At 40.8% G+C, this 62,977-nt stretch overlaps 2 protein-coding genes and 1 long non-coding RNA gene across 5 annotated transcripts; 1 reads left to right on the plus strand and 2 right to left on the minus strand.

The window, feature by feature from the left end:
- Positions 1 to 11,689: 11,689 nt before the first annotated feature.
- Positions 11,690 to 33,893, minus strand: FBXO9 (F-box protein 9). 2 transcript variants are annotated; one of them, XM_082218350.1, is made up of 13 exons: positions 33,536 to 33,892; positions 31,287 to 31,364; positions 29,981 to 30,139; positions 28,671 to 28,728; positions 19,913 to 20,012; positions 19,146 to 19,276; positions 18,201 to 18,315; positions 16,283 to 16,401; positions 15,737 to 15,827; positions 14,905 to 15,000; positions 14,535 to 14,628; positions 13,160 to 13,314; positions 11,690 to 12,267 (listed from the first exon to the last, which is right to left on the minus strand). In XM_082218350.1, exons 1-13 carry the CDS (start codon positions 33,536 to 33,538, stop codon positions 12,159 to 12,161), a joined length of 1,308 nt encoding a protein of 435 aa, XP_082074476.1. In that variant the 5' UTR covers positions 33,539 to 33,892; the 3' UTR covers positions 11,690 to 12,158. The 2 variants fall into 2 exon arrangements, with proteins under 2 accessions (XP_082074476.1, XP_082074477.1); XM_082218351.1 differs by lacking the exon at positions 29,981 to 30,139 and having other exon boundaries at positions 33,536 to 33,893.
- On the minus strand, positions 26,435 to 28,664 carry LOC309529944. The gene is made up of 2 exons (XR_014218535.1): positions 27,389 to 28,664; positions 26,435 to 27,335 (listed from the first exon to the last, which is right to left on the minus strand). It is a non-coding gene; the product is annotated as an uncharacterized lncRNA (long non-coding RNA).
- Positions 33,894 to 34,251: 358 nt separating the features above from the next.
- Positions 34,252 to 59,603, plus strand: CILK1 (ciliogenesis associated kinase 1). 2 transcript variants are annotated; one of them, XM_082218308.1, is made up of 14 exons: positions 34,252 to 34,438; positions 40,585 to 40,851; positions 43,297 to 43,351; positions 43,701 to 43,822; positions 44,809 to 44,888; positions 46,785 to 46,917; positions 48,257 to 48,428; positions 49,302 to 49,469; positions 50,666 to 50,968; positions 51,905 to 52,092; positions 54,222 to 54,364; positions 55,129 to 55,257; positions 56,777 to 56,902; positions 58,713 to 59,603. In XM_082218308.1, the coding sequence occupies exons 2-14, from the start codon at positions 40,751 to 40,753 to the stop codon at positions 58,865 to 58,867; spliced, it is 1,875 nt and encodes a 624-aa protein (XP_082074434.1). In that variant the 5' UTR covers positions 34,252 to 34,438; positions 40,585 to 40,750; the 3' UTR covers positions 58,868 to 59,603. The 2 variants fall into 2 exon arrangements, with proteins under 2 accessions (XP_082074434.1, XP_082074433.1); XM_082218307.1 differs by lacking the exon at positions 34,252 to 34,438 and adding an exon at positions 34,787 to 36,105.
- The last annotated feature ends 3,374 nt before the right edge of the window (positions 59,604 to 62,977 follow it).

Here is a 62,977-nt window from a genome sequence, read left to right on the forward strand (position 1 = left end):
GAACTGAAGGGTTCAGCCAGCCTGCTTATATAGAGCTCCAGTACAATGTAACTGTAACAACTTTCTGTAACTATCCAATCACTGAACGTCACTTTCAATCCTTTATTTGCATATGTGGACCTGATTGAAAACTATCTACAGTATCCCCCTGCTGGCCCAGGGTGAGAACTTCAGTACATAACAGAGTCACCAGTAAATGTTGCCAAACAAATGCTTATCAAATAATTTATTATCTTCCTTATCCAGAAATACTGGGCACAATCCTGCCAAAGGTCAGCATTTTTAGGTTCAATTAATTTTAGCGAGAGATTTAAGTACACTCTGATGACTGAATATGCACCATACCTTTAAGGTATGTTTGCAGCACATTCTTTCCCTCAAAGAATTCTGGGTACTATCATGTACTCCTCACAGAGTTATGATTTCCAGCAACCCTTCACAAACTACGATGTCCAGAATTCTTTGAAGGGAGAGGAATGTACATAAAAAGGTAAAAAACTGTCCCATTAGAACCAATGGGATCTATGAGTGCCGTCCAGAGAGACACTGGGGATGAATGTCCTTGGCAGAACTGCACTTCAGTAGCAAATGGATGTCGCTTCTTAACTTGGAATAAGTTAAAATGCCAGTTTTTCTCAACTTCAAGATCCCAATCAGAGAAACATAAAAAATCCGCCCTGAGGAGGAAATTTTTACACCCAAGAAGCATGTTAATCATATGCATTTACATTTATTATCTAGTTGGTGATCTTTCACTCATAAAAGCTCTTTTAATTAGCATCCCTTCAAAACAAAGAGGAAAAACCAGATTGAGATTGTCCCTGTCTTGTTACATACCCAGACATGCATTCATCTTTGTCATCATATTTTCTTTAGCTTTTCAGGTTCAACTAGATTTGTCTTTAGAAGGCAATCCTACACACAAGAGGAAAGTAGTTTGGGGTTGTTTTTTTATTTGATATGTTTTCCATTTGGACTTATCAGAAATCAAGGATAGCAACTCTATTTTCATTATCTATTACTGTTGATGAAATCAGGGTTGGAGGCAGAGAGGTTTTAACCAATTATTCTTCACCATTCTGCATGTTCAGATGTAAGTGGGCATTGCATGGGAGATGCAGCAACAATATCCTAACTTTTAATGCATGTTTAAATATTTAGGCCCTTGCAGGAACATCAGCTGCACCTTAAACTGAGTTTCCTATTTGAATTCTTCCCGTTGTTAACTTTGGAAGAAGGGCTGAAAGCTGAACCTAGTTAGGACTAAACAGGAGATTTCCTCACTTTAGCTGAAGTTGACAGTTCCTGAGGAAGCCAGCATCATGGAGGGGCAGGGACAAATGTTGCAGAGTTTTGTATTTTTTTTGTTTCCCAAAGGCCCTTTGCATCTATGTTCAAGAATATTCTTCAGGTCACTAGTAGTGCTTTAATGATGCAAACTGATCCATCAGAGTTCCTGGCAGAGGTTTAGATCTGGGCAGATGAGATGATATAGTAGGGAATTAAATCCTCTGAGATCCAAATACAGCACAAAAAGAGATGCTTTGCAATATTAAAAAACCTTCAGAGGCTATGTACGTTTCTGGGCACAATTCAAAGTGTTGGTGCTGACCTTTAAAGTCCTAAATGGCCTCGGCTCAGTATACCTGAAGAAGCGTCTCCACCCCCATCGTTCAGCCCGGACACTGAGGTCCGGCTCGGAAGGCCTTCCAGCGGTTCCCTCACTGTGAGAAGTGAAATTACAAGGAAGCAGGTAGAGGACCTTCTCGGTAGTGGCGCCCTCCTTGTGAAACACCCTCCCATCAGATGTCAAGGAAATAAACAACTATCTGACTTTTAGAAGACATCTGAAGGCAGCTCCGTTTAGAGAAGTTTTTAATGTTTGATGTTTTATCGCTTTATTATAATTATTATTATTATTATTCTGTTGGGAGCTGCACAGAGTGGCTGGGGAAATGCACCCAGATGAATAATATAATATAATATAATATAATATAATATAATATAATATAATATAATATAATATAATATAATATAATATAATATAATATAATATAATAATATAAATTAGGCCATTACAGTCAGAACTTACTAATAGTTAAATGTGAAGCTCTGGAGTGTCTTTTTCTGTTCCAGTAAGTGATCAAGGATTCTAGGCTGCCCTGGGCCTAAAATGCTACAAGAAGTCTTTTACAAAAACGCATGTCAAGACGAAGACTGCCAGATCTATGGTGGCTTCAGGAAGAAGCTTCTGTAGATTTAGTAATGCACTAATATGCATATTGGTGCCTGCATTTCTACTATGAAAAGACAGACCTATCAGGATTGAGCTAGCTTTTCTGTTTGGTCTTGCCTCAGCACCACCAGTTTTCTCTAAGATCTTAGTTATCGGATTGTCCATCTGAGGACAAATACAGACCACTTCACCCATCAAAAAACAAACTGTGACCACCAACTTGGAGAGTGGACTTAGATGGCTGGGTGAAGACAGTCACTCAGTATGTGTGTGTTTGTGTGTGTGCATGGTATTATTAATTTAATCTTAGTTATGAAAATGATAGACTGCCTTTCTAGCCAACAGAATTATTAGTGAGCACCAATACTTAAAGGTATATTATTATATCTTCACAGCCACCAAACTGCAATGACTATGATTCTTTGGAGGAAGTAGCAACAGTTAAACTGGTATAGAACCAATGTATCTCTGTAGCTTCAGGGAAACAATAGCCCCTTTCATCTCCTTCCACACGCCTCAAACTTGCAGAAGGTAAAGAAGGCTCCTCCCTGTCCTCTGGGTGGTGTCCAACTGCTCTGTCACAATTTGTGTGTGCAGTGCGGATAGGGAAGAAATTCACCTCAGCTTACATTTAAAGCTGAATGTCAAATCCACAATTTCTGAAGCAATAGGAGAACTGAAACACATCCAACCTTTGAAATTCGCACAAATCTGAATTTTGCGATACAATTCTCCAACCAACCAATGTACAGTGGTACACATTGGTACTCAAACAACTTGTAACCCAAACACTGCAAACCCAGAAGTGTTCCAGTTTGCGAACTTTTTTCGGAAACCGAACGTACTCCATTTTGAGTGTTACGCTTCCAACTTGAGTGCCACACTTCCGTTTTGAGTTTCCGCTGAGGTCTGTCTGTTTTTGCTATTTATTTTGTGTTTTCGTTTTTGCGACACTTTTTGTGTGTGACTGTGTGGAACCCAGTTCAGTTACTGATGGATTGTATGACTGCAGCACATTGTTTATTGCTTTCATTTTATGAATCAATGATCTCGTTAGATAGCAAAATTCATGTTAAATTGGTGTTTCAGGGGTTGTTTTTAAAAGTCTGGAATGGATTAATCCATTTTGCAATACTTTCTATGGGAAAGTGCGCCTTGGTTTTGGAACGCTTTGGTTTGGGAATGGAATTCCGGAACAGATTAAGTTTGAGAACCACCAAGGTACCACCATATACACAAATACATATATTAGGGGGAAGGTATGCCTTATTGGTAAAAGATAACATGCACAAATGCATGGTATTAGGAGAAATGGCTTGCAAATATATATATATGTTCATCAAAACTGCATATTAAAATGTGCTCATTGGGAGAAATTTGCTCTAAAAAGCTGGAGGATTCTCATGAGGATTTAAAAACAAATTGTTGCAGAAATATGGAGAACGGAATTTAAAGTTGGAAAAACGAGAACTGCCATTGGCAGATCCTTCCATTCCTAGTGTGTGGTACAAAATACTTCTGTCAATCTTCTGCTGAGCTCACAGAAGTGAGGAGACAAGGTCAGCTGATGTAATCTCATGCACTTAGTAATGAATGGAGAGAAGGTGTTGAAAGGGAAGATAGCCATGACTAGACTGATGAGGAATAGCTACATGGCAAATCCAGACGCTACTAGACAAAGGACAATTCGATGGCAGGTCAAGTTCCTTCCAGTATCATGCCTTTTAATGAGAAACTGAATGAAAAGCATCAAGTGATATATGCAACAAATCTCCTTGAATATTGAGTACAAAAGAGGAGCAGATCTGGAAACTGACAGAGTACCCATAAATCGTTTGCTGTTATTACACATAGCTAGTGACAATGGTTCTATAGTCCTTATCCACTCTTCCTGATTAAAAAAAGGATTGCGGTTTTATTTCCCACAGAGCCTAGGACTTGCCGATCAGAAGGTCGGTGGTTCGAATCCCCGTGACGGGGTGAATTCCTGTTGCTCGGTCCCTGCTCCTGCCAACCTAGCAGTTTGAAAGCACGTCAAACTGCAAGTAGATAAATAGGTACCGCTCCGGCAGGAAGGTAAACAGAGTTTCCATGCACTGCTCTAGTTCACCAGAAGTGGTTTAGTCATGCTGGCCACATGACCCAGAAGCTGTATGCCGGCTCCCTTGGCCAATAAAGCGAGATGAGCGCTGCGACCCCAGAGTCAGTCACGAATGGACCTAATGGTCAGGGGTCCCTTTACCCCCCTTTATATTTGCTCCATGATAATAATTTGCTTAGAAATTCCCAAAGAATCAGGCATGATCGCTTCTGATGAATGGGAATCTCAGTCTCAACAAAGATTAAAAGAAAATGTGGGACCAGGGCCAAGAAACTAGTATATATATTGGGTCAGTGGATGCTGTTTCAAGAAGTGCTTGTAGATACAATCAGAAAGGAAGAGGAGGCAAGCAGATTCACCTTTAAGTTGATGTGATATACACAAGTGTGGTAATTGGTGGGATGGACATATCTCTCATATGTAGTTCATTGTATACTTTTTCTCCTTTGTGATTAATTAGCACCAATAACTTGGTATCTAGCCTCAAGGCTCTTGAACAACTCAGTGGCTTAATGACTGGCAAAAATAGAGAGGAAGAAGAAGAAGAAGAAATTTGTCGTCTTCTGTGTATTTCTGCTGAGGAAAGCAGCACCTGCTGAATTTTTACCTTTGATGCAGCTGTTAAATGCAGGTGGTTCTGCCAGGGAAAAAACGTGGCAATCTTAGTCTTATTTTCAGGGTTTGCTCTTCACGACACTGAGCGCTAGACAAAACAACACCCTATTTCAGTAGGACCCAAGTAAGAATGCTTCATGGTGAGCTTAGAGCAGAAACCAATGCTGTCAATTAATTTGCCTAACAGCGGTGTCTTCGTATTTTCCAGAAGTAAGGACAAAGGACCAGATTCTCTGTTTAGCTGCCACCACTCATGATTTTAGGTACCTTTCCATAAAGTTCCATTTTAAGCCAAATGACTCAGTGTGACTATTCAGAAGTCAGTTCAATAAGGATCACATCCAGGTATTTGTGGATAGGATTGCACCTTCATTACTTTTTCAACATGTCTCCCCCATAGCAGAAGCACAACAATACAAATCAACTTGGTGTATTTGCAGTATAGCTGCTTCGTAAATGCTTGACTCTGATTCTGACCTGTCAAGACTGTTGCTGTTTCCTTCGCCCCTTGATAGATTTAAAATATCATGCCCGTCCAACAATCAAAACCCTTCAAAACAATAATTTTCTGCTAATTTCACACACACACACACAATCATGATATGCAGAGCTATCCAAAATCCCTAGTTTCCCACTATTCGCTTGTGTCATTTACACCTATGGAAATGGCATTGATCTTCCTTTCTCCTGGGAAAAAAATAGTTACGCTTTCTGCAGCCTAAGAAAAGGCCCGCAGGGAAAATACAGGACAATGACTGGGTGGTGGTGGCGTATGGATGCTGTTTGATGTGACTGAACCAAGGAGGCAATTCCACGTTAAATATCGATGTCGGCCACCAGAGACAAAAAAACTCTTCCATTTTCAGTGAGCCAATAAACAAGATATCCAAATCACCAAGTGCCACCTAGTGGCAAGGAAGAAGTATTTCAATTTATAACTCAGGTTAAAAGAGACTCTCACTACCATGGAAGTGAGAGCTGGACCATAAAGAAGGCTGATCGCCGAAGAATTGATGCTTTTGAATTATGGTGCTGGAGGAGACTCTTGAGAGTCCCATGGACTGCAAGAAGATCAAACCTATCCATTCTGAAGGAAATCAGCCCTGAGTGCTCACTGGAAGGACAGATCCTGAAGCTGAGGCTCCAATACTTTGGCCACCTCATGAGAAGAGAAGACTCCCTGGAAAAGACCCTGATGTTGGGAAAGATGGAGGGCACAAGGAGAAGGGGACGACAGAGGACGAGATGGTTGGATGGTGTTCTCGAAGCTACCAGCATGAGTTTGACCAAACTGTGGGAGGCAGTGGAAGACAGAAGTGCCTGGCGTGCTCTGGTCCATGGGGTCACGAAGAGTCGGACACGACTAAACGACTAAACAACAACAACAACTTTCAATAAGACAAAACAGCTCCTCTATGACACACAAACACACCCTTCACCGTTTCTGTTAGGGTAGGTGCCCATGTTTTGCTTGCTAGTCTTCCAGTCTCTCTGTTCATATGCATGGCCTCTATTCTGAGTTCTTCTGTTTATTACCCTTTCACTCTTTAATCATCCTACACCTCGTTTCTTTCCATCACCTTTATCTGCTGACTCGTACTCAAACTTCTTTGATTGACGAAGCCTCTCTCTGATTTTGCCATGTGCTTGTTAACTATTCTTCCTCCTCATTCTGTCTGTTAATCAAATATCTTTCTCTCTCTCTAAATTTCCATTTCCTCGTGCTATTTCTCCTTTGGGGTGCTCTCTCTATTGTAGCTTCTTATACTCTTTTGCTTTATATTTCCATCAGGCCTCCTCTCTGCCCTCTGCCAGTGTGGTGTAGTGGTTAAGAGCGGTAGTCACGTAATCTGGGTAACCGGGTTCGCGTCTCTGCTCCTCCACATGCAGCTGCTGGGTGACCTTGGGCCAGTCGCACTTCTTTGAAGTCTCTCAGCCCCACTCACCTCACAGAGTGTTTGTTGTGGGGGAGGAAGGGAAAGGAGAATGTTAGCCGCTTTGAGACTCCTGAAGGGGAGTGAAAGGCGGGATATCAAATCCAAACTCTTCTTCTTCTTCTTCTTTCAGAAAACAATTTAAATCTTCCTTATCTATGATCTTGCATTTTCCTTTTAACAACGTTCTATTTTAAGCTTCTTGCTTTATTTCCTTAGTAAGTGCGCTTTGTTATTAAAAAGAGATCCTCTGTTGCAGGAGCAGCCAGCAGAGTGTGGTGCCTTCCTGATGTCTGGAACTACAATTCTTACTAGCCCCAGACAGCATAGGCAATGGTCAGAGATGATGGGAATTGTAGTCTACAGCTTCTGGAAAACATCCTGTTGGCTCCCCCCGCCCGTAACTCTTTTTAAGGTTCCTTTTAACGTCGCCCACGAAGTGTTAAGAAGGGCTTAGCAAAAATCACCTACCTAAATGGGGCACTTTGCCAATTTTTTGTGGATTGGGAGTGAGATGAAAATCTAGTTTTTCCTCATAAAATTCTCTTTTTGCCCCATGTAACGCTGAATAAAACTATTTTCGGTTCATACCGCAGGATGAAGGAAGCACACAGCTAATGGCGAATGGCCCAAGGACAACTGGTAAACTTCATGGCTGAGTGGGGATTCGAACCCTGGTCTCCCAGTCCAACACTCTAACCATTATGCGACACTGGCTACACCATTATCAGTGTAGTATCATTGCTGCCTTGGGGGCAGCACTGGTCATATTTTGTGTTGTTCTATAATCCACTTGTCATGGCAGGGATAAAGTGGCTGATCTTGGAAGGTGTTCCTTTTCACATACAGACCACAACCTTTTATACCTTGAATGTTGGAGGTAGATTCTTCAACAGTAAAAGCACATCTTAAGGTTGGAATCTTCACAAAGCCAAAACTTTGTGAAAAAGCTTTTATTTTTCTCGTCTATGACATAGGGAGGATATACACACAGGGGGGAAACCCTCTATAAATAAGTCAGAAATTAAATTGTTATAACAAAATTAAATAAAAAACCCTATGGGAAAATGTATATATTTTTCTGCTCTCTGGCGCCATCTGGTGTTGCATGTTTATAGCGCATGCAAATAGTTGTTTCTTTACTAATGTAGCTGAGTCCATGGTTGTAACTGAAACTTCTTAGTTCTCTTCATAGACCCTTCGTTCGTTTTCTTACCCTGTAGCTCTTCCGTCATTCAGTAATGATACCTTGTCTGTGACTGGATATACCAAAATCCTTTCTGGCAGACTTTATCTGCCTCAAGTCTAAAACAAGGATCAGGAACCGGCGGCCTTTTAGTCAGGTGGTCAACTGGTCCTATCAAAGTAAGAGGATGTGGAAGGGAAAACCCTGGAGTAATGAGATGGCTACTGTAGGTCCATCCAGGCAATGGAGGTGTGGAGCACGGACTTCCTATTCCCTTGTCACCATGGCCTGCCATCAAAATTAATTGATGAACAGTGCCCTAGAATTTTCGAGTAAGCCTAGTATGTTCCACATTATATGCAGCTTACAAGGACCCCTTTTTAATTATAGCTTGAAGTTGTTCTTCTTTTTTGCAACCTAGCAAATATACATCCATAAAAATAAATCACAATTTTCCAGGGCAATTTCCCATGATAAAAAGCTTAATCAGGGCATAGTTAACAGCCCTGTGGCTGCATTCTCAACGCAACAATAAATTCTACAGCACAGCATTTATTGGTTTATTTCCTCCAGATAAGGTATTGCACAATGTGTTATTTTATCATCAAGGAGAACCAGACTTATCCCAAGGGCAACGTGCTAGAAAACACTATTAAATGATAAATACACATTCTATCCTATTATGATCCATTTTCAAAGACTGGTCTACTTGCTTGCTTTTTCAAGTTATTCAGCTTATGCAATGAAAACAGATGAGTGCCACTACTATTATTATTGAACGTTAAGAAAGCCTACTTTTAAATGCCATGTTTACTTTTAGGGTGGAACCCAATCTATGAACAGACAGGACTTCCTTCTCCATCATTTCTTACAAAATCTGCTCTAGAAAGTGCCCCAACCTGCCAGTTTTGGGGATATGGGGGGGGGAGGGGGGAGTCCCATTGCATGAGCAGGTCTGTTCCACTCATGCACAGACCCCCAATTCAAATCCTCCACTTTAAATGAATACATTTGTACAACTCAAGTGCTTCATATTTCTTCTTTAGAACAGGTATGTTTTATAACACAGCATAGCCTTTCACTTTGATTGCCAGTTTGACCAGGATTGGTGTACCACGTTTCAACTTTCTTGTTCTGGTGAGCAACCTGGCACAGAATTCTGCACCAGCTGGAATTTCCAGTCTTCAGAGGCAGCCCTATGTACAACACATTGCAGTAATCTAACCTAGAGGTTACCAGAGCATAAATGACAGAAGTTAGGCTATCCCTGTCCAGACAGGGGTGAAGCAGGACCACCAACTGGAGCTGATGAAAGGCACTCCATGTCACTGAGGCCACCTGAACCTCAAGTGACAGCAAAGGATGCAGAAGTACCCACAAGCTAGGGAACCACCCATTATCAGTGCCTCAGCTTTATATGGATTGAGCTTGAGTTGGTTGGCTCTCATCCAATCCATGATTGAGGCAAGACAACGGTCTAGAACATCCACTGCCTCACCTGCAGATGTAAAGGAGAAGTAGAACTTTGTGTCATCAACATATTGCTGACAACGTACTCCAAACTTCTAGATAACCTCACTCAGTGGTTTTATGTAAGTGTTAAACAGCACAGGTCATAAAATCGAACCCTGAGGAACCCCACATTGAAGGCTTCACAGGGCTGAAGGGCATCACCTTCTAGAGACATCCATCCAAGGAGGAGCAGAGCTACCTCAAAGTGGTGCCGGAGCCTGAAACTTGCAGTCACTCCAGAAGGGTACCATAGTCAATAATACTGAAAGCCACTGAGAAGTCAAGGAGAATTAACAGGGATACATTTCCCTTTGTCATGAAAATGGTTCTAAATTAACAACCAAGAGAGCAGAACGTGGTTAAAAAAGACAGTGACTTTTTTTCCAATCTGAGCAAATACTTCTGCTTGGTTTGAATGTGTGGATGGGTTAAAAAAACTGACCCTGAGCACTTCTCTTTGAACGGAGATTGAAGATGTGTGAATATAAGTTGTGTCAATTTACTCAAGAGTTCAAAAGTGCACCGGCAATTTATGTTTAAAGTAAACAACCTGTATTTGCAGTCATACAACTCTAGCAATAGAATTCAAAATACTGCTAGAATCCAGAGGTAAGCAGACCTACTGTATCCCGAGGGACTTTGGACTTAAACTTCTAAAAAGTCTTCCACAGAAGCATGGCAAAGCACTTTTGAAAACAGCAGCAGCACTTCATAAGCTATTTGTAACAGCGCCAGCTAAGGGGAGGAAATCTACCACACCTAGATAGTTCTTTAGATCCCAGCCACTAGGTTGGATGCTCAGATAGGTTAGTGGAGCCTCTATGCAATGGAGCTCTTTTGTCCTACAGCCCCTTCCTTGGACCTCCAAAAAGCTTGTCCTCTGGAATGATATGTGATGAGACAAAGGGACGATGCAGCAGGTCACTTCTGAAAGACATCTGTGGACCCAAGCCATTGTCTCCAAGTTTAGGCTGTGACCCCCCCCCCAAAAAAAAGGTTAATAAAGAATGCATTTAATTTTACTCTATAAAATATTTTGAGATTTTGCCTCGTAGCTATGAACCATAGCCCCATGCTTTGTCCTATAAACTGGCAATTTGTTTTATTTTTAAAAGCCTGTCTGGTGTACTGAATAGAAACACTATATAGACTACAGAGACTTGAGTTCAAATCTTGACTCAACAATGAAGATCACTGAGTGGCCTTCAATAAAACAACCTTCTTGTCTAACTTACTTCATAGGGATGCTGTGTGGATAAAATGATAGCAAAAACAAGCATATTGTTCTGAAGTTCCTGGGTCAAACCTACGACAAATAATATAAATCGGCATTTTAAAGGGATGTGCTCGATTGTAAATAAATAAATGTAACACAAACTGGGAGAAGAAAAACATTTAGAAACTTTAGTTTTATGTTTGTAAGTACATATTTATGATAAGCATCATACAGCAGTTGCATTCAACTCCCAAAGTACATACGCAGGAGAAGCAGCACACAGTACCTGAACATCTGTAGGAGTCCCCAAAAGCAAAAAAAATCAGTTTAGTGTGACAAAACACCCAAGGGGTGTGCAGTATAGGTGAAGGGTTAAACAAAGAAAAGACAAACATACTTGAGTACAGCCCTATTCTCATTTGCATAACATAATTCAAGCAAAAAAATTCCTTCCAGTAGCACCTTAAAGACCAACTAAGTTAGTTCTTGGTATGAGCTTTCGTGTGCATGCACACTTCTTCAGATACACTGAAACAGAAGTTGCCAGATCTATTTTGACTATGGCAGACCAACACGGCTACCTACCTGTAACTGGAACCATAATTCAAACAATGCACTTTCAAGTTCAGTGCTCCAAATTGCTTTCTTGAAATCCTTTCCTGGATCAAGAAGAGGAGAGAGGCAGCCAGTTCCCCAATGTGACTTCTCGCTCATCTTCTACCCCTTGCAATGCAACAACTACTAGTTGTTGAAACAACGTGATGCCAAAACAGATAGCAACAACTGAAGCTGAACTTCTGACTTTGCTTCCCTTGCTTAATTTTTTTGTAAGGCTTCAGCTTACAGCAAAGTCAATGTCTCTTCTTGAAAGGCAACCCAAATACATGTATTTCAAAGTAAACATTTATTTTACATTTGTGTAGGCCACACACAGATGTAGGACAATTTCTTCACATTTTGAGCCTTCCCCCAATGCACGCACACCATGTCTTATGTACAGCAGTAGGTTTAGAACGATTCCTGAACTTAAGGTGCATAGGCAGATGAAGCCTTACGCTGGAAAGAGAACAGCTTATAAATTTGCTCATAAAATGACATGGCAAAAATGCCTTTTATGTTATCAAAGTCTTTTCACAACATAAACAAGATTAAAATAATGTGTAAACTTGACTTCAGAACCAATAAAATAACCCTGCCACCCTAAATCAAATTATTTCCAGTATATATCTTTCAAAAAGATCCCCCATTTTTAAAATAAAATTCATATATATATATATATATGTATATATATACACACATTTATAACTTAAGTGTTGTTTGCTGTAATTTTTCATGCAGGAGTAAGAGATGTGACCTTCTTAGAGAGGTCTTTCTGAAAATGCAGTAAAGCTCTTCACTCGAGCAAAGAACAAAGGGGTGTACATCTTGTCGATGTCAAAAGAAGAGACTGCTGTTTCACCAGTAGACCTATAAAAGATATTACAGAAACACATTAGACCGGTGCTGCAATATTGCAGAAAATGGTACTGAAGACAAAATTCAGCTCCCCCAAAATCTTAAGATTTCATTTTATTTTATTAGTTTCTGTAACTTATGGCTGCAGCTTATAGTTGCAAAAATGGATCTGAAAGCCATGTGGGCCAACACCTTGTAAATGCCAGGGGGGGAAATGGAATAATAATTCCAGTAATCTCATGATTATGAGTAATGCCACCTCATAAAGCAAATAATTATTTGAACCATTAAAATTTACAAAAAAGAAAACCAAACCCTGCAACTGTTAAGTATTAAAATTATCTAATCTCGATTTGTAAAAGCCTGGGGAAGCAAACATATCTTCAGCTGACATCTGAATACTGTATATAGTGAGGAGAACAAATTTATCTTCTAGGGAATGGCATCTCCAAAACCAGGTGCCACTACCAAGATGACCCTGTTGTGCATTCCTGAACCATGAATTAATGCAGGACAACACAAGCAAAGCATCTTCCCCATCAATCTTAAGGACTGAGTTGACTGTGCCAAGCCTCATCTATTTACGAATTCTTGTAGTGGAGGAAATCCAATTGTTTTTCTTTCGCTAATGCATCCATCAGTGGAATGGGCGTAAAGGCAATTTTTAGCAATTCCTCCCCCTATCCCACAGACTGCTTCAGGACCATCCCTAGGGGCCACCACCATGGCAAAGCCCCCACCATCACCACTCTTCCCTACTGGTAGAGGCTGATGGAGGGGCACTGCATCCTCACCTCCTCCAGGCACCAAACATGAGGAGGGGGACAGAAGGGCTGACTACTCTCTGTCATTAATCCCAACCAAACAGTATTCTTTCCTCTCCCCTTTTTATCCAAAAACTTACTTGTAAGTAATGTGACAAGAGTGATGAATCCAAACAAGCTTGTTGAATCTCTGGCGGCCACTGGAACACAGCTGTAGCCCTACATGAAAGCTGTGGTCGGTTTCTTGCACAGGGACACGACAGAAATATCTGTACTTGTGGTAGTCAATTGGTTTCTACATGGAAACAGAAACAATATAGTGCTGTCGAGAAAATGTAACAGTAAAGATAGTTGCCAAAGCTGAAAATCAGAGTTAAGGCTGCCGAATAAATGACACTGCCTGTATATTTCCATTTGTGAAAATACGTAGGTTCTATATACGATAACCTATCATTATCATAAAACAATCACAACAGGATGGTCAGAACTGAGAAACTGTGAGTAACAGGCGGCTTTCTGGGTGAAAAATCATCACCTAAGCAGTTTGAGTTTATTTTACAGAAAAATGGATGCTATTTATATTTAAATGGCTTATAAAGATCAAAATATCTAAAAACTAGACTTACAGTAGAAAGCTCCTATTAAAAACATAGCAGTGGAGGCCTGCAAAAAAATTACTGGAGGAAGACAAACAGACGAAACTAGGTCCTTCTCGGCACCTCTCCTGCCCTCAGCTTACCTCCCGTAAAGTCTTACCTCCACCTGAATTTCTATCCCTTGCTTCAACTGATCCCTGTCCACTTTCTCTCTCTCCCTGCCCACTAAAATTCTACTATTTCTTGCCCATAAGCTCACATTCCTCCCCCTAAACCCGCAGCTAACGGTCATTAATTATTTGGTTCAGAGCAGCAGCAACAAGAGAGAGATCACAAATGAGGCATAATCCAAAGGCATGAGCAGAAACCATGTATTTGCCTAACCCCCTTCATTTATCTCCTTCAAAAGAGATTACAAATTGTTAACTCTGTCTACATTTAAATAGCATTTTAAGTAATTGGTAATTAGGTGATACCAGAAGGCAGCTTAGCATAGCAATAACAAAACAAAAAACTATACTTATGGGTTTTAAAAAGGAAATTGAGGGCCTTTGTGGAAGTACTTTGGTGGTGTATGTATCTTCTATTTATTTTGCAAAGTTATTTGTCTATCTGTTCTTTATGCATCTTGATACTTCTTAAGATATTGTAACCAAATTTCACATAATTGTTCTTGAGATTAAGAAGCAGGTTTTTGTCTATGTCTGGATAAAGTTTGACAACATTTTGAATCAAAATGGCAGGCCGATTCTATCAAAAGTGAACTCATTTTTTTGTGTGTCTTGGAATTTCCAAGCAACGCTGGGAACAAGGCTGATAGCTTCTTTTCTATTAAGAAATTGTGTTCAAGAAAGCATTTACTGCTTTCTTGCTATCTTAACCAATGTCTCAGTCCTCTAGCATTTGGTTTCATATGTACCTCTTCCTTCTTCTTTGTCATTACAGCAAATACTTTGGTTTGATTGTCCGTATCCTGGGAAAGGCGATAATGGCCAAGCAGGATTGCATCCGTTCTAAGGTTTAGAAGGAAAAGACTCCATTAAAATATACTTCTCAAAGAGCTGACAATACTTCACAGATACTGCTTTCCTCTCTTTTAGTGACAACTTGGGGCTGCAACTCTCAAGCCACTTAATTTGTATTTTAGTTTGCTCCTGAATGTTAATGGTACAGTATTTTAGTGCTCACACCTTACTTTAAATCCTGACATCCCCCTTACTTAAAAGACGAGGCGCCAATCCTTTCAATGCATGACAAATAAAATTCTGAGATACATAAACTTAACACACCTTGTGTTTTTAGTTCGTAAACGAGGAACAATAGACTGAGGTTCTTCCGGAGTTGTTAGCATCATTACTTGGCCATCTGGGAAGAATCTCATGTACCTACAAAATTAAGCAACATTAACCCGGGAAGGATGATTCTCCTTCTGTAAAATCACATAAACTTGAAAACAAAACAAAGAAATACAACTTAAACCAAGTTCCCATATATGTTTACAATTTTCCTACTTGAAAACAGGTGATTATGCTGCAAGGGGCTTGTACCTGCATACAAATGTCAGTGCAGTACCACCAGAACTTGTGCAGTACCACCAGAACTTGTCTGACTATTTAGTTCTGACCACCAGAATTATTTCAAATAGTTTCTTATGTAACAACAGACTGCTCCCAAATGTCCCATGTTTGGGGATGTGGGAGTCTTGAGACCAGAAAGAGGCTCACCGCACAGTGTTTTGGATCTTGGTGAGAGAATGCAACAGAACAGCATAGGTCCCCATAATTTCACAATCACAGAGATTCAATGGTGCTACTGGAGCTACACCAGCAGCACAAGTAGGAATATCAGTGTGAAGAGTTAGCACTGGGGTGTCATATCCAAGAGCAGTTAATGCTCTGTATGCTCATAGTTTGAGAAACATGGAAGGGTTCACAATGTGAAATACTGAGTCCAAGTGATTTGCAGTGGTTTCCAACTGAAAATAGAACTATGATTTAGAAATTAAAACCTTAATCCTTACGAAATTATACATGAGCATTATTTGTCAAGTTAGGGTCTTATCTGCTGCAGTTATCACTATTAAGAATAACCAAGCTGCACTGCACGAAGAAGTAGTTGTACCTGTAATAGTCCACTTGGTGCCATGCCCTATAGAAGCCATCAAGAGACTGTTCTCCTTGACGTATGTATGTTGTCTTGCTGATGTATACACCTATGGAATAGGGAGTGAAAAAAAGAGATATATCAATAAATTTATGAACAATGACCCACTGAGTTCTTAAATGATTCATGCTTATAAAGTGATAATTTTTAAAACTTTCAATTATATTATTCCATCTAAAAACCTCTTTGAAATCCATTGGATCTCTCACATAGTGATCTTCATCTTTCTCTTATTAATTTACATGCTGCAGTCCTAGCCACTGCAACACAGCTGTAGTCAATGTAGTGGCATGAGGTCAATGCATCAAGCATGGGATATAGTCCCACCAACTCAACCACTTCAGTTTTACCAGTCATTCAACCCCTGGGCGAACTAACACTCAAACACTTCACATATCAGCAACCGACCAGGTAACATATTACATTGAGATATATTTAAATAAGAGAGAAAATGCTGCTGCAATTGTCTTAAGTGCTGCTTTTCTTGGTTAATGATTGCCTTACCATCAAATCGAACTCTAGGTCTTTCCAAAAACATTTCCCTCCATGAGGTATAAGGAACCAATTTGTTACAGGTCCTGCCCCAAACCTTCAAACAAGCCTGACGCCAGATTTCAGGGTCCCTAGTAAAAAAAATAGAAAACACATAAGAAAAAAAGGAAATTGAAAATACAGGGAAGAATGTATTTGGCTGTGATGTGAAGAGACTATTTATGAATGGCATTTATGCTACAGTTTAAATTTATAGACCTGTATTTTCCCCACAGTAACAAAACTATTAGACTAAAGTTTGGAGAAATGAACCCTACACACATTACCCAGGAATAAGCCTCAAAGAACACTGTGGGACTTACTTCTGAGTAAACCTGAATAGGATTGTGCAGTGATGAGGACGTTTTGCCTGCTCGGAGGTAAAAGAGCAGCAGTGTGGGGTTTTTTGAGAGGTGGGGGAAGAGTTGAAATCTGAGAAGCAGTAAGATTCATGAGTACTGGGGACCATGCAGCACAATCCAGAATGGGAGCTAGATCGGAGACAGAATGGGACAGCCCCAGATGCACCTTAGGTCTTTAGACCCGCAAAGCAGGAGAGCCAACCATGCTTGAACACTCCAGAAGAAATAACAAGAATGCCAGCAGCCAAGTTCATGCCGGAGACAGAAATCCGCTAAAGTTGCTAATGGTCACAAGAAGCACCTCTGCCATAAGCAGTGAAGTGGTCCACCTTTTTTTGATCCTCCTCATCCCTACCCCCAAAGGAGGCATTGCAAGGACAGGCAAGATTTCCACTATTTATCTACATCCCCCGTTTGCCCCCCAAATACATAAAACAAATCTGTGAATAATTTAAATAAACCACGGAGCTGACTGGCCGGCCTGCCTGACTGTCTCCCCCCCCCCCTGTAAATCAAAGGTTGTTCTGTTCACGTTCTTGCTAGTTGGTTGGGCTGTCAGAATAGGCAGCTGCTACTGTTGTCATTGGGAGTCATTTGGCTCACTGCTGATGGGGTGGGGGTGAGGAGGTGGGAAGTGCTAGAGCTTTTAAATTGGAATGATCTGAATCCCATGGACAAAAGGAAGGATGGAGAACTTCAGGGTAGAAGGCAGCAGGGTAACACACCACAGAGGAAGCAGGCAACAGAGTGATCCCTGTTACTTCATACGGAGGCAAGCATAGCAGCACAGTTTCTCCTGCTGGCCATGTCCTATAACTTCAGACCTCTCAAATATGTGGCAATCTAGGACCCACCATTACTCTCATTTTGTTTGTTGCAGGAAGCAGAAAGCTGGATGTGACAATGAACTGATCTGCTCTATACTTAGCAAAACTACCTTTATAACATGGCTTTTGTTTTTCATAGTTGCTGTTATTTTACTTTATTTTTAATAATAATAATAATAATAATAAATTTGTATAGCGCCTCTCATCCACAAAACCCAGGGCGGTTCACAACATAAAAGCACAAAATATATAACAAAAACAAGAACAAGAAAACACAAATCAATAACCCCCTCCTCTATTTTTATTCCAAGATAAAAGTCAAAAAGAACTATTCCATGAATCAAGCACAATTACAAGCACAAATTATTACCATTTTTAAAGAAGTAAATTTCATGGTTTCACAGTAAGTTTTTAGTTTGTTTTTGTATTTAACACAAGTATAAACTCTGTTTATGATTAAAATATCTTATTTGTTGTTCTAATAAGGTTAAAATGTTTCTGTAATTTTCCATTTCTAGGTATACTGTCCTGGAATTCATTTTTGTGTGAGGGAGGTGACACTATAAAATAAACACATGCTTTAAAAATACTTGATCCTTTGGCCAGTCAATTTACCAAATATTTTTAACCAAATACCCAACCCCGATTTAATCCAGACTACTAAACTATGACAGGTTTCTTAAATGAAAGTTGTGTTTGTACCTGGCACAAATGTAGAAGCCTCTGCAGACCAATGATAACTGCTCTAAAGACCTCAGGTCCAGATCACTGGAAACCACCCATCGAAAAATATACATCATCAGCTCCATTGGCAACACTTTGGAAAAAACAGATAAATAGTAATTATATATCATTACTCCCAGCCTATTTGAGATAGCTACTTCCAAAATAAGTGGTTCTTTGGATGTGTCTAAGAATTATTCACTGTTTATTTAGAATTGTACTATTTTAATAAAGATATCATAACTATCTTTAGCTACATTAAGCATAGTGTGTTAGTTCCAAACAGCTGTTTCTCCAGAGACTGCTTATATCACTAAGCAAGCTAAAGTAATGATTCTGCATGTCAACAAAATGTTTACATGAAGCATGCAGCCCTCTATCACCTGCAACAAAGAATTTCAGCATATATAAAGTCAACTCTCTTCTTCTGATGACAACTGTGTTGGATACATCACATGCTATCACCAGCATACAAGGAGAAAGAATAAGTAACTATCAAGAATACAACCAAGCAAGAAGTCTTTAGAGTGTTATTTAAAGGGATATGATTCTTAAAACCAGCAAGAAGAAGATGGCAGTGTAAGTTCTTACAGCAACTACTAACAAGCAGCAGATCATGGCCTTTACAAATAGACCTCCATTCACTTGGGTCAGGAAGCCTATGAAATTAAATGCAAAAACAAAAGGTAGGATTAAAAATAACTGTAAACAAAAAATAATAATAATCCCTGCATGTCCCTATTTTTATTACACATTTCCAACACTAAATATGTATTTTTAACATGGAAATTATAGTGTTAAGCCTATAGCATTCCAAATTATAACAACGAAGGGCAGTTCAGACAGAGGTTTACCAGGCTCAAATGAAAACCCATGTCTACCTTTTTACTGTGCACACTATTTCAATATGAAAACTTCCCTTACCTGAGATATGCGTCTGATTCATATCAAGCTCAGGCTGACACAGTTTGATGGATGATTCCTGAAGAGTAAATTGCTGTTGAAAGTAGGATAGAAGGTCAGCCACCTTGCTATCATTCTCATTATCTTCAATGCTAGAAGAAGGAAGCATAAAGAGATTAGATTATCATACAACAGCCCCTTAACCATGTTTATGCTGAACCTATTAATTTCAATTAATTTACTTCCATGCGTGTGTATATCTAGAATTGCAGCCTTGTTCCTGAAGGTAATGTTCTTTCCTATTTACATCATGTTCTAGAAACAACTTTTATTGGTTTCTGTCACCAATATTCATACTTGTCAATTTAAATGAGGGTTTTTCACCAATACTATTCTATATTTTTATAAGTAAATTTCCAGACAGGCTCTTAGTTCTGGAAATTATTATGATACAGCTCAAACCTACTCATATCTACTTCGATATAAGTACAATTGAGCTCAGTGAAACATGCTTCCAAGAAGATAAAGCTAAGGGTTCACTCTTAAGATTGCACATTTATTTGGGATTAAGCTGCATCAAACTCCGTGAAATTTATGTTTGAGTAAACAAACACAGGGTTGTACTGTGCAAACTCTGCAGTTAGGTGTATTTCAACCTACTGATTTCAGAGCACTTAGGCATATCTCACTGCATAGGACTAGGGTTTAAGTGTTTAGAATTGCAGCTATTTGGCATATTCCCTCATGAGCATCTTAAGCTTTCAAAATAATATGTGTATTATACTTACTAGCTTTTCCCAATACTGTCACCATCTGGAGATCGGGTGTAGGTGATCTTAAACTCAATATCTGGGACCAGTTGCATAGCCAGACGATAGAACTTAATAGCTAAATATAAAAGTAATGTATACTTAAATAATGAACTGCACTTACTTTACTGAGCATCTTCATGAAAAGTATGCTTATTAGCACATTTCTCAGGTTATATCTAACAATGCTGGAAAACTGCTCCAAAGGGTTGCCCCCCCACCCAGAGCACTCATAAAATACCAGGAGGCAGTAGGAGAGGTTTGACCAAGATCAATATTTATTTCTGTAAAATAAATGCATGAATCCAAGTTCATTATCATGAATGGTTACCATGAAATAAGAAGTTTGTAAAACACATCTTGGGGGACAGTCTATGCCCACGAACTAAATAAATTCATACAGTCATACCTTGGTTGTCAAACAGAACACATTCCGGAAATCCATACAAATTCTGAAATGTTCGGAAACCAAGGAGTGGCTTCCGATTGGCTGCAGGAGCGTCCTGCAGCCAATCAGAAGCTGTGGCGGATGTTCGGCTTCTGAGGCAAAGTTTGCAAACTAGAACACCTACTTCCAAGTTTGCGGTGTTCGAGTTCCAAGTTGTTCATGAACTAAGCTCTTCGAAAACCAATGTACGACTGTATACACTTCTTACACCAACAAGGACCTTAAAGCTGAACCCCTGAATCATTAAAACTGTCTAAGGACCTATGAAAGTAGTCACAATCAACCAAAGATTAAAATGTCAGCACGCCGCCTTCTATCAGTCAGGAATAGGCAATGTGGCCTTATTTTTTCTGGTCCAGTCAAGATCTGGAATAAGGTGAAATGGGAGACCAGAGAGGAGAAATAATTCCCCTGGCAATTGTATCTTCCTAGGGAAGACTACCTCACACTATTAGTTAATGCACTAGTGCATGTTCAGCTATCATTTTTAACTGACATCAATGGGAAAGACCCAAAGAACCATGTAACTAGTCCTGCAGGTGGAGGAGGGATTTGGACTTGTAAGTCTTATACAACAGTCCCCAAACAGCATGACAAGCCACTTTTCAAACTCAAGAAGTTTGGAGAGAGTTTGTAACACAGCAGTAGCAGCTTTGCAAAAACAACTAAGTCTTTGGAAAACAAGCAAAACATGGTTTATGCAGAGAAATGCATTACAAGCTGGGCAGATAAGTTGGCCTTCCCCCTTAGAAGTTGCAGGTATGCAATATGTCCATGGCCAGTGTATAGAATCTATACATAAGCAGTGCTTGGATGGGGTGAAGATTCTAGGGTACAGAGACAGGCCTGGGTGCCATCAGCATATAGACACTGAAAGCGTCTTTTACCACAAGGCCTATTTTTGCTCATATCAGATAATAGTGTTTCATGAAACCTGTATAAATCCACCAGTTCTTCAACACAAGTTGGTTACTATCTCCTTTGTGACTATCCTCAAAGCAGCACTTGGGAGCCACCAGTGAGAACAAGGACAGAGAACCTATGGCGCTCCAGAAGCTAGTGAACTACAACTCCCATCATTCCAGGCCACTGATCATTCTAGCTGCGGCTGATGGGAGTCGAGTGTTCATCATCTGGAGAACACAGGCTAGTCTTTATAAATTTCATCTAGGCCTCATATATAGCCTGTGACATCTTGGTGGGCTGGCCACATCCTTTTCAATGGTAGTTATTGTTGAATGTCTCTCTAGTGATTATTAACCTGCAGAAGGAACTTGAAAACATTCCAGTTTACAAGACTTTTGCTGTCTGAAGAATACTGTTCCTGGAAACCCTAAGATCACTGAACGGAAGACTGTTTTAACTGCTTTTTGAATGTTTTTCACTGCAACCGATTTTAGGTTTTTTAAAAAATTGTAATCGTTTTTGGAATGTTTTAATCTGTTTTGCAGTGCATTCATTTGTTTTTAAATGGTGTATTTCTTTGCAGCCTTGGGCTCCGTGGAAAGACTAGGGCATAAATTCAATAATAATCTGCACTATACATTTAAAGCAGCATCACACCACTTTAAACAGTCATGGGAAGAGGGACTGATTCCCAAATTACTCTGGAAACTAGCTCTTTGAAGGGAATAAGGGTTTCCTAGCAACTCTTAGTGCCCTTAACTACAGCTCCCAAGATTCTTTGGGGAACATTATGACTGCTTAGAATGATGTAATATGACTTTAAATCTATAGTGCAGATGGGGCCTTACTGACTGTAAAAAGTATAGTGGATGTTTCAACATGTCAGTGAAAATTATGTACTCTTATTCGCACTTAACCTTCTGTTTGAATGAAGGGAATGGATCAAATGCAGTTAGATTATAACTATGCTTTATTGGTTAAAGCATGGTGCTGATAGGGCCAAGATTGAGGGCCAAGATTGAGGGTTGGTCCCTTCAAATGGTCCCCAATACTGAATGAAAATCTAACCCACCTCCTTCAGTCAGCAGAGTTAAAGCTTATTCGATCCGCTATTGTGACAGGCAATTCAGTAGACGCGATCATGGAACGCTTTAAATTACTTTTGGAAAGACTGAAATCCCACTTAACAACAGCGATACACAGCTCCGCCACAAAGAGGGCAAAGGACGGAGCTAGCTGGTTTGACCTGGAGTGCAGGCAAACAAGGAGACAAACGAGAACAGCCTACCAGAGATATAGGAAATTAGGGACTGCCACCCTACTTAATGCTTATATTTATGTGAGACGGTCCTACAAACAATTATTAAGGAGAAAGGAATTGGAAGCTGAACGAGCCGCATGGCAAAGCTTGGTTAAGGCATCGCACGAGAAAGATACTACTTGTTTTTGGCGAACCATATCTGGTCTATTGGACCAGGAGCACACCAATTCCATCTGCACAGTGGAACCAATGGAGTGGTTGCGTCATTTTCAATCTTTGTTTCATGACCAGGAAGTCCAACATTATAAACTACGCATCCAATTGGAGGACCTACCTCATTGGCCACCAGTAACTGCAAAAGAAGTTGAGAACCTAATCGCACAATTAAAGAACAATAAGGCCCCAGGGAACGATTATATCCCTGCTGAACTTCTGAAGTCTAACATTGGCTGGTGGGCCCCCCTGTTGGCATCTCTATTTTCCTGGATTGACTCAACGGGTCTACTTCCAGATGGCTGGACAGAGGCAATAGTTATTCCAATCTACAAAAAAGGACCTAGGCCAGACCCGGCGAGCTATAGACCAATCAGCCTTCTGCCCATACCCAGCAAACTATATGCCAAACATCTTTATATTAAGCTAACCAGCTGGCTGGAAACTGAAGCTATTTTAGCGGAAGAGCAGGCGGGTTTCAGGCAAGGCAGATCCACCATAGACCATTGCTTCACCCTAGCCTACCTAATTGACAAATATGCCAAAAAATCCCGTGGGGTGCTATACGCAGCCTTTATCGATCTAAAGGCTGCCTTCGATTCAATTCCACGTGCAAGACTCTGGGATAAATTGAGCGCATCAAGTATAGACAAAAGACTATTATTTTTGATTAGCTGTTTATATAAAGACACGGTGCTGTATGTAAGAACTTCGTTAAATGGCCATCTTATAGGACCAGTTCCTGTCAGCAAGGGGGTCAAGCAAGGTTGCATCCTGGCCCCAGTTCTATTCAACTTCTACATCAATGATATGGTTAACTGCTTGTCATCTCCGGACTTCCATGCCCCCAAACTGGCTGACAAATCAATATCCGTGCTTTTGTATGCTGATGATGCGATACTTCTATCTCGAACAAGAATAGGCTTAAATAGGCTCATAGGTGAATTTTCAGCATACTGTAGGAGAGAGCAACTGGTAATAAACTATCAGAAAACCAAAATCATGGTTTTTGGAAGGAAATGCAGACAGTATAGCTGGAGGATGGACAACCAGACAATCGAACAGGTTAAAGCCTTTAAATATCTGGGTATCGTCTTCCAGTCGACCGGGTCCTGGGATGTCCATCAAAAATATGCCAAAGAAAAAGCAGCTCAAAGCATTAAGATGCTGTCGCGCTTCTTTTACATGAAGGGGGGCAGATATATCCCAGCAGCCTTTGAAGTCTTTCAGGCAAAACCTCTGGCGCAGTTACTGTATGGGGCACAAATATGGACGGGGAACCACTGCTCAAGTCTTGAAACTGTTCAGTCTAAATTCCTAAGGCAGATATTCGGTGTCCCCTCCTGTGTCCCAAACGCAGCTTTACGACTCGAGGCCTGCCTCCCATCTGTAGAAACTCAGACCTGGCAAAGAACACTCAACTATTGGCTTCGCCTTAATCTAAATCCACCCGGTCTACTGCCTCTAGTAATGCAAGACCCTCATAAAAGCATGTGGTTCAAAACTGTGCATCAAAAACTCCTTACATGCGGTCTGCATTCGCAATCCCTACTATCAATGGGCCTTAGTAAAGCAAAGAGCCTAATAGGCCAGCGCCTAAAAGACATTGAACGGCAAAACAACCTGACTATTCTAAAGAAAATGTGTCCATGGTATACTTACTCTCCCCCTGCCCACTTTGACTTCCTAGCTTCATATTTGTCTAAATTAACCATCCCAAAATACAGACGCGCCTTTACATTGGCCAGATGGGATGTTCTTCCCTCTGCCGTACTCGAAGGTCGTTACCAAAAGACTCCATTTGAAAAACGACTCTGCCCATGCAGAGATGGTAACACGGAAACAGTGTCCCACGTCCTTCTATCCTGCCCCCTTTATAAAGACCTAAGGAATGAGATTATTACTCCACTCATTCTCCCCAACCCCGGCCGTCCACAAGACATTATACTGTTCTTTCTCTTATCTGATACGGACAGTCAGACAACAGAAAAGGTCGCAAGGTACATCGAGAGAGCTGTGAAATTAAGGGCCACCATCTGAGTGACAGACGTGTTCACCTGACGGACCTCCTTTTGCTTGTTTTTATCCCCTCTTTATGTTTATTTTATTTTATTTTTAATTCTTGTATAGCTGTGGCCTGTTGGCTTTGCTAATAAAGTTCTGATTCTGAAGATTGAGGGTTGGTCCCTTTATGGGAAAGCTGCATATTCCTGCATTGCAGGGAGTTACACTAGATTCTATGATATCAAATCCCATTGATTTCAAGGTAATTTATTTCTTGATCAATCAGTTAGGATCCCAGTCTTACAATGGTAGCTCCATTAGCATCTTTCTCATATTATTCTTACTGGGTAATATAGCATCTTAAGGTCTAGCTTCATTTATTGTGAGCAACTTTTATAAAATATACTACTTTTTTAAGCATGTCATTTAGTAAATGCTAGGACTGGTATCATATTCATTTATTTTAAATGGAAACAGCAGCAGTGATTTTTATAAGGGGAAAGTTCACAAATGACCTTTTTCAGTTTAGCCATGTCCAAGTCCATTTTGAATCTACCCCAAACCCCACCCTAAAAACCCGGGCTCAATTTAGGAGGGGGTTCAATACAATGTGAACTGCCCTGAGACCTGTGGGTATAGGGAAGTATGTAAACTTAATAAATAGTAATAACAACCCTTCCACACCCTTTCCAAAATCTAGAGGCGGAAAGAAAAATATAAGCAGTTAAAGCTACACACTCCTCCAATGCTATTGGGAATCATGAGAAAACATACTTCACCAATGCTTCCCAGTTCAATCCTTATTGCATTATCATTTCCCATAATCCCTTATGACAACCAAGGAATGATCAGGCTTCTGCTATTAGGTGCCTTCCTTGCCACGGCCCTTGATAGCCTAAGTTTGGGAAGAAGGATTTGAGGGCCTGCAGGCCACCTATTATTCACCCACTATCAGCAGCAGGTGTAAAATCTGGTTTGTTTTATACTTAGGTCCTTGGAATCCACCTGATGAACTCTAAGACCATTCATTTGAAATGGGCACATTCGGAATCAAGTTAGGGCAGAGTAGTGTACTGTCTACTACATATATATCCCACTTCTTATCCAAGGAACTTGGGTTGCAAGGTTCTCCTCTCCATTTTAGTCTCACAACATCCCTATGAGGTATGTTGGGATGTGAGACTGTGACTGGCCCAAGGTCACCCAGTGAACTTCATAGATGAGTGGAGGTTTTGAACCCAGGTCTCTCAACACTCTAATCACGCTGGCTTATAAAGGCCTACTGGCATGCAATGGCCCCTACATGAAAGTTGTTATAACATGAGAGAGGCTATATGATACATGAAAGGGGATATAGTGTGCAAGTCATCACACATGGAGTGTCCTACAAAAGGGCACTATGGATATCACCAGAGTTGCAGCAATTAAAGAGATTAATTTTGTGAGCGTCTCTTAAAGATTATGCTTCCCTTCCAGTAACCTTCTGTGTTGAGACTGTACTGTAAGGACTGGCACTCTACCATATGTTTATGGTATAGATGCATTTCATCAATCTTTTTTTTATAGAATAGCACATTTGTTCCAGTGCATCTTCTAGTAATAAATGCACTTTCTCTAATCATCATTCTGTCTCATTTTGCAGAAATACCAAGTTATTCACACACACGAATTTTATAAAGTTTTTTATTTAAAAGAAAAGAAGGGTCAACATCACAGAACCAACATGACTCAGGTGAACTAACCTAGCAGCCTGGAGTGTAGAAACCAAAATAGATGAGGTTGAAATAGATGAAGTTGCAAAGTCTTATGCGGCAAATGCAGCACAGCCTAATACAGTCTTAGCACATCACCGAAACTGGATAAAATTCTATTATATGGGGCAAGTTGCTTTATTTTTAAAATGTGGTATATGGCTAAAATTATCCTGTCCTAGCAATATTACATATTAGTGCAGCATCCCAACTGCACAAAGACAATATTCTATTGTATTTTAAAGGGTATACAAACAGTGCAACTCTATGTATATTTACTCTGGACACAGTAGAACTTTAAGAGTTTTACTCACACTTAAGTGGGCATAGGGTTGTAGCCTAATGTTCTTCTTTGACAGGAATATCAATGTTAGGATCATTAGAAGTCATTCTTGAGTACGAACATTTTTATATAAAAGAATAACTTGCTACAGCTATTCACACAAGAAGCATGTTTCAAAGTGAAGCAACTATTTTAAGGTTCTTTTTTAAAAATAGGATTTAATAAGCATGGAAACTGGGACAGGAGCTAGTTTGTGTTTTTCAATATCGAAGCCTCGGAAAACCAGAGACAAGAACTACCCTCAACAAATAGAATAGTATGCTATTTTGTGCAGGTTAAATTTAGCAAGATCCTAAAAGACTGCCCACTGCTGCCTATTCTATATGTCAAGACTACTTCTCAAATTAGAATGCTGGTAAAAATCTGTTTCACACTGAGCTATAAAAGTGAAGAGAGGGATCCTTAAGAGAAATCTTATTCAAGTCAAATTAGACATCACTTTGACTTTTTTCCAGCAAAAAAATGGGATTTAACAGCTTTAAATTTCACTAGTTTTTGACTTTTTTCCAGCAAAAAAAAGGGATTTAACAGCTTTAAATTTCACTAGTTTTAGCCTTTTTAAAGACCCCCGAGCTGTTTTCAGACACCGGCAGCATGTAATAATTTTCTGTATGAAACAGTAGAATTTCCTTGAGAGTTTTTACCAAAACGTCCTCCTAAGAGCATTCAAAAATGAAGATGACAAAAGCTGCATAACAATATGTTTAGAAGGTACCTAATCACATTGTGATCAGTAAAGCCATTTAGACACAGGCCAATATTTATGTGACTTTTTAGCACAGTATCCCTTCTGCACAGGAAGCTTTCCCACGGGTGTATATATTACGTTGTGCCAATTGGATATCAAGACTCAAGGGTGAATTTGCATGTAGAAGAGCTTGCTTAGCTATGAAAGTTCACCAGTGTCAATGGCACCTATCTGCCACCGACAGATGCTGGGTTTCTAAATATAACCAAATTCAGTACAGTGGTACCTCTGGTTACGAACTTAATTCGTTCCAGAGGTCTGTTCTTAACCTGAGGTACCACTTTAGCTAATGGGGCCTCCTGCTGCCACCGCCACACAATTTCTGTTCTCATCCTGAGAAGTTCTTAACCTGAGGTACTACTACCAGGGTAGCAGAGTCTGTAACCCGAAGTGTTTGTAACCTGAGGTGTTTGTAACCCAAGGTACCACTGTACTTTATATCATGGTGGCATGTTAGCACACCACAGGTGAGACATTCTTGGATTTTGAATCCTTCCCAAGTAAAGGAACTAGGCTCCTGACAAGTAATAATTTTCTGCCAAGGAGTACTTGTCAATTCACACGTGCAGTGCTAAGAGAAAAATGTAGCAACAAGTTCTATATATTCCAATACATACTTCAAAATGAAATTGTCAGTTAAGTTTATAAGTTCTTAAAAAGAAAAGGGCTTTAGAATCATTTATTAATCCTCACAACATCCCTGTGAGGTAGGGTACTGAGAAATCTCTTCCCTCACCCTAAGACTACCTAATTAAATTTATGACTGAGCAGGGCATTTAACATGGTTCACCCAAGTCAAAATCAATATTCCAGCCAAGGCACCAGAGGCCCCATGTCATCTGAACTGTAGTTAGTGGTCCTTCACTTTTGCAACAGGATTCTTAATCAGCAGATGAGAAAACAAAACTGCCTAGCTCTAAGCTGTGTTCACAATTCTTTCCTCCCAACAATTACTGTACAAATAGTAGTTTTTACCCACAGCAGCCTATGAATTCAGTTCATATGCAACAGTTAAGATCCAGAAATTTACTGTATAAAGATTAGAACACAAACATTAGATTACCTTCATAAAGAGCCCCATTTTGTTCTTGTTCCACTGCTTTCAGGAACAGTTCTCTTGCCTGCACAAAAATTAGTGAATTGTTTGAGTCTCTTGCCAGCAAGCCAAATAAAATTACTACTCAATCATAATATATGGCAAGTTTTATCAGCATTAAATATAAAATTAAGTCACACAGAAGTGAAGTTTTTCTTGTCCAACTAAATGGATTGTGTTTGTGATATGTCATTTTCTTAACCTTAAACTTTCATCACCTCGCAATACCATTTTACTTCTACTATTTGTTTTGCAGTTTTACAATTAAATTGTCCATCTACGGTAGTTCTGAAACTGGCAGTAATTCCACTCATCTGAAAATATCTCAATACAATGACCACAAGAGGATGTGCCATTGTGGATCTTTACAGCAGTTTTTCCAAGAGTAAGTTAAAATTATGATTTGATACTATCATGGTGACTAGCATCTGCTGGAAAAAACAGTAACTCCTTGTAGATTCTACACCTAGAGCAAAAATTGGTGACATATTAAGCAAGAAAGCACCTGCGGGATCATTTCCAAAAGTGAAGTCTAAGGCAGTTGTGAGAGAAAGCACAGTCGTCAGAGCACATTACAGCTGCAATATTTCTGCCAAGTCTTGCAATTAAGAACAGAACACACAAATCAGTGAAATAGCAAGTTTTTCCAACATATTGTGTTATTTTTGATAAATAAAATTTGCTCCAAAATTTCCTAGGGCATCAAATGAAAAAGACACAGCAAAATAGAAATGGGAAAGGGAGATAGTTATTGTCATTCCACTTTTCTTCAGAAGAAAAACTGTCTAGCTTACTATAAAAAAGTGACTGAGGTGAATCAAGTTCTTCAGCATTTTCAGTTTTGACATGCATCTTCCTTCTGTTATGAATTCTTCCTATTTACACATGCAAGTTAAATTAGTAGGATTTTTGTCATTTTTATCTTGCTAATTTATCTATCCTAATAAAAATTTGTCCCCATCATTTTACTAATTTATCTACAATAAACATGGCTAGTCCCTTTTCTTCATTGAACTTGGATCCAGACAAGCATTTTAGGAACTCTGAGCAACATCTTCCAAATAAATATTTTAAAGCATCTTTCTGTATTTCCCAGCTTTAAGGGTAATACGTCCATATTCTGTTAATTCAGAAGATGAAACAGAATGAGAAAGTAGGGAGAGATGGCACAGCGGTAAGAACAGAAGTAGAAAAAGTAGCCCATGCTTTTTAAGTGCTTAGCCCGTAGAGATTGCATTCCATTAGCTCACTGAAGATAAGAAGCTCAAGTTCTTTACCTTTTCCTCTTTTGCTAGTTCCAGCTTTCCTTTGGTATCTACAGCCTTTACTGAAGGCCCTCTTGCCGACGTTCTGCAGGATCGAACCTCCAAACCCGTAGAGCTCACCCCTGGGGTAAGTTCAAACATCCATTGTGCTCTGAACATCTGGAGCTCTGCCTAGAAATCCAGAAACTAAATCCAATATTTGCGTAGACGTGTCTACAAGTGCAAGATATTTAGATAATTTCTTCCATGTAATGAAGCAAATGATTCTTGGTATTTTACTTTTTAAAAAAATCTGAAGGTATTATTTATTCCAGTCAGTAACTGACATTTTGCTGCTGAATTTTAGTGTATTCATAGCTACTAATTTTAGTGAGAAAGAATCACTTTGCTGTGGGCCTTTCCAGGACAAATTTGCAAGTTTGGAAACAAGCAAAATAGATTCTGGCACATCTTGTCAAACCCAGTGCAACTGAAACATCACACAAACATGGAATGCCAATAAATGGGTTCTGACAATCATCTAAACAAACTGTTTATTATATAGTTAAGCCATCTCAGCAAGTGCTTTCTGAACAAGATTGCAAGGTCCTAATCACCAATGAATTTCTACTATTTTCTAAGCCAGTTTCTGAGTAAATATGGTGAAGAACTATTTTGGGGTATTTTCATTTGGTGAAAGTAATTGCGCTGGATCATTTAACTTGCTGAAAAATGAAGTGAATTCCTCAATCATTATTGCTGCTAAATTATAAGCTGTCCCATTTCCTATTTATTGTAAGAAAACTAAGAGTTGCAACATTCTTCAAATCCTTCAGATAAGTATGTGGCAGGTGTCACAATAAGATGCTAAGATGTCCCAATCTACACAAAAAGATAATACCCTAAAGGAAAAGGAAAAGTCTATTTGCAGAAAGAGCTTACTATAGCTCATTCTTCAAAGAGTGACCAATATACACTATGTCAGTATTTTAAAGCTTGGAAGTTAGAAAGAAGCCAGGAATTACAGCATTTTGTATGAATTAATGCACTCCCTCAGATTGTAAAGTATTTCTTATCCACAGATAGAACTTACTTCTACTGCCTCTGGAATTGCTTATCTTTATGAACATTATAGCACAATAAAATCCTTAAAACTTTTCAGTCCAAAGAAACAAACGAGGCACGTTATCAAATTGCCTATCTGTTCAAAGCATTCATATACATTGGCTCTAAAGTGCAGATTGGGACAAGTATACCAACGAAAGGGCAAAAAATACACAGACCAAAAAACTAAATTATGCAGATGAGTCCATGCCCTAAAATACAATAGCAGACATACCTGAAGATTTGCTTCCCCAGACCTTTCATTGTCATCTGCTCTTACCATGTCAGAGTGACAATCTTCTTCACCTTCTGCCTGAGAGAATAAATCACATGAAATTAGTACTTAAAGTCACATTTGTAATGAAATTAATATTGTCCCATAATTTGTTCTTATCCTACAAAACACCTAATCTAAAATCATACAGAATTTTTAAGCAGATGTTATAGATGAGCCACTATTCATACTCAAAGTATACCCTCTGAAATTATTAAATATTATAAATCAAATAATAATAATAAGTACTTGCATGCAGGATTCTATGTCATTGCAACTCTGGGGTTTGTTCATCACTGCTTCATACTAATGAGATGAATATTAATTGGCTACAGTTTATTAATGGGATCGTTTACTAACTTTAGACTGTGCTCAATGGTTGACCTGTCTTCTGAAAGATAACCCCGTAGCTATTTTTAAAATGAGATCTCTTCATGCAACAGATAAATAAAAACATAAAACAGGATACATATAACCATTTACACAGCCTTGCAGAAGACAACCAAAAATGTTTAAAAAACATTTAAAGATGTGTTTCCTAAGATAAGCTATCTTTTGGAAGAAAAGGTAAGTGGACAAATACTATTATTTACTATTAAAACTAAGACATCTATAGCTAAGCTCTGAAACAGGAACTTTTCGAGTGTAAATTTAACTATGTGGCATTCTAGGTAAAGAATTTTGTATTCACCTCATTTGTATAAAGCAGTGATGAACAAACACCGGAGTCACAGTAACTTGATGTACAATCCTGCATACAAATACAGAACCTTATCAGACCATGCATGAAGTAATGCTGTATTTTTTTTGTTCCAGTCTTATACGCCATTTGCTCCAGATGAAAACATAGGGCAGTTTGAAACAATAAAAAATATATAATATATAAACCAAAAAGAATAAATAAAAATAAATCCATTTAAAAAAACAGCAACACTAAGCCTCAACAGTATCAAGACCATCAAGGCCTGGACAAATACACATGAAAATAGACTGTGTATATGGAATTAGTGTAGCAGCTGCAACAAAGAGCTGAAGGTGGAAAAATAAAAAATCCTCCCACTACCTCTTATGAAAGTCTCTTACTTCGTTTCACAGAAACCTTCAGCCACATTCACAAGAAAGCACATAATCAAGACAGTGGGAAGAGGAGTCATTTTAGGCGGCTTGCTACGTATTTGATTTTTCACACTAGTTCTTGACAGGAATATTACCTGGATTGAGTTTTCCTTCACTGTGGGATCCTAAAACTCAGGAAAATCTTAATTGCAACCTGCTCAAAAGCAGGTTCATACTGGCAAAACTGATGTGCAGCACCACACCCAGCTCAGCAAATGACTCATTCTTGCTACTTGGGATATAAATGCATGACACCCAAGTTCTGTGTGCTCAATACATATACTGTATACAAACCTATTAACTCATTATCAGGTGTTAAAGAAAATCATAGATAGCTTCAACTAGACTCATCCAATGAACAGATTCAAAGTTTGGTACCAAAGTGCTTTCAAAGTGGCTCAAACATTCTAAAAATATCTTAATGCTAATGTTTCCACTATTGTTTCATATAAAATCTTCCTTGAGTTCTGTGGGCCTCACTGGATGGATGGCATCAGTAGCTCTTGCATATTTTTTATTATTTATTATTTATAGTATTTTTATTTTGGTTAGTCGCCTCCTCTCGCCATAGGCCACTCAGGAATAGAAGCTGCTGTTGGCAGTGATGAAGTCTTCTCCAAAGACCTGGGTGTTCAGGGCTGCTCCCTGTATGTATGCATGTATTTGTATATACAGTAATTCTACATATTTATATATGCATATGCATATACGCGCATATACACATATGTGCACATTCATATATATGCGCGTGCACACACACAAAATAACAGCGGTCATATGCTTAATTTTGCATCTCGGTGCTCGTATCATCTGCCCTGGACTTCAAACATGATGGATCACTGGGGAGAACTTAAGAATTTCCCCTCCAACATTTCTCCCGATGACAACAGGGATGCCGTAAGGAAAAGCTGGATCAAGTCAAGAATCCAGGGATCGACTCGGAAACCGGGGTGGCTTCTGCAAATCCGGGACGGCCCCTGACACCTGGGAGGGTCTGCGCACGGAACGAAAAGGAGGGCAGGGAGGAGGGAGGCGCGTTCCGCCCCCACGTGCCCCGCCCCCGTCACGCGCCGCCATCGCCCCCCCTCCCTTACCATGCTGAGGCCGAGGCAGTTCCTACCCCAGGCCGCCCGTCCAACGGTTGTTCTCGCGCGGCTGCGGGCGCTGTGGCTGTTTCAAGGCGCGAGCGGCCTCTTCGGCTGCTGCTGCTTCGCGAGCGTCGGTGACGACCGGCAGCCGCGGGCCCCGTCTTTTGTGCCTTGAATAATGTCTGGTTTTTAAGTTTTCTTCACCCCCTCCTCTTACGAGCGGTTAAACAAGTCGGGAAGGGAATTTTAGTAGAGTTCTCGGTCGGAGAAGCGGACCACGCAGCGGGAGTCACTGCGAGCGCGGCGTACGGCAGCCATTTTCTCAAGGAGAGAGAGAGCGAGAGCAGGTCGCAGGCAGGCAGGCAAGCGCGCGAGCGAGTGTCGCCAACTGAGCCGCGGAGCAGACGAGGCGCGCGGTGCCGGATGGGACGCCGCTGTGCGCACGCGCGCAAACCTTTTCCCCTCCTCCCACTCGGGGCGCAGAACCAGAGCGGGTGGGTGTGGCGAAGAGGAGGGACCTACTGTACCCAGAAGGCAACGCGCTAACGGTTGTTGTTTTGTTTTGGTCTTCCGTTACTCTGTGCTGCCTGCCGGGAAGTGTAGGCGGCGCAGTGTATGCCGGGAGCTGCCAAAGCGCTCTTTAAGCATTCAGCTGGGCGGTGATTGGCTGGGATGAGGCTTTCAGAAACGTCTCTCCGTGGTGTGCGATGGGGATTGTAGTTCCCGGCGGCTGAGGGCCGTTTAAGCGCACGGGGCTGTTGGGGGGTGTCAAGTTGTAAACCAAACCAACCATCTGGACTTTGTGTGGTTTCAGCCTTTGGCTCTCCCCTTAAACTGAGTAACGTGCGTGACCTAAGTATGGTTTCCCACAAGCAAATCCCACGGGCCTCGGTAGCACTTCCTTGCCTGGTAAGTGGCGAAAGGAAGGCAGCCTAAGCGACAAGTGTTTGCCCATCTCCCATTGCCTTCCCACCACCCGAGCTACTCCCGTTTTGTATAGAGGTGCAACCAGTGCTTCCCCCCAAAAAATGTTTAGGGCTACATTCATTTTCCTACTCATGTTGAAATACTGCCCCTCAATGAGGCCAAATTTGGATTCACCAAATGTTTAAGGCGCCGTGCCGGATTTACGTATAAGCTAAACAAGCTATAGCTAAGGGCCCCATCCTCTTGGGGGCCCCAAAATTTTTGAAAAGAAAACTGGATGTACATTTCCAAAATAGAAGATAAAAAACAAATGAAATAAATAAAACCTACATACAGCAAAAGTGTTTTGTGTTGTGTATGGACCTATTCGGTCCATAAATTACCATATAGCATATATTCAACACAAAAAACAGCGACAATTGGTTGTTGACAAAGGACAGTTGGACATATAAAGGGCCCCATTACCTTCAGTAGCTTAGGGCCTCATCAAACCTAAATTCAGCCCTGTTTAGGGGTATGCGTCCCCCCCAGAAAAAAGCACTGGGTGCAACTAAGGGGAAAGCTGGCTGGCTGCATGAGGAGCCGGTGACAAATTTGGATACAGCATCTGGGGAGACAGAGAGACCCAAATATATATTCCCTTTTTTAGCTTTTGGGCTACATTCTTGGAGAGACTGATAAGCTGAACTTCTCCCGCTCTTGACAAAAGAGTTTTGCATCCATCTTTCGGTTTCCGTCTCAAGTTCTTTCCCATCGCTTTCTGCTGTTTGCTTCCTGCAGTCCTCATAAGCAATGCTGTTAGGTTTAGATTGTCCACCCATCGTGTAGGTGGCCGTTTCCTTGGCCTTTTAACATTGTAGGTAGGGAATAAGAAAAAACTCTCAGGCTGCAGTGCTAAATATAATTATGTCTGGTTGGATGCAGTGGGGTTTAGTTCCAAGTAAGCATAGAATTGCACTGTCCAGCCTTCATCCTTTGCTGATACTAGGCCTAAAGTACTCTGCCTAACAAGACAGAACTGAACTGAATACCTGCTCATCCCTTGTTCTTCATCTTCCTCATTTTTATTACTTCTTCTGTGTTGAATTTCAGGTTATTCTTTGGGGCATGGGCCTATCATCTTTCCTTGCTCTATGAAGAAGTCATACACATTGATGGCACCAGTGTTGTGCATAGTGATATATAAACAAACACTGTTTATGCTGCGCTTAGCTTCTACAATGATATGTATCAAAGCTCAAGCCTTCCTGTGCAGTGCCGACGGATCCTACCACTGTTCCCTCAAAGCCTGCTGTGTGATACATTGACAAGTTCAGCGTTCCCAGTTGTTGCTGCATGTTTGAAAACATGTCCAGGGGCCAAGCTTTGCTCATCTTAGGTTTGCATGCATTGAACTTGCTGCTTTTCCAGGAAATAGGACAAACGTTGTGCTTGCCTAACTAAATGCCATACGGGGGAGCTGCTGAGTTGCTTTTACCAGGGAAAGCTCTTGGTTGTCCCTGCTCAGTGGCCGCGTTTTCCTTTTGTGTGTGTACAGTATGTTTTTCTCTTGGTGGGCGGAAAGCTTCCCCTTGCCCATCTGAGTGCGATGAGTCTGCCTCTGCTCTGGTTTCCTTCTGATGGAAGAATCTACGGCTTTCACTAGCAGGGTTTGTACTGGCTATACAACTGTAATTTTTAATCTTGCAGAAGCCTTATTTCCAACATTTGCAGGACTTGCTTCTCCTTAAAGGGTGCATGTGAAGCTGACAGACTTCCTTTGGAGCACTGATGTAAATTTTGTGTGTCAGTTCCACAGACATGACAGCTTTGGGGGCTTCGGAAAATCAGGTTAATCCTCCGGTTTTTGTTTATTGTCCAAATTCCTGAGATCTTAGCCATCCCTCCATGTCTGATTAAGGAGTAAAATAAGAGTAGAAACTTCATTTGTTGCTTACATTTTGAATTGTTAAAAGACGACTTTTGCTACTATTTTGACATCTTAAGAAGAGGCCTAAAACTAGTCCGCTTGAAAGAATATTCTGATTTGGCCTATAATCTACTATGGGAAAGCATGTAGAGACATTGATAGTTGTTTTTTTAATTTGTTTGTTCGTACTGTAGCCTTTTAATGTGATTTGTTGGCAGTATTTTAATACAAATGCTTATTTTGTGATAACGGTGGATAAAAAATAAAAACTGATCTAAAAGCAACAACTATATAATGTAATCACTAATTTTCTCTTAAAGAACAGATTAAATAATAATAAAATCTGTTTTTTTTAAAAAAAACTTTTTTCTTAAAAATAATTTGAATAATACAGGTCACCAGCAAAGTTATATTGGGCAGCAGCATCTGTAAGATATTCTAAGTTTAGTAAAAACCAAATAAAATATACAAATCTTTATTTACAGTACACAAATCATACTATATTTAGTTGTAAATTTACATAGTTTAATAGATATTCACTATTAATTAGGTAATGTAGGGGAAAGCATCAATTCAAAACCTTTAAATAGCATTTTTTCCTTGCATATTTCAAGCATGATCTCTGAGAGGTCTAGAGGGTGGGTTACACAAGAAAAGGCCTTTTTGGTTTGTAATGAGTTATCATGGCCCATATACTGTTCACATTTAGCTGTTGCTTTGAATACTGAGATTTTTGTTTTATTCATTGCATTTATATGCTGCCTTTCTGCCAAGGCACCTAAGGTAGTTTACAGTTTACTGTACAATTGGGAGGAGAAGCAAGAGAAGGAGACCGTCTGGTTGGAGCAGGCTGCTAATGTTGCCTTTGCCTGCCTCCCTCACATGCTGCTTCCTCCTTACTGAGCAGATGGTGTCTGTTGGCCCTTTGGGGACAGGGAAGGGGCATGAATGTGACCATGTCATCCATTCATTCTCCACTACAAAACTCAATGTGCTCGCTATGGAAAACTGACTCTGTAACCTCAAATAACATTATTTTAAAGAATATCTCTAGAACATCTTCTTTGCCTATCTATCTGTCTGTCTATCTTGTAATTATGAGTACTGTGTTTTGCTTTGTGGTCCCTTTCATTTATGTACTTAGTTTTCAGCTAGGAGTCACTTGAAAACCAAACAGGAGGTATCCTTTGCATTTCTCTTGATTCCCCCCCCCCCAGTGCAAATTAATCATATTGTCTGTGATGGGACTGAGCTCTTTGTTTTATTTTTCATTTGCATGACTCTTAACTGTGGGAATTGCCAGCAAAGTTCAGCTTTCTCATGGTTATCTACTGTATATTTTGGAAAGTTGATTGTTTACCAGATCGCTACACATTTGAACACCTTTAGTTATTGTAGCCAAGGTTTGCATAATGGTTTCTAAGATGAAGGAGCAGGCTTTCACCTGTGTTTGGATAAAATTGGACATGCATGTTGGTGGACTGAACTTTTCAAAACTGTGCTGTTTTGAACCTCTGGTTTCAAAACTGTTGGATGCAAGACTGCTAGGGATGCGGGTGGTACTGGGGTCTAAACCACTGAGCCTCTTGGGCTTGCCGATCGGAAGGTCAGCAGTTCAAATCTGCTCAGTGGTGATGAACTCCTGTTGCTCTGTCCCAGCTTCTGCCAGCATAGCAGTTTGAAAGCATACCAGTGCAAGTAGATAAATAGGTACCATTGTGATGGAAAGGTAAATTGTGCTTCCATGTGCTCCGGCTTCCATCACAGTGTCCTGTTCCACCAGAAGCAGTTTAGTCATGTTGGCCACACGACCCGGAAAGCTGTCTGTGGACAAACGTTGGCTCCTTTGGCCTGAAAGCGAGATGAGCACTGCACCCCATAGTCGCCTTTGACTGGGCTTAACCGTCCAGGGGTCCTTTGCCTTTTACCTTATGTAGCCATTTTCGCTTTCATATTTACGAACCAGTTAACTTCAGAATGGTTTGGCTGAGATCCCATTGAAACCTGCAGAAATTTTACACTCGTTTTGAGCACTTAGACTCAGGAGCCTCATTTAAACAATAGGTCTTATTTTCATGAAAATCAATAAACCTAGGACCAGGGATTGAGTCCTATATGTTTTCATATTATACACCAAACAAGAAACATTCCTTTTGTATCCTTACCACTGACTTTGCTTTTGCTTGCTACCTTGATGCTCAGCTCTTTCTGCAGGGTGGGGTTAGAATTAAAATACTAAAATGTCTCCATTACAGCTTTCAAAATGAGTGCTTTTAGACATTAACACGATTAATTTCCATTTGCCAAGATGCTATTTGACATTTCTGAAGCAGCATCCATTATGTTAAAATGACAAAAGCTTTCTTGGAAAATTAAGAATAATTAAGGCCAGGGGATAACTATGTACCTTACCTAGAGTCCTTTGTGTGTGCAAAGTGATATATATGCAGTGTGGCCTTCTATTATAGACTGGAGAATCCATGTGTGTGGCAGAACTCCAGGTGTGCATTGCTAGACCAAAAGAATTCCCGCCTGGATAGCATAGGGAGGTTATGAATTACTTTTGTTCTCTGTACATAGTAATAATAATAATAATAATAATAATAATAATAATAATAATAATAATAATAATAATTTATTATTTATACCCCGCCCATCTGGCTGGGCTTCCCCAGCCACTCTGGGCGGCTTCCAAAAGAATATTAAAATACTATAATACATCAAACATTAAAAGCTTCCCGAAACAGGGCTGCCTTCAGATGTCTTCTAAAAGCCTGGTAGCTGTTGTTCTCTTTGACATCTGGTGGGAGGGTGTTCCACAGGGAAGGCGCCACTACCGAGAAGGCCTTCTGCCTGGTTCCCTGTAACTTGGCTTCTCGCAGTGAGGGAACTGCCAGAAGGCCCTCAGTGCTGGACCTCAGTGTCTGGGTAGAACGATGGGGGTGGAGACGCTCCTTCAGATATACATAGAATCAGATGGTCACTTACCACGCAGCAAACACTTTAAACCCCTTCCCTACCTCCTTCCCGCTGATGGTTCCAACTGTGCAGAGAGTCAGTCTGTAGCCTCTGGCCATGAATTTGGCATATCACACAATTAGGCATCACATAACGAATGGCCACGCTCCACAGTTTCATCAACTAAAGCAGAATTAAAAAGCAGTGAGTGATAACTCTATTAACAACCATTTTGAACACACTGTTTCATAACATAAGCTCCTTTCCAAAGAAAAATGACAATGCGGGGTTTTTTTAAAAGAGCTTCCTCCTTAAAGAAGAAGGGCAGGGAACAAAAATACTAGGCTTAAAAATATATATATTAAAAGATTCATTTGCTTGTGATCTTTGACCCATGATTAAGGTTTATCTTCAATAAAATATATTCATTGTGGCACCTAAATAAATATGTTGAAAATTTATTAACATCTTACAAAACGTTTGAGGAAAAAATCTACTGTGCTCTGAGTCAGCGACCCATTGCTAATCTTTTAATAATGAAGGCTGACATAGGGTTCCTTGTGGCTACAGGAAAACAAGCACTGTGGTGCGTGAATTTTCCAAGTGCTCTCCCCCCCCCCCCAGCACTGGGTTTAAAAAACAAAACAAAAACTATGGAGGTATCATTTGAATATGATAAGATGATATTTTGCCTTCCTGTAAGTAAGCTGACCTAATCATAAAGAAAATGATTGACAGATGGTAGACAAGAGGGAATAATGAGTCTCTTTTTCATCTCTCTTCTGAATCTGAGACAGGAGCAGCTGGTCTTGTTGATAATCCTAAACCTTCTGGAATCAGATTAATCATTGGTCTATGTTATGCTGGGATAACATTGTCCATTTATGTCTTGCCTCTGTCTGGTCTATCCATCTAAATATGTTTTTGATGATAAGAAATTATTATAAATTAACGTGCTTGATTTTATCAGAATTGACAGGACTATGTATTTGTCATTAACAAACTTTCTCTTGGATTCATTATTCCAGTTCATATTTTTGTGCCTATAATTTTGTCAGTTTCTGGTGCTAGTATAAATTGCATTAAGTAGTTCATGTGGGCCATCTTATCAGTAGAGCACACCACACCCTCATTTGATCCCCTGTCTTCAGGCAGACGAGGAAAAACACAGATAATGATTATGAGCCTCATTGCAGGGAAATGAGAATATCCAGACATTTTGGGCTTGGAAAATGGTTAGCATTTCCCTGTATTTTTACAGACGCAAAGCCAGTCCTTGAAAATATGAGCCCGGACAACATTCACACTGTTCCAGATGCTTTGTGTTTGTGCTGCCACTGGAAAAACTTCACTCTAAGAGGAAATGCAGCTGTGGAAAACGGCATCCCAGGGACTGAAATGAGTTTGCGTTCTGGAGGACCTCCATCATGAATAGATATACAACTATTAAACAGCTGGGAGATGGGACTTACGGTTCTGTTCTCCTGGGAAGAAGTATTGAATCAGGGGAGCTGATTGCCATTAAGAGGTAAGAGGCTCATGTATGTTGTTCTTGTACAACTTCAACATTAACTCTTTGCAGACACTGTGCAGCTTAAATAGTAGGTGACTACAAGTTGACAACGTCTTTAAAGATTGTGGAATCCAACTTTGCTGGCTTTGAAACTGGGCCTGATCCATTGGATGGGGGAGTCCGAAGCAATGTGATGTGGTACAAGTATCAGCATGTTTGATAGGCCACAACCAGGGATCTGTGTTTGTTGCTCTTCAGCAGACATGTAGGACTTGGTATTGAGTTAAACTGCAGCTTCTTGAGAATCTCTGCTTTCTAGCCTTTTGTGACTAGGTCATGCCTGTTGAAATCTTTGAAGCTACTGGAATTTTGTGATGGAGTTACTCTACCCTTAATAGCTTCTCATCTCACTGCAACGAAATAAATTATGGGAAAAGATAATTTTACAGAATATTTTGTGCAAAATATGTTCAATTATCCACATTCAGCTTTTCAGTGCAGAATTTGGTTGCCTAGGTGCAGGTTTATTTCGCACAGAATATAGAAAGCCATGGCTGTAACCAACCAGTATGTTACAATCACATCTGTCCAGCTGACCAGATGGCTTGTGATGGGATTTTGACTCCCATGTCAATTTGGATGTGTTGTCTGTGCATGTATTGTTTATGTACAGCTTGCAATATTTCACAATGTACCAGTACTTGTTCAGAACCGCAATAACAGATGAATAGCCTGGAGAAAAATAGCAGCAATGCATTTGTATTGGAAAGGTTGGCATCAAATTCATCCACAATTCATGCACTGCAGATTAATGCACTGTGCAAGCAGGAAGCTTTGTCTTCACATTGAGCTAGTTTCAGTGTTTTGCCACATACTCTTTGCCCAAATGTTATTTAATTTCCTGATCCTCAGCTTTAGTTGGATCACAAGTACTTTTTTAAAAATGTCCTGGCTCTATGCATGTTTTGATGGGCAGAGATGACTAGAACTGCAGGCGTGTTTCAAATATAATGTTAGCCACAATCCAGCTATTTTTTGGTTTGTTTTAGGGTAGAAGATTGTCAACAACTGCACATGAACTAGTAGAAGGCATCATATAGTTAGAATATGTTTAGTAGCTGTAGTTTAGGTTGAGGTTTGCTTTGAAATATTTTTTGAACTGCTGCCAGAATGCCTTGTTTCAGCACAAATCAGCAATTTCTCTGGCATTTTTCTACTAGAGAGAGAGAAGTTCTGATCTTTTTTCCTTCATTGAGAAAAAGAGAATATTCCATATTTTTTCTTGTGCTAGAGGGAGAGAAGGAGCCACTGACCCAGTTATATATATGGATTTGGGAGTATGTGGCACTTACATCACCATAAGGATTGCCTGATCATCATTTCACAGGGTTGTTTGAATAAGATGTTGTTCCTTCAAGTCTCATTTTGATTGAGCAGCAGTGGGAAACCTGTGACCCTCAAGATGTTGATGAATTACCACCATCCCTTACCATTGGTCATGCTGGAGTCCAACCACATTGAGGGGGCACAGGTTCCCAGACTCTGTGCTAAAGGGTGTTTGGCTTATTTTCCAGCTAGAAGTGGAAATCTGTGGATAAGGAGAACATTGTGCTTGTATTAAATGAATTTACCCAATAGCTTGCATTTGGTGGTGGGCAGTGCTGAGGAGATGGTACAGTATATTTGTATACATGTTATAGAACTGAAGTATCATATAGGAAAACACAAACACTTCAGACAAAATCTCCAGATCTTCAGAATGTGGAATGGACAGGATCATCAGATCAAACCCTTTACCCTGAAGATAAAACAGCCAAGACTCAAGATATCCCCTTACGCTGAAAACCTCAATATAAATTGCGGTATAAAACAATGCTTATTTAGGGGGGGGGAATCGACAACAATAAACTTTAAGAAATAGGGTTGTGTGTTTTTTTTTAAAATGCAGCAAGCTGACTTAAATCACATGCAAAGAAGAATACCATGTTCTCATTTTGCGTAATTCTACTTCTGCAAGTCATGAGTGGCAAGGAGCTATGCCTCAATAATCTTATCAGAGGTTTGCATGCTGACTTTTAAACCTCTTTAAAGCCAAAAGGAGGAAAAATACAGATTAATTAATAAAACAAAAAAAAAATATGTGTGCTCCATATGGGTGGAGTGCCAAAGAGCTACCCTTTAGACCTGTGCACAGTGGGATTTTTTTTTCTCCCACCACCACCATATGCGCTTTAAAAATCTTCTTAGTATTGTAAATGTGTTTCCATGTGACAGTGGCAGCGTTCAATAAGCACAAGCCCAAAGACCTTGTTGGGCAAGCAGAACTAGGGTGATTGTTGGATCCCAGCCATAAAAGAAGCACAGCTCTGAGTATTGTGAGCTTCCATTTATTCCTTCATGGACCTAGTACATGAGTAGTATCAGATTGTGATACTGACTTCCTTACTTTGTGCTTCACAGGATGAAGAGAAAATTCTACTCCTGGGAAGAATGTATGAATCTTCGAGAAGTTAAGGTGCGTTAATCTGAAATTTGCACTGGATTTCTTCAGCTTCGGGTAGAGCTGTGGTTGAAAGTCCATGGTCAGATGCTGTCTTGGGCAGCATTGCACATTCCTCCAGGGAGCTGGAGTGCCTCTCGGCTGAAGAACGGATTGTGCAAATGTGCCCACTATCAGCATTCATCTTTACAAGGCCAGAGGAACATTGGTCATAACTGACTCTAAGAGTCTGAGTACTTTTTAACAGCCAGGCGCTTAAATTTAGAAGTATCTCAATTTATGTTTCTGGGACAAGCGTTCATTGTCACTTATCTTAAAGCCCTGTTTCAACAGTGTCTGTAATTGTCTTATCTTGCATTCCCAGTCCTTGAAGAAACTCAACCATGCCAATGTGGTGAAACTGAAAGAAGTTATCAGAGAAAATGATAATCTGTACTTTGTGTTTGAATACATGAAGGAGAACCTTTATCAGTTAATGAAAGAAAGGTATGTTGATTCCCCCCACCACCACCATCCAGTATAACTAACCAAAACCATGAAGTACTATTCACCAAGCACTAGAACTATGCAACTGTAATTCATGGTAGCGAAATCACATCAAGTACATTATAAGCATGATATTTAGGTTTTTGAACTGAGATTGCTCAGCTCCCACTCTCTTGTCTTGGAGGTCCTTGACTGGCAACTGCTGATGAGTAGGCCATGATCCAGTGACAATGTCTGGAAGGACCAAGGATGGGGACAGGAAACGCTGCCTGAATAATCCTGGCACCACATGAATAGCATGTAATTTTGTTCTGGTACTCCTAGACTTGAGTGGTTTTATTGTGAGAATCTTTTATAAGCTGCTTCGAAGAGCCTCTTGGTGCTGTGAAGTAGAATTTTGAGCAGAGCAATCCAAAAGGGGGGAGGAACACGAGTACAAATCAAAGGCAGACAAGTGCCAGATCTGATTAAGGCTGAAGGCAATGATGGGTCACTTTTCCTTTTCCGGTTCCCCATCAGCATTGCAATTTACGACAGCAACAAAAATCCCTTCCCATTGCTATCAATAGGAGAGAAAATAAATATGCTAGTTCCAGGTGTGGTATACTTTTCTCCTGTGTTAGAGGAATGGAAGGCCATTAGATCCAGTGGAGCCCACCCATATCCACTCCTGGCATGCTCTTTTTTGCCTTCTCTGCCATTGCAGCAGTGGTGCTGGAGGAAGAACCACAGATCTTTCCATGGGTGCAATGAGGATGCCTCCTTCTTGGGCAGAACACCTCTGCCTGCAGATCTCCTGCTCTGTGCGCTATCCTGTGGCACCCAGAATGTCCTCCTCCAATAAGGCATATATAAAAGCATGCTTATTACTGCTTGTATAACTGTATCCATTCTACCCTTCGACTATATCTCCAGTAAATAAAAAAGTACAGCTAATAAATCCCCTGTGTGAACATAAATCCCCCTCCTCTACTTTTACCTTACAGGAACAAATTATTTCCCGAATCTACTGTCAGGAATATTATGTATCAGATTCTTCAAGGGCTTGCATTCATACATAAACACGGTAAGACCTGACTAAAGGCCAAATTGGATGAGTATCTGTGACTGTATTGATGGCATGGTAGGAAGTGATATTAACAAATACTTAAGAAATATTTGAGCAGGCACTAAAGGTTTTTTGTTTGCGTTCAGGAAGGTAAACATGACCAGTCGAGAGTGGTATGAGTGAGGCTTGAAAACACACTCTTCTCCAGTGTGTTCCAAAAAGGCTAATGTTCATTAAACAAGATATATTTATTGTAGAATTATACCATTTACTGCAATTCCTAATTAAGGCTGCAGCTGGAAACACCCTTACTGTTGGGGTGTAGCCCCCACTGAAGTCAACAGGACTTGCCTTTGAGTAAACATGCAACAAGACTGAACTGCACAAAATGTATCTGTAAAGCCTGGTTATTTGAATGAACACTTCTATTGTTAAACTGACCTCCTACCCCTGTTAGAGGATTATGGGTTGATCATGGGATGTCATCCCAGGCAGGAGCCGCAGGGTTCAAGGAAAGCTACCAAGACTGTTTTGCTGCAAAAGAAGACTGAAAGTTGTGTGGTCAGATGCCGTCTCTGAAGCCAACGCAGACCACAGTAGTTCTGTGCAATTCTGGCAATAATAATGCTGACCTTGTATTGCATCGTATTGTTAGGTTGCTTTGAGACCTTTGTTTGTATAGTGATAAAGGCAATAAATAATAGTACTGTTAGTAATAATACAGTTGCATGGTTTACTGATATATTTGAAATGTCTTGAACATTTGCACAATAGTAATGCTAAGTGTGATTATTGTTGTTTTCTTCATGTTTAGTGAGTGTGAGAGAGAAATTATTACATTTCACACTTTTTTTTTTAAGAAAGAGAAGATATTTTACCTGGTCAGATCTTCACCTCAAAATATAAAGCAGTATTAGAGGAGAACATTTTGTGGTTCAAAATAGCTCAATTTACTCTCTTGGCACCTTCTCATAATAAAGTGTTATAATGGCAGCAATGAAAGGAGATGGGGTCAGATATTATGTAACTGGAGTGAGGGCTTGTTATTTCCTGAATAAACTCATTCCTTGTAACTTCCAAAGCACTGCAGTTTCTGAAACATGAAACAGTTTCATAAAGTGAAAACGAAGTGGATGATTTGATAGAACAGCTTTGTATAATTAATTGCTGCTGTGTTAACTAGATTGTAAAGCAATTCAAGTGTGCCTTGATAGCTCTTTTTGGACTGTGCCACTTGGTTTGACCCTTTCCTGTGGCATGGAAGAGTTTTTAATGCTTTATTAATGAATTTCTAGCAGGAGGCCTTTTGAGCAGGGACCTGACCCCAGATTCTGTTTGCTGTGCCAGAAATCCGCCCTGGAAGATTAAGTAATAATAAAATAAAGAACCTCATAGCATATGCAGAGTATCCTGAGTCACCTTTGCCAGCTGCCACATTTTGGAGTTAAGAAAAAGACCATCCAAACACACCTGAGCGATAGCACCCCTCTCTCAAAATTAACCACTGATTATTAGGATTTCCAGATGTTTATTTTCCCCACCCCTGCTCCGACATTCTATGCCTTTAACTGCTTTTGCTCTGTGTACATGAGCAAATTATAGCATTTGAGTGATTCCCCAACTATAAGTCAGAGTGGACCCACTGAAATCAATTAATTTAAGTCTCTCAATTTCAATGGGTTTGCTCTGTGTATGACTAACATTGACTATCACCCTTTATCGCCATGCCATAAAAAGCTTCCATCTACTGCTTGCAGCAGTTTTCTTCCACTGTTTGAAGAGGAGTGGGAAAGCCAGATATTTTTTTCCAGTCAGTCGACAAGCCTGCTGGTAACTAACCACACAAACATGCACAATGAAATGAAAATGTGGGCGGCAGAACAGACTGACTAATGTTTGTTTTCACAACTACAGGGTTTTTCCATAGGGACTTGAAACCTGAAAACCTCCTTTGCATGGGACCGGAACTTGTGAAGATAGCAGACTTTGGCCTTGCACGGGAAATCAGATCCAGACCTCCCTACACAGATTACGTATCCACAAGATGGTAAACACTTGAGCTTATATGCCTTAAACTGTGTTCATGTTACTCATGCTCAGAGTAGATCAAATGAAATTAATGAACATTACTCATTTAGGTCCATTAATGTCAGTGGGTCTACACTGAGTAGGCTATGGCTGTGTATGTGGAGTTAAAGATTACTTCTATTCCCACTATGATTGTGATTTTGGGAATAATTAAGAGCCGTCCGACGCTAACAACTTTTCAGTGCCAGGTTAAGACTTTCCTCTTTAGCCAGGCATTCAATGGAATTTGAGTTCAATGCTTTATGTTACTGCCAATTTGGATTACTGATAAATTCACCCACACTCCTGGAAGCTGGTATTTCAAGTTTTAAGTTACTGGTTTTATTGCTCACATTTTGATGGCGGTGATTTCTAACAATTTTGGACGCTTTAAAACTTGATTGTAAGTTTTCATGTTGGTGACACATTTTTTAGACGTGCATCGATTCTCAGCAGTAATTCAGTTATACTAGCAAGACGGAGGTTAAACTAACCCCTTTCCAGCCCTGGGAGGAGCATGGGGTAAGGTAAAAGGTAGGCAAAGGACCCCTGGATAGTTAAGTCTAGCCAAAGGCGACTATGGGATGTGGCGCTCATCTTGCTTTTCAGGCTGAGGGAGCCGGCATTTGTCCATAGACAGCTTTCCAGGTCATGTGGCCAGCAGGACTAAACTGCTTCTGGCACAACTGAACACTGTGTTGGAAGCCAGAGTGCACAGAAACGCCGTTTACTTTCCCACCACAGCAATACCTATTTATCTGCTTGCACTGGTATGTTTTCGAACTGCTAGGTTCACAGGGGCTGGGACAGAGCAACGGGAGCTCAGTCCGTCGTGCGGATTCAAACGGGTTTTAGACCACAGCACCACCCATATGTGACACACCTACACATTGCAGCCAGCACTCTAGTGTGTCACAACACACAGTTTGGAAAGCTCTGGCCTAGAGAATGTCCTACGTTAGGTGATTTACAAATAAAATAAATAACAATTGCTCAGCACCTTACCACTTTGATTATAGTTTAGAACTTCAAGGGTTAATTATCCCTGCAAGACAGAGGATATATTGGGGAAGATCTAAGCCCTAGACAGGACAAGCAACCCTTGAATAAAATTGCTTCAGCTTCTTACCTTGAGCGATGCTCAGGGAGGGAGGTTGGGTTGGGAAGCATTTTAGAGGCTCTTGTTTCCATGCTGGCAGAGAGAAAGGGACCTTTTGCAATTGCTGTCCAGTGCAAATGTACTAGTCTGGTGTAAGGTTCTTCTTGGCATATTTTGTAAATGAACCCCGCTGTGTTTCCCGCTCGCTTTTGGCTTTCAGGTACAGAGCTCCTGAAGTGCTTTTGAGATCCACTAACTATAGTTCTCCCATTGATATCTGGGCTGTCGGTTGTATCATGGCAGAGGTTTACACACTCCGGCCGCTTTTCCCAGGAGCTAGCGAAATTGATACTATTTTCAAGATTTGCCAAGTGCTGGGGACGCCAAAAAAGGTAACTGTGAGCCTGTCTTCAGTGCACATGAAGGAGTATAACTCTGAATATGTTCTGTTCTCCCCTCCCCGCTACTACTCTACTTCTTTTCTGCTATTGACACTGGATAGCTGATTGCTAAGATGTCTCCAGTTTTATAGAGTCTCGATAGAGAAAATAGCAACTTGTACTAGAAAGGAGACATTGTATGGGATGGTGGGGAGCAAAGGGAAGAAAAATGTGCTGCCTTGGAATTAATTCCAGTGGAATTCAGCATGCATGAGAGGAAGCTGTGACCGCTCAAACTTTAGGAGAGCATTCTGCATATGCTTGGAGTCATTCTTTATTGTTGCATTGCTGTCCATAAGAATTCTATGCCAGGAACTGGCTGACATTACTGTGCCTTGATGCTGCGAAAGAGAACACACATTGCTTAAATGGTGTACAAGCATATAGTGCATATTGATATGAGAAAGAAAGATACAGTAAAGGTACAATGAATGAATGCAGTAGAATAACAGAAACAAAATGCCTGACAACGGTCTACCTATTGAGTGGCCTGGCCAAAATGTGGCGGTGATCAGCTAACCTAGGGCTGCCTTACTCTACCATGTCATTGCTTTCACTTCACCCTTCAGCTTTCTAGTCATGAGTCCCTGGTCTTCTCATGTGCTCTTGATTCTCTGGGATCACTTCAGCCTCTTACCTGCCCCTTGAAATGTGTGAGCTGATCCGCTTGCTTCAGTTATCCCAGGATCAGTTCATTAGTCAGCCAGACCTTTATGCAATGTTGGAAACGTTGCTTATGAGGGCATGAGGGTGGCATCTTGGGCAAGGCTGCACCAGCTACACGGGTATTCATTTCCTGACCAGGCATGCTTCCGTCCTTTTCAGAATGACTGGCCCGAAGGCTACCAGCTTGCCGGCACCATGAATTTCCGCTGGCCTCAGTGCGTCCCAAACAACCTGAAGACCCTCATCCCTAACGCAAGCAGCGAGTCAATACAGCTCATGAGAGACATGTTGCAGTGGGACCCCAAAAAGCGGCCAACGGCAAGCCAGGTTTGCTCTTCTTTCATGGATATGTCTTTACAACTCTCTGCCTTGCTGACAGCTCACTCAGAGGAACAGAGGAGCTTTCAAAGGTTACAAGGAGGAGTGGGTTCAAAACATGTGTTGCAGGCTGTTGGTTCTGACCACTATTTCCCACCTCCAGTCCCAATTCAGTGGAATATTTTTCTGATTCAGGGAAGTCTCAAGTCTCTTCACCCACTGCTGGCACAGCTCTGCTTTTCTCTATTTCTTATTGCAGTTTCTAACTCTATACCTCGCTTTGTTTCTTCTATGCATTCCCATCCTTGCTATTCAGAAAAGGAGCACATAGAATTGGATTTGTGTTCACATCAGCACCTCTTAAAAACTGCAACAGGGCGGACAGCTTTATCCTTTATTCATTTTCAGTGGAAATAAAGCAGTGAGAACAAAACTCACACTTTGAGAATAAAGGCTGTCTGGCCCTAATTGATTAACTTTCACTACTGATTGGTTTAATCAAAGGACCCTAATAAAGTGAAATAAGTTGTCTGTTATGTTTATGATTTCTTACCTGCCCTTCACCATAAGGTCCCAGGGCAGGTTACAGCAATTTAAAAAACTTTGTTAAAAATAAATTGCAGTCACTGGAATAGCATGTATCCTGAAAATATATATCTCAGGTGTCAAAAGCCATGGTAAAGAGGTAGTCCAACAGATGAGTAATGCCAGAGAGAAGTCTCTGGGCATACAGCCTGTGTGGGGAGGGTTGTGCACAACACCATAAAAAATTTAAAAAATTAAAATTTTGCACCCAGACATTCCAGATTTTGCCTATGATTTGTAAATTGTGCAGATAAAACACATTATGCAAACTGCAAAATTGTTTGTGGCATGGATGAGTTGCTTTTCATTTTTGCGTAATTATGGTTTTGACGTGGAGGGGGATAAGGAGGGTTACAAAACATGGAAGACCCACCCGTTTGCCTTCTAAGATTTCAACAGGCATATATTTGTAGCACTAAGAAACCTACTTTTTTAAAAAACGAAAGCAGCAACTCAACTACTAGAAAGTTGAATTTTGCATGTGCTATCATATTTTGGGTCCTCCCTGCCCTTGAGTGGTATTGTGGCATGCACAGAACCCTAGATATTGGGACTGAGAAACTGCCTGTTTCTGCTTGCTTGACTCCCCTGGTTTAAATTTTTTCTCTCTTGACTTTTAGGCTCTTCGATATCCTTACTTCCAGGTTGGCCAGTTACTGGGCACCTCTCGCTCTACTCAGGATCTGGGAAAGCAACAGAGAGACCTTCCTGATAAAGCACAAGTCCACATGAAACCCATTCCACCAGCACAGCCTCCTCCTAAAGCACAGGTCCGCCTTTCCTTCAGACCATTCCAGCAGAACCAGCCCTCCCACTCCCTGATATACCCCTACAAAACAGACACCACCGTGAGTGAGCATTTAAAAGAAGACAAGCCTAGCCAGGTGGCTTTGCCAGAAATTCACAATAAGATTCCTCAGCAGGTAAGACATAGTCTTGGATGAGATGTCTGCCTTTCTAAAATGTGGACATTATCTCACTCTTGTATTTTAAATAGGATTGGCTGTGTGGTTTTAAGTGCAAATGCAAAAACAGATTTCTACTTTTCTTTTTTGTTTCTGGATGCTAGGAGCTTGTTCGTGTTGAGCTGATCTTTCCACAGTTGCTCTCAACACAGAGGCTACATAATGTTGCATGAATGCCGCAGCCTCTCCCATCTATTCTGCGTTAGTCTTGGGAACTCTTGACTTGGTCTCCAGTGAATTGGAAATCAAGAGTTCCTTAGTGTAGAGCAGGCAGGTGGGGCAGACCTTGGCTCCACTGATACATGGGGAATGTTTATTGAAATATGCCTGTTAGGAAGGATCCAAACTTCTACTCATTTGAACATCTGGGTACTGATGGTTATACATGATCTTCTTGGGGAGGAAGTATGCTACAACCATCAAGTGAAGTTGGAGGTCTCCCCATTTAGATGACGCGTGCAGAGCCAACCTCTCAAGATACATGCTACACCTTGCTCTGAGCAGGCAGTTGTGTCTCTCCTGCCCATGGTGAGGCAGTAAGCCATGGGCTTCCATGGCTTTCAATTGGCTGCAGGAGCTTCCTGCAGCCAATCAGAAGCCACGCTTTGATTTCCGAATGTTTTGGAAGTTGAACGGACTTCCAGAACAGATTCCATTCAACTTCCAAGGTACGACTGTAATGGGGATTTATTTATTTGGCAGAAACTATAGAAGAGAAAATGAAAGTGAGTGGTGGCCAGTGGGACCTGATTTTGGCAGTAAAATCACAGCCCTGTTGCCAAAGGCCCATTCTCTGCCCATTGGAAGCACTTCTAATATTTATTTTGCTCATATCGCAGTTCTGATCTTCACATGCTTTTCTTCTGTTTTCTTATTTTCCTCCCGCAATGTCAGAAAGCAGACATTGGCACAGAGAAGGCAAATGGGGAACTTAAACCAAAGAACCGTCGTAGATGGGGACACATTCCCGGGACACTAAAAGACTCTGAGGATTGGGAAGACCTGGAAGATGGAGGTGTTAACTCTTCACTTGCCAGAAAGGAGCTTAAAAACAAAGGACAGAGTGATGAAGCTCTTTGTAGGCAAGTTACTGGCCTTGTGCAAATCTTACTTTGCAGCTTCCATTGCATCCGCTAGCTCTCGCCCGGCACAACTTTTTAGAATAATTAGGTCAATAACATCCTTAGGGGGACAACCAAATTTAAGCACAAATTCGACCCACAGCTGTGAGGCATTCGCGAGCTTTTTTGCAGAGAAAGTCCTGTTGCTCCGCCGTGATCTCCCTGCCAATTTAGATACAGTGATTGAACTGGAGGCCCCTCGACTGACTTCAGGTCCAGTGTTGGACCATTTCAATCAGATACTCCCTACTGATGTGGATAGATTCCTCCAAGTTGGTAGGCCCACCACCTGCCTCCTTGATCCGTGCCCGTCTTGGCTGATTAGGGAGTGTCCAGATGTTGCGCGGACCCCCCTGGTTGAAATTATCAATTTGTCCCTTGACATTCGCAGGGGAACTGAAAGAAGCAGTGGTGTGTCCACTCTTAAAGAAAACTTCATTAGATCCCTTAGACCTATCCAATTACCGCCCAGTTTCAAATCTTCCATACCTGGGTAAGGTAATTGAGAGAGCGGTTGCTGAACAGCTTGGTAGGTTTCTGGAGGAAACATCGACATTAGATCCATTTCAGTCTGGTTTCCGTCCTGGTTTTGGGCCGGAGACGGCTCTGGTTGCCCTAACAGATGATCTCCACAGACAACTGGATCGAGGCGGGTCAGGACTGCTGATCCTTTTAGATTTGTCAGCAGCCTTTGACATGGTCGATCGTGATCTTCTGGACCACCGCCCCGCAGACATGGGGATATAGGGCATAGCCCGTAACTGGTTGTGCTCTTTTATCTCTGGTCGGGGACAGAGGGTGGCACTAGGGAGGGAAATGTCGTTGCGCCACTCCTTGGTGTGTGGAGTGCCGCAGGGCGCAATTCTCTCCCCAATGCTTTTTAACATCTTTATGCACCCCCTTGCCCAGATTATCCGGAGCTTTGGGCTGGGCTGTCACCAATATGCTGATGACACTCAGCTTTATCTGCTGATGGATGGCCACACCGACTCAGCCCCGAACACACTGACCAGATGCTTGGAAGCTGTGGCTGGATGGTTTCATGGGAGCCAATTGAAACTAAATCCTTCGAAGACAGAGGTCCTATGGCTAGGTGGGATGGCATGGGGATGAGGGACCAACTCCCTTCTCTTGCGGGGGCCCAATTAGTGCCATTGCCTTCCGTTAAGAGTTTGGGTGTAATCCTTGACGCCTCCCTTTCCATGGCACAGCAACAGCCAAGGCGACATTTTTCCACCTTCACCGCATCAAGCAGTTGGTCCCTTACCTTTCCCGCCCTGACCTAGCCACAGTGATCCATGCGACGGTCATCTCCAGGCTTGACTACTGTAATTCGCTTTGCACGGGGCTGCCCTTGAAGCTGTCCCAGAAACTCCAGCAGGTACAGAATGCTGCAGCGAGGCTCCTCACGGGGTCTCTGCCATGGGAGCATATTCACCCAGTGCTTTTCAAGCTGCACTGGCTCCCGGTGGAGTACAGGGTCAGATTTAAGGTGCTGCTTTTGACCTTTAAAGCCCTTCACGGCCTAGGACCCTCATACCTACGGGACCTCCTCTCCTGGTATGCCCCACAGAGAGCCTCAAGGTCCATAAATAACAACACCCTAGTGGTTCCAGGCCCTAAGGAAGTTAGATTGGCTTCAACCAGAGCCAGGGCCTTTTCAACTCTGGCTCCGGCTTGGTGGAACGCTCTGCCTCATGAGACCAGGGCCCTGCAGGATCTGATTTCTTTCCGCAGGGCCTGTAAAACAGAGTTGTTCCACCTGGCCTTTGGCTTGGAGCCAGTTTGATTCCCTCCCTCCCTCTCTTTCTTTTTTCTTTCCTTCTTCTCCTGCGATGAGGCTACATTTTAATATTTTAATGTTCCGTTATTTTAATGTATTTTATTTTTGTTTTTAAGTTGTAATCATTCATCTTGTTTTTATTATTGCTTGTAAGCCGCTCTGAGCCCGGCCTTGGCTGGGGAGGGCGGGGTATAAATAAAAAATTATTATTATTTATTATTTTTCCATAAAAGTATTTCTATACTGCTGTATCATACATACTGCTGTATCCTGAAGTATAAACATGGCTGGTTGATTTTGGTTTCAGATTTGAAAGTATCCTGGATCTCAAGCCGTCAGCTTGCTTAGGAACTGGGAACAGTGCGCCTTCCTATCTCCGTCAGGACACACCAACATTGCAAGTCTCTGCAGCCAAACAACATTACTTGAAACATTCTAGGTATTTACCTGGTTAGTAAAAATAAATATTTACTATGACGCTTCGTAAAATATGATAACTCGCTTTTGACGTGAGTGAGTAACCTTTAGTCCCAGGTGTCCTGCTGCTTGTTAGCTGCAATCCTAACCCCACTTACAGGGACTTCAGTGGGATTTACTTCCCAGTAGACATGTTTTGTTTTCATTAAGCCATTTTCCTTAAATTTGCTACAAAATGCATTTTTGCAAACTTTATATTTAGCAACAACAAAAAATGTTTGGGAAACTATTTTATTACTGACTGTTGATTAGGTGTTGATCAAACTGTCTTCAGTTTATGATTGGTTGTAAAATAATGTTACATTTGTATACCATCCTTCCTGCAAGTTGCTCAGAGCGCGTTTTATTTGTATTTTAGCTTCAAACAGTCCTGTGAAGTAAGCTGAACTGTGGCGTAGTAAATTGTTCAAGGCCATATATTTAGTTTCATTGCCTAGCATAGGTTTGTCCCCGAGTTTCCCATATCCAAACCCATCACATATTGCAGCTGGTTCTTTTCTGGTCTCAACTTTTCTGCTCAACTTACATTCTACATCGACAGCAACCACAATCTAATGCCCTTCACATTTAGGCATGTTTAACCTAATTGTGTGGAATATCTATGAAATTAACATACAAAAGCAAGGTATAATACAACCCCAAAACGCTTGTCATCAATGGGCAACTGAGGAGCGAGATATGTATATAAATAAATGTATTCCTGCTGCAGTTTTACAGCGTCTTACTTCTTATTCTAGGAATAAGCACAAGAAATAATTTAGTCTCCAGTTCAAGCAAAGATTCCATCCCGTCCAATCCATGGCCCAGTTCTAATTTACCTGGAAAGACATCGGTGGTGGCAGGAGGGATCACCAGGCTGAACTCCAGTAAGGAAAAGAAAAATTGTCTTCTTCTTTTTTAGTTCTACCTACTTTGACCTGTTTGCTGACTGCGCTTTCTGATAGTGATCCAGTGTTTGATGTACTGACATCCTTGGCTGCTGGGTATTTACTGCATGGGACAGACAAAACAGGGTAAAGTGGCTGTGATCCTAAGTTTATTCACAGCTTTGATCCATGCACATTTACTTGGAAGTAAGTCCCGCTGAGTTGAGTGGCATTTCTTCCCTAATACTTCTGCATAGATTAAAGTAAATTCCTGCTGGTTTTACACTGAAGATCATGACATCATATACATAAAATATCAGATTTCCCCCCAAAGATAAAAGTCTCTGAAGGATCGATTCACTCAGGGCTCATCCACACTTCCCCCTGCTTTCCTCTGGGGAAAACCACTCTTTAGTGCTCAGTGAGAGCAAATGGCAATCCAGGTTTTCTCTGGATTGACATTTGCTCTGATTTAGCACTAAGCAGTGGGTTTTCCCTGGAGCGGGGCAAGATGGAAACTGCTGGGACCTGTGCCTAGAAAGTGCGGGTCAAGCAGAAAGCCGCTTGGACTCTATGCATAGGACAAGTAGAAGTGTGGCGCAGTGCTGGCGCAGTTTCAACTCTTTCTGGTGACAGTACCATCTTATCACAGAAAAGGAAGCTATCACATGGGGTGGGACTTTAAGAAATTAACTGGATTAAGCACTGGCTGGATTATTAACTGGAATATATATATATATATATATATATATATATATATATATTTGCTTTCGTAGATTTTCACGGGTACAGGAATGCAGGTTTTGGTGTCTTCGGGTGTCTTCCCGTGTAAGAGTCGGGGTGTCTGTGCGACGTTTCGACGAGGTCTCACTCGTCATCTTCAGGCTGGTGCTTTCGGCTTCTTGTTACTGGAACAGAGCAGAATCTGGTGTTTGAGTTCCTATAAATACTGTTGAGGGGTGTGGTGTATAGCCTCCAACGTTCTGGGCAGAGAGGAAGTTCCTAGATTAGTGTGCCTCTTCTTCTTTTGTTCCTTAATTACTTGAGGGATATCTTGAGTGATTTCATGAGTGATATTCTGAATACCAGTGGTATTCAGTGGTATTCAGAATATCACTCATGAAATCACTCAAGATATCCCTCAAGTAATTAAGGAACAAAAGAAGAAGAGGCACACTAATCTAGGAACTTCCTCTCTGCCCAGAACGTTGGAGGCTATACACCACACCCCTCAACAGTATTTATAGGAACTCAAACACCAGATTCTGCTCTGTTCCAGTAACAAGAAGCCGAAAGCACCAGCCTGAAGATGACGAGTGAGACCTCGTCGAAACGTCGCACAGACACCCCGACTCTTACACGGGAAGACACCCGAAGACACCAAAACCTGCATATATATATATATATATATATATATATGAGAGGAAAATAACTGGATTAATTTTTTAAAGGAAAAAATAAAGGTGGTTCTTTGTGAAACTGTACTGGCCTACTGCATTGACCTCCTATTTTCTTTCAGGCAACACAGGAGCCAGTGGGCTAAGGGGTGCTTACATCCCTTCATTTCTGAAGAAAGAAGTTGGCTCTGCTGGCCAGAGGGTTCAGTTAGCGCCGATTATTGATGCATCGTCTTCGGACCCATCTCGTAAGCTCTTTCTGTTTCTGAAAATGGTGCTGGGGAGCACAGCAAGAATGCCACTGCACTGCAAAATGAGGGCGTTTCATCTGTGACTATCTGCAGTCCGCACTTGCCTGGAATTGTAGCTTTGTGAAGGGTGAACTACAGTTCCCAATGCTTCTTTGGGGTCATGCTTTAAATGTATGGTGTGCATACAAAGCCCAAAAGGGGCAATTGTTGAACCAGCTTTCCCACTGTGGATTAAAGAGTAACGGCAGAAAAATAGGCATGCTTTCTGGGATGCTTCCCATGTTTTGTTTTGCAGTACCCAGGCAGATACATGGAGTTGTACTCACACACTGGGACTTCCCCTTCCTCTTCTCTTCCTGCTCCCCCCCCCAAAAAAAAAATCTGCTCCAGAAAGTCCTCCAACACTCTGGAGCCGATTTTGAGAATATACAGGAAGCTGCAGAGGAGATCAGATGAAGGGGAAGTTCCATGGCAACCGAGGGACAGGGCCTGTAGTTGCTAATATTGCAAATCTAATCTTTTTTCAGTAGTTGAAATGGCTGATACAAAAGAGCCACTGTTTGTCTGAATACCAGCAGACTGAATTTTCTCTAGGACTACAGACCCTGTTTGTTCTGCAGTTGTATACCTATCACACAAGAATTCAGTGTCCTAAGGATTTTGGCTTTATTATTATTAATATTTCCCCAGGCAGGGATATTTCTAGACCTTGTGATGGCAACAATGTTGGACTATAACGGCCATCATCCCTGATAATTGACCATGCTGGTTAGGGCAGATGGGAGCTGAAGCCCAATAAAATCTAGAGGGCACCATGTTGGCTACCTCTAGCACAGACAGTACTTGGTTAAACTTTAGCATTCAACAACGTAAGCAGGCAATTGAGAGCATCTCAAAGCTCTGTGTTCCTACCCACAACTAGTGGTAGCAGAAAATAAGCTACTTCAGTAAAAAAACCCCAAAATATACCCCTTTCTTTGGCCTTTGACAGAACCTAGAGCAGTAGCTCAAAAACACCGTAACAACTTATTCTAGTGAGGCAACTCTTTGTCCTGTTTTATTTTTCATATGTGAAGTGAGAGAGCAGTATCTTAACAGTATCTTAGTTGACTTCTTCAGAAGCATTCAACCAAGATAGTTTTTCCTGGCTCCTCTCCTGGCATCTGCATAGAAAGTTGTGGACTGGATTCTGCGAGCTAGTTAAAGTATATATATATATATATTAAAGAAAAGACTAGTTCTGCTTATCATATTGGTGTACAGTGGTACCTTGGTTTAAGAAGAGCTTAGTTTATGAACAACTTGGATTAAGAACGCTGCAAACCCAGAAGTAGGTGTTTTGGTTTGTGAACTTTGCCTTGGAAGCAGAACATGTTTCGCTTCCTATTGAGTGTGTTCCATTTGTAAATTGAGTGCCCCGCTGCTATGGGAAAGCACGCCTTGGTTTAAGAACGCTTTGGTTTAAGAACAGACTTCCGGAATGGATTAAGTTCGTAAACCATCGTACCATTGAATTCATTCAGATTCAGAATTGGTGACAATGGTTTGGATCCAGAAAAGCTTTCCGTTAATGGAAGGGTCAAGTGGAGCCTTCTGCAATCACAATTTTTTCCTGATTCCCCGCATCCCTCACACTACTCTGGACAGCCTCCTAACTTCTCAGAGCAAGGGAGCACAGGAGCTCTGAATCACCCCTCTGATTTGAAATTCTCTTAGGATCCTTTGGTCAAAGTCACCAGATTCTGTATCTGAATTTAACGCCTGATCCATTCTCTCCTTTCACACTTCCTCTCTTTTTCCTTTGTAGAATACACTTCTCTGAAGTCTGTCAGACCTCATATAGGGAGGCCGCCATTTAACATACCTATGAAAAGCACACCAGGGCTGTTGCCCCACCCACCTCCAGTTCAACCAGTCCATGGACGAATTGACTGGTCTTCAAAATATGGCGCTCACCATTGAACTCTTGAGCTGCAGTATGCGTTTCACGAACAGTGACCAATGATAAGACTGTCTCCAGCAATATTTTATATGCTGGCAATTCTGTCGATCGTTTTTTTGTATGACCAAGAAATTTCAAGACCGCCGAAGAGGGTTTATTTTTAGTTGTATGTATTTGAAAGCAAATCTTGGACCTTTTTTCTATCATTTTTATTATGTGATTGGGGCAATTATTTTCATAGAACCAATACACATTTGTATATCAGGTTTGTATTGTGGGTCCCTTGCTTTATTTGGCAATTTTTATATGATGAACTTGTAACTTTTTAAAAGAAAAGTATTTTTCCTTTTTTTGGCCTTTTTTACATAAGTGAATAAATGTAGCAGATTGAAGCAGTATTTAATATAAATAAGGTGCAGGTAGACATAAGGGCATTTACCAAATACTTTATAAAGTTAAATTTTCAACCTGGTATGTTGGAAAAATAACCTGTTAAGCTTAGTATCCAGAGCCGCCTTTCAGCTTCATAATTCAGCAGCCACAGTGATGTTACTGGTCTCGTTTTAGCTGTAGCAAAACATAAAAACAACTGGGGCATGAACTCCTTGTTCTTCATGTTACTGAGAATTGTTACAGCTAGTTGATCAGCAAGATAGAATAGTAAAGCTTTTCCTTCAGGCTGCAGATAAGAGTTTTGTATGTTCTGAACAAACCTGAAAAACCAAATCCTTGCATATAAAACATGAATTTGGCAGGTGGAAAGATCCAGCCTAATTTTTCAGTGTTCATTTGTTCCCTACATACAGCTCATATTGGTTTGGTCCAGGATAAGCTTCTCACTGCTGACTATGTAAACTGGAAAAGGGAAAGACTTGTGACACCAGGAAATTAACTTGACCACATGCTTCTTCATTCTAGCCTCTTTCCACAATGCAAACTAAACCATCTACAGATGGAGTCATCCTGCAGTGGGAAGCAATATGGGTTGCAAGAGTAGCAAGGCCCTTGGATAATATTTAAAGCAATATTAAATATGACAAAGCTGGTTCGTAGAGTAATATAAATGGAGTATTAAGATAAATACCAGCAGCAAAGTTAAAATATTTTTTTTTATATTCCACACAGCCTACATTTCATTTTTATGGCTTGCCTTTTTGCAAATGCAGCTCAGCAACTTCTGTTACAGGGTTGACAAAATTTATCCTTTATATAATTCGAGGTTTACATAAAGAAATGGGTTGACATGCATATTTATATACTGTAATTTTAGGATCGAGTTCCAGCTGTTCTAGAATGGCCAGATTTTAGCAGATGTCAGTAAGCCAGAATTTTAAAGATTGAAGCTATACAGCAGAACATGGTATAGAAAATGGCAGATTCAAACCTATGCATTGTTTTAAAATGAAAACAAAGAGTTGAAAAAGTTTTAAGGAGACTGCCCTGCCTGGCAAGTGTTCAGCTGAAATGATACATCATTTTTTAAATTGAGGTGGAAGGAATGGGGATTAAGATCTCAGCTCACAGAAAAGGCTCAAGACGGTCTCTTTCTCAGGGAGAAATAATTACCCCAAGCCAGTAGATGGGTGTTTCTGTCTAGGCAGTTTTTGAGTATAGAATGAGCATCTTTTCTACATCTTTGTTTCCAATCTGTGGTAGGAATCACGCTGTGTCTTGAGCCATATTCTGCCATTGCATCTTCTCTGTCATCCATGAGGGCAGGAGATGCAAGAAGGCATGCTAAAATTGTGTGTCAACACCTTCGCATTCCGATGATGGGCTGACAAGGCTGCACTGGAAGTTGTCCTTTCAGCCTCCAACTGAAGCAGAAGGAAAGTCCCATTTCCTTTTGCATTTGTGGTGTCTGGCCACTCCTTCACTAAAATACAAACAATTCTGCTTCAAGCATTTCCACACAGCAAAAGAGGTGTGCAGATAACAGAACTGCAGAGGGAATTTGAAAGCAGAGCTGTGAATGATTCTCTCACAGAAAACACAGGGTGGAGTTGGCAATCACAACAGCTAGGATGGCAACAAAGGTGTTGTCATTTTTTTTTAAAAGCGTAACAGCTGCATTGTTCTTTAATGCATGGATGTGAGACCTCCAGCCCTTCATTTGTGGCTGGACTCCAGTTCCCATCAACCCCTGCCAGCATGGCCAGTGGTCAGTGATGGTGTAACATGCATTCTCCAGGTTGCCTACCTCTGCTCTAACCTGTCACAGGCAACATCCCAACTCCATAACTTTTGGGAAATCAGCATTTTTTCTCTCCAGAAGGTAATAGGATATGAACTCATCACTTGTCTTCAGCTGAACAGTTGCTATCTCCCTACCCCAAAATAACACCATTTGGGGGTTATCCCACCAGCTGTTTCATTTCCCCTATTTCCTTTGTTATTGAGGGAAAGTTTGTACGTAGTTTTGGTTTCTGCAACCATGGAAACACAAGACTAGCAGCTATTTCCCTCTCTCCTGCACATGAGCTATATTTGACCAGTATTTCCTATTTGTAGTGAAGCACAAACTGGACCAAGAAGTCGTTATACTTTCTTATCAGAGCCTACACAAAGCCTTGCTCTGTTTCATTGCAGTCCTCAGTGGCTGCTATATGAGACAGATGAATTCGAATGGAAATAAATTTGACCCATTTTTAATTCTGCAGTGACAATGTAATTTTCAAAATTCATTCATCAATGAGATAACTATCACCTGTTAAATCAATTTACTACTGACATGGTATTTGTAAATCCTCTGTTGTGGTATTTGTATATTCTTTGGTTCCTGCTTCAGGGAGTAGGACAAACAGAAACATACTTTTGCTTTTATACTGTTTAGAAAAATATGTGGAAAGCAAAATTGCCAGTATTTAATGGAGGATTATTTCATTCAGAACTTTTTTTTAAGGAGGACACTAGAGTTACTAATTATTAAACGGTTTAGCTTATTATTTAATTTTGCTAATATGTTTTCCTTATTAAGCTGCAATTCTCACCACAGTTCCTAAGGAACGAACCCCACCGGCATTTACTTTTGAATAACTGCTTAGGCTGTTATCCTGTTGGCTCCCTTACAGTCCTTTCAGTTCAGGCATGTAAAGGATTGCAATGTAAGAATCATGATAGATAATAGCCCAGAAATGAGCGTCGCAACCCCAGAGTCGTCCGTGGCGACCTAACAAGTCAAGGGTCCCTTTACCTTTACTATTGTCTGATTGCTTAACTCTACAGTCCTGTACAAAATTACCTGGCAGTAAGGACCACTGAATTCAGTGGATCTTACTTCTGAGTGAGCACATATAACATTGTACTGCAAGTTTAACAGATAAGTCTGGAGCAGTTTACAGTGACACAACTGTCACTGAATTCATATGGAACACCTCTGCTTGAAGTACCTTTTCATGAATTATTATGCTTATAATTTGAATTGACAACATAATTCCCTAGAGAGCAGTAAAATGGCCTTATTTCCACTTCTCCTTTGTTTGTGTCACAAAAAATGATAAAAACCACAAGCCGTATCTTACCCCAAGATCTGACCAAAAGCAACATCTCTGCCAAATATGCCACATGTGAAATGTTTTCCCTTAGCAATGTTTGTGATGCCTCTTCATATTTGAACCATTTGTCTTGCATGCTGTAGAGTAGCTGGTGGGTGAGAAGAGCGTGAAAGACACTTTATTCTGAAGTAAGATACACTCACCTGTTCCAATTCTGTACTACAGGTTTGTTTTAAATCTTCTGCACTTAAATGAACGGGCACCTCAACCACCTTAAATTTGTTTTTCTTCAGGTGATTAAGGCTGCAATCCTAAACCTGCTTGAAGAGTAAACGTACAGTTTCCTACATTCAACAGCACTACACTGGCTTATAAAGTTGTTGAGGTTTATAAAAACCGGTTATTGGTTTATATTTGTGATGATTAGTCAATAATGTATCAGTGTTGAATAGCTCCACTCTACTCACACGGTGACTGTAGCACAGTTTGTGGATCACTACAGCCAAGGAACGCTTTAGTAAAAACAAGAAACATTGTGTGTCCTGTAGCCAAGGAAAAATATGTATGGAGAATAAGTACAAAGTTAAATGTGAGCCAACGGGTATAAATGGGTATTGAAAACCTAACATGTTTTCT

The sequence above is a fragment of the Podarcis vaucheri genome, assembly GCF_965113315.1.
Source record: "Podarcis vaucheri genome assembly, chromosome: 3".
NCBI classification, from domain to species: Eukaryota; Metazoa; Chordata; class Lepidosauria; order Squamata; family Lacertidae; genus Podarcis; species Podarcis vaucheri.

Excerpts from the sequence above, each read along its gene's own strand:
- CILK1 (XM_082218308.1), top strand. The coding sequence starts at position 40,751 with ATGAATAGATATACAACTATTAAACAGCTGGGAGATGGGACTTACGGT. Across the intron at positions 43,823-44,808 it reads TATCAGTTAATGAAAGAAAG|GAACAAATTATTTCCCGAAT; the intron begins GTATGTTGATTC and ends TTTACCTTACAG. Across the intron at positions 44,889-46,784 it reads TGCATTCATACATAAACACG|GGTTTTTCCATAGGGACTTG; the intron begins GTAAGACCTGAC and ends TCACAACTACAG.
- FBXO9 (XM_082218350.1), bottom strand. Across the intron at positions 16,402-18,200 it reads GGCTTCTACATTTGTGCCAG|GGACCCTGAAATCTGGCGTC; the intron begins GTACAAACACAA and ends TTTTTTTACTAG. Across the intron at positions 12,268-13,159 it reads TCTTGTCACATTACTTACAA|GTCTACTGGTGAAACAGCAG; the intron begins GTAAGTTTTTGG and ends TATCTTTTATAG.